The sequence below is a fragment of the Crocodylus siamensis genome, chromosome 3 (assembly GCF_052110815.1).
Source record: "Crocodylus siamensis isolate JL-2025a chromosome 3, ASM5211081v1, whole genome shotgun sequence".
Lineage (NCBI taxonomy): Eukaryota > Metazoa > Chordata > Crocodylia > Crocodylidae > Crocodylus > Crocodylus siamensis.
This window is the reverse complement of record NC_143397.1, coordinates 99,800,367-99,862,074: the sequence shown is the minus strand read 5'-3', so window position 1 is coordinate 99,862,074 and position 61,708 is coordinate 99,800,367. Positions and strand designations below refer to the sequence as shown.

The following is a 61,708-nucleotide window of genomic DNA, read 5'->3' as shown; positions in this document are numbered from 1 at the left end:
TGGAGTGGGGGGCTGCTACTGCTGTGGAGCAATGCACCAGCCCCACCCACAGCACAGGGACCACTCCACCTGCCAGCAGCTCACCCTCCCCTCCCCACTGGAGAGACAAGTCAGCCAGCAGGGTGTGCGCCCGACACGGGGGTTTGATCAGATCTAAATTTAAGCGGTGTTTTTTAAAACCCACCGCTTCAATTTAGGGCCCTCATTTCGTCTACACGTGCCCTAGAGCACTCACCCTGGAAACAAGAGACCTACGTTCTAGGCCCCCTCTCTTCAGAGAGGAGTTTGAATTTATACCCGATTTCCCAGCAGGATGCTCTAATTGTCATGGCTTAAGCTAGGTGTGTTCTCCAGTACAACACAAAAGTTTCCACCACACTACAAGCAAGGCTTCAGGCTAGAAACCAGTGCCTTTCTAGAGTACGATCCAGCTCAATGAGCCACAACATTCTTTGGTTTGACCTCCTCCTCCTCAGCCCATGCATCTTCCTCAGGGGGTCAGCTTCAAAAGAAATACTGGAGAGGGTACTGTATATTGTCTAACCTGCCCCATTCAATATACTCTTATGTCCTATGAAAAGTGAGGCAGAGGTGGTTAAAGCACTGTGCATCCTTAGTGTGCAAACACATGCTTGTGTCTCTGCAGTGCAGGGGTAATATAAAATTGCAATCTGCGCATAAATGCCAAAAATGGCCACCTTAAACAGCTACAAAGCTGCTGTTTGGGCACATAAAGACAAATACAATTCTGTCCAATCTGTGCCCATAACATGTACATTGAACATTTAATAGAATATAATTTTGTCAAAGTAACTATTAAAAAATGTATAGAAATGAAGCCAGAATTTAAATAAAGTTGACTGAAGCTGAAACAAGCTATGTATACCATAAACCTATACCAGTTTCTTCTAACTGGCAACCAACTGAATAGGTAATACTTCTAAGAAGCTTTTGACCTGGAGGGGACTCAAGCTGCACAGCAAAAAATCTGGAGACTGGTTTGGCACACCTTTCCTGAAAAAGTAGAATGAGTGGTTATTTTCAAGCCTGGAATTTAGTAATGTTGTGGGCTGGTCACCTGCATTTACCTCATTCTTTGTACATAAACAGCCTTTACAAGAAGTTGACTAATCCTTTTTCTTGCAGATACCAAAATACTGAAAGTTAACTGACTGCAACTAGAAAAGGTAGGGAGTGCTTTTTTCAATGTTACTTGGTGCTGAAGGCAGTGCTGTCTGGTATTGAACCCAATTTTAAAAAAATTATGAAGAAAGTATCACATTAATTTAACACTCTTAATGGCCATATCTCATTCCTCCATTTCCTGCAACTTTTTGTTGCAGCCATGTCCCACCATTCAGTGCTTGCTAGATGAAAATATAAAAATATTGCTGCATTGAGCAAATATGTTTAACAAGCATCTGTCTTCACAGGCAAGTCCACCTCTTTCTGTATGCTGCTCCAGTAGAGCAGGATCATGTCTTGTCCCAAAAATGGAGAGGGGCACTGCAGTCTTTCACATGGCATATGTTTACAGCAGGAAGATCAGAAATGGCACGATAAAGGGAGATGGATTATTATTTAGATCAGATGTTTCAAACATAGGGTCTGTGGGCTATCACCAGAAGTTACAGGGTGTGGCCTGCTGCAGAATTCAGGGCCCTTTGGCCATGACCACTGGTGGTGAGCTAGGCTCACTGCTGCAGCTGCTCTCAAACTCACCCCATTGTGGCAGACCCCCATTCTCAGACCCGTCACCTTATCTGGACTCATTGCCAGATCTGCTGCCATGGTGACCACAGTGGCTGTCCCCAGGCCTTGGGCCAGATCTGCCTTGCAAGAAGCCCCGTGTCCCAGGGCCTCAGATGAGCTTGGCACCACTGATTTAGATCAAAGGGAATTCTGGGCATTTGACTACAAAGTCCCACCAATCTGGATGGCACTGTATCCAGCAGGCATCCCACAACGGGTAGCAAAATATTCACACAAGAACATGAGCCTGCAGGCAGGGTGGAGGGAACTTGGATGCCCACCTAAAGTGCATGCTGCTAGCAATGTAGTTTGCAGCACTGTGATGACACAGTGTGAATAGAGGCCACTGCAACAGCATGCTTGGCTGCGTGGTATCAACACATCTTATGCTGATGCTTCTTTTTAACGTGTGCCTGCAAATTTTGGTTTCCCCTTTTCAGATTTATAGGTTATCTTCACCTGTGTAAGACAGCAAACAAGAAGGATACATGCATTTCCAACATGATCACTGTTTCAGAGGAGAACACATAGTGTTCTATAGATGCCAATGCCATAAACACTAGGCAGTTATTAGCTACTAGCTATTTTGTCCAAGAGTTAAGTTAGCTAATATGCAAGTAAGGTAGGCAAAAAGCAGGTAAACTATTAGTACAAAGCTTATTTATTAACTAGAGGCCCAGCTAGGATAGCAGAGAAACAAAAGGTTTGTCTTCTTGTTAGATACTAGGGTTTAGGAAGACATAGAACTAACCAGTTAGCTGTCCTTGAGAAATCCTGGAGTCAGGCAGGGCTGTTAAAGGAATCATGCTGATGCTCAAGTAATAAAAAAAATGTAAGTACCCTTGCTCTCACTTTCTGCAGGGTTGTACAACTGGATTTAGAAACATGCTTCATACATGTATGTGATCATTGGAAAAATAGTTTCTGTGAACATGAGGGTTCATTCAGGATATGTTACACAAAGAATATAAAACAGAGTGCTCTTTATTGATGACAGCTGCAATAACAACACGAATTTCACTGGAACATCAGAATTGTAATATTTTTATAGTAGTAAGTTATTTAAAGACAAGTCTATTCGTTATTTGAAACTAGTTAGAACTGTTTTACATCATTCAATCAAAGTGCTTTACAAAAGGAGGTCAGCATCATTATTCCCATTTCACAGATGGGGAAACTGAGGCACATAGTAGTATTGTGACACACCCAAAGCCATCTCAGAGGCTAGTGGCAACACTTAGAATAAAAACTGGGTATCCTGGGTCTTAGGCCACTGCCTTCCTGTCCATTGCTACAAACAAGCTTGCATACAGGTACAAATATTAGCTTATTATAACTCATTTAATATGTGTTGGCCAAGCAAGAGTTTTCACTGGCAAAATTAGATAAATGTAACATATTCCCTTCAAAAGCATTGCTATTTGACTAAATGATTTATACCAGGGGCATTAGACATCCAGCCTGTAGGGGGAAGAGGGAGGGATTCTGGCAGTGGGGTGAGCCGCAGCAATCCCCATGGCTCCCTGAACTGAGACAGTAGCAAGGAGTAACATCACCATTGCTTGCCCCGCCACTGAAATCATGGGTACAGTGGGGACTTGTTTTGGCAGGTGTGAGGCATGTGATTGCAGTGCTAACCCCTGTGCCTGCCTGAGCTAACACTGTGACTCAGATAGCTATAGAGTTGAATGCCACTGCCACTTGTCCCATCCCTGGAGGTGGATCTGGATTTTGCCCATAAGGCCAAGTGGAAGAGCTTGACACCCCCAGCAACAATGGTTTATACTTTGGATTTTGCTTAGTACAATTTTACCAAGAGCTTCTATGTCAAATTTAAGAATTCATTAGTAGAAATCAAGTTTCACAGTTAAAGGCCTGGGACAGAATATTTCTTTAAAACATTAAAAACACCCAACTGACCAAGTCATCCATTCAGATCTTTATAGTGGGTGTACAGAAAAAAGGATAATTTAAAGCTGCCAAGCTAATCATGTGGCCTTGTAAGCCTGCAAAAGCAAACTCATTTCAATCCTCTGTCTCTCCAGCCCAAGGAGAACAGAGGGAGCAACTTATGACCTTTCAGTGCAATTTCCATTCTTTATTGCTTGAATATGATCAACTGGCTTTGAAGAAAATCTCTAAGGCCCCTTCGTTAGAAGTCTACCGATCAAGATATGGAAGAGAAGCTTAAGTTTAAGAGAGACAAGAGAGAGGAACTGCAACCTCCAGACTGGCTGCAGGACTGCATTGACTAGGGGAATTTTGAAAACACATGATAGATCTGTTGCCCTAATTAGATCATCAAGTTATCCTCCCTCAAATAATTCCATGTTTCATAAGGCCAAATCCACATTTTTCATATTATAGCAGAAAAAAGCAAAAATTACGTATTTGAAAAGTGTTACCATTTTTATTTAAAAGGCCAATGTTCTATACAATAAGGCTTTCCCCTCACAGTTTGGAGCCAAGCTGGGACACCAGTTTTTCCAATCTTAGTGCTAATGACATGTTTCCTTTAATCTTCAGTTTTCCTGACATAAAAGCCATGGTTGGCTTTAACTTGCCTACAAAGAAGGGAATAAAAATATCAGCATGAAAAACACATGCAAATCCCTCTCCACAAAAACACCCCCCCCTTCTCCCTACACATACTCTATACATACACTGTGAACAATAACAACCTTTACAAAAACTGAAGTTTACCAAAGCTGTTGAGAGCCCCCTTTAATGTATCCAGGTGATTTTTAGTTACGGCAAGAAGGTCAAATTATGCTGCTCTTTGATTAAATGTTTTCCACTCTCTGGGGCCAATTTAGTAACAGATTCAGTATGTGTGTGAAATTAATAAAACCTGATTCTGCAAAGCACTTAAACAATATTTGTTTTTGGGGGGGCTTTCCTTCATCCACCCATTTCTGTAGTGATTTTTTTGTGGAATTTATAACTATGACTGATTTATCTAAATAATGGACAACATTGCAAGTGATTAATTTACACTTCTCTTCTGTTTTGAAGATATGCTAGGGTCAAACTAACGTTTACATTTTTTTTCTCTTCCAAACAAGCTCAACATTGTCCCCACAGAAATACACATGCTTGCAAGTCTGCATCCAGCCCATGATTCCAAAAAACCTTAACAGAACCAAGTTTTCAGTCAACGAAACTAACTTATAGGCAAGTGCTGAAACACTTGATGTAAGTGCATTTGAACAAACAACCATTTGTATATTTTCTGGATGTAATATATTCTGCAAGCCTTAAATGTACATAATTCAGAGAGATTATTTAAACAAGAAAGGCACAAACAAAGATCAATCGGTCAGTTGGTCCTTTCTGAAACATCTAAAGCGTTGGGAAGGAAAAGGAAGACTTGTAAGTAGATGTTAAAAAAGTGGTAGTTCCACCCTTTATATAGTCTCAGTTCAGTAGTATAAAGGTCAGGAAAGATTTGGGGAATAATACTGTACTTAGCCACCAAAACCCTAAGACCTCTAGTCATGTATCTACAATGAAAGGAACCTCTAATGATCAGTGAATCACAGAAATAATTCTAGCTACTACCCACCTGTGAACATTCTCACAAAGTCATTGCTGGACATGCTCATAATTACATCAGCTTTCACAGGAGGCTCTCCAGACCCTGTGTTCCCACCTTTGTTTTTAAGATCAATGTACCAAGTTCCTCCCTCTTCACCTACACAGAAGGCAACGGAAACAAGTTACAGCACATTAGGTAAGAGTCACACTGTCTGCAAGATGAGCATTCATGTCAGTGTGGAAAAAGATAGTTTTCATAAACTGCTAAGTTTTTTTTAAACATTTTTGAGTTGCATAAACTATGAGGTTGCACATCCTCCATCACATGGAAGATGTCAAGCATAAATCATCATTTTTCACTGTACCTTCGAATAAGCCATGAAAACACTGAATGAATTTTACTGTAAGCTTATGCATATAGGGATTCAACAAAAGAACCTCCTCCTTACCGGATAACTCAAAAAGAAAGACACCTTGGGTGGATTTTACAACATCTTCATTAATTATTCCCTCAATAATTTTAAATGTTTCTGCAACAGACCCCAAAGGCTTAGTTGTACTTGTTTCTAAGCTAATCTGGCTCCCCTCCGGTCCTGTATGCTTGGCTCCATCTGCTTTCTTCTCCTCTCTGAATCCTGAGGAAGCACCTAAAAATGTACAAAGTGCTAAGTATGCTTTATTATATTTTATCTCTAGAAATCTGCTTAGATAAGTATATATACTGTATTTTAAAACACCAGCAATGTTCTAGATCATGGGCACTCAACCTCTGGTCTATGAGTAAGATCCAGACCACAGAGCCATGTCACTCAGCCCATGGGGCTCCCCACAAGTCCAGAAATTTGGTGGTGGGGAAGGGCGGCAGTGTTAATTGCAACTCCCCTGCTACCAAATTTCTAGACCTCTGAGGAGCCCCAAGGGCCAGGTAACATAGTACTTAAGATCAGGCTGACGCATGCCAGATCTGGGTGTGTAATGACAGGTTGGGACATGGCTGGATTCAGTGTGCAGGACTGGGCCGGTGTGCAGCTGGATCTGGAGCACGGGGTTTATACCCATGGCCCAACCCCACCTGCTAACTCTGCACGGGATGCATGCTGCAGACTGACCCCATGCCTTTCATCCAGCCCCTGGGGCCAGAAGGCTGGGCACCACTGCTCCAGATGTTAAGACTGGCAGCCGATCAAGTCTAGGCTTACTGTATTTCCAGTTCCAAAAAAAGAGGACACCTGTTGCACGTGTGGGGGAGGGTAGTATACGATTGTGAGGGGCAGTGATGACAATGCCCTGGTCCTGCCCATTCCATTGCCCCTCACACCCAAGCCACAGCCCTCCCAGCCCTGCTGCTGCCCCTCACTCCTAACATACAATGCTCTGCCCCACACTCCGGACCCACAGTTGGCTCCCTGCCCCTCACCTCCACACCGTAGCCCCCTGCTCCCTCTGTTTCCTGGCTGCCCACCCCTGCAATCTTTTCCCCCCACAGTGGGCTGCTGCCTACAACCCAGCTGCCTCCATAAGTTGCAGTCCCATACCCCATGGTGATCAGATGCTGCTGCAAGAGAAATAGGTAGAAAGATGCAGATGTTAGGACCCTGGGGGTACCTTCTCTGCTGTGGAAAATAAACTAAACTGAACTTGGTAGGTGCTAGGACCCTGCAAACATCTCTTCTGCCTTCCCTACCCTGCTGCTGCTCAGGGGCCCAGGCACCTCCCTCTCTCCCCGCTACCCCCACTCCCTCTAGACAGCTGAGTTGCCAAAATCCTGGACATCTGATCAAATTTAAAAAAAAACCCACCCTGGAGAGAGATCGGAGGATCCAAAAAGAGGACATGTCAGGGAAAACCCTGAGGTATGGTAACCCTAATCAAATTGATTTCCTCAAATCCACAGACTTTGCTAACTTAGATTGAGGTGAGGAAAAAGTACACTGTTGGTCAGAGTATAATACTCAGAAGAAAGCTAAGTAACAGTGACAGTGATTCTTTGGTCCGTCATGTTCCTTTCATATTCACCTCCCAGTTCCTTCAGTATGCATACACACATTCACAAAAGAGAAAGTTGGAGATTTAACTGAATTTGTTACTGACCTCTGGTCTTTTCACAAGTGATTATAACCTCTTTCATACAATTTCACATCAATTATTTGAAAGTGTGCAACATGTTTCTACTGAGTTAATTATTTAGAAGATATCAGTTGATCCACTATCCTAACACACTGATTGTCAACTTTGATTAGAAGATGTGTGTAAGTTTTAACCTTAGGTTGTGTAGTTTGTCAAAAAAACATTTAAAAGATTGGTTCTGAAATTGTGAGAAAAATGACCAAAATAGCTCAGAATATCCTAGCAAGTGATTAGTTCTCACATACTGTTAATAATAAAATATTTGTGCACAGTCTCTCAGAGACTTGATTCTGCTAGAGGACAGACATCAGTTTTATTCTAAGCTCAGCCAGAGGTAACCTTCTAAATCAATACTCCACTTTGCAGTTAAGAGCTGAAGGCACATGAAGGTGAACTGTAAACAAGTCCTTGCTTAATGAGAAGTTTGTGAGCCACACAATTATCACAGAGGAAGAGGACATAGTCTCTCAGGCTTCTTGTTCAGTATGTTTTCCTAAACCAAATAGTGTTTTGGAGTGCAAAAGTAGTCACTGATATGTCTCATCCTTTCTTCTTCCTGTATGATACCTGCCCACATTGTCATGGCTGAAAAACCATTTAATTTGGGCACTTTTATCTTCCATTAACTAGAATGGCAGTTTTCCAAGAGAAGGGATATACACTAACATTCTCCCAAATGGGGTTTGAAGTTCAGAAGAAGGAAACTTACACCTACATTAATTTGGACATTGAAGGATGCTAAACTTTTTAATATAAAAAGGGAACAATTAACCAACAGGGACTGCATATGACTTCTGAAAAGTACATTTTTTGTATTGAAATCTTTTTCTAGGAACACTTGGTGATGACCATAATACCCTCAAAAAATTGTAAGGTAGGCCCTTTTAACTTTTCCTTTTTAAATGACTTTACTGTTTTTGTACCACATTGTTTTGAAGGTCCTGTGCAAGGAAAAATTCTTTTCCTTACCCTAATAAGGGGAAGCCTCTGCCAGTGCCTTCAAAAATAACACATACCAACTGAGAAACAAGCTTTTACTGAGTAGTTTACATCAAGACCAAATTCTTGAAGAGAGATGCAATAACCTAAATTTTTCAATTTCATCCTTGGAAATTATGTTCAGTTGAGTGAATTCAACACATTTAATACATTTCTTACCCTGGGCTTCCATTTTCATAGCCTGAGTATCAAGATCTTCATCTAAAAAATAATCTGGTATCACTGGGTGACCTGAAATTCCAAAATAAATTCAAAATGAGTTAGCAAGGGTGAAGGGCAAAAAAAATCAGATCTTTATCGTAGTTAAATAGAATCTAGGAAAAATATAATTTTAGGGATACAGAAGTCAGTAAAGCAAAGTAAAGCCATATATCTGGTATACTCTTTTCAGAAAGATTTGGTTAGTCTTGCACCACTTTAGAAAGGACAAAAACCAGAACTGGAGTATTATAAAGTTGAGGGGGAAACTCCCACATTAAAAATATGAAAAATGGCAGAAAACAAGTCATCACAGGCTGATAAAAATGACACAGCTTAAGTGATACAAAAATCATTTTTCTTTGGTTAACTTATGTTTAATTTGGCTGAAGTTTTATGGGTAGAGGTCTGGCAGGACTGGAGTCACTGTTTCCAAGAAGGCAAATTCAAGGGAAGACAGCCAGGCAATGGGCCCAACAAACTTAACATCCCTGGTCATAGCAGAAGACTAGGCAATAATCATCATTATAGATTAACTACCTATATCCCAGACCCCCCATATTGAGTTTATTTCATTTCTTAAAATCTGTTTACCTGGTGCAACTGCATATACATCAAAATTCTTGATTCCTTCTTTTTTTAATAGAGTCTCATCAATAACGAAGTTTCCCGTGAAACTTTTTGGTTTTGTTAAAATACAATATGCAGCATCTGCAACGATATCAGTTTTTCTGCACTGCTTCTCCACTCCAGGTCCTCCCAGCATATCCATTGCAGCCGTATGTATGGCTAGAATGTTTAAGGGTGGGGAAATACAAAGGTCAATAACAAGGGTTTAACATTCCTTTCCCTTTTCTGTGCATAAGTGATTGAAATAAGCATGCAAAAAAACTGCACTGAGAAAGACTAACAAAACCAACAACTCACTTTGGAGTGAGGTCATAGGTTAATAACAAGGGAACTGGAAGGGGACACCAAGCAGAGGACACTGGCCAGCACCCACTATTCCCTGAATGAATCAGGGGAGCCTGTAGATGCTGAGCAGTGAAATTCTGCCCAGAGACATGAATGGAGGAATGACGGGAAGACAGCCCCACACTTGCCTGGTTTTCCCCTGGCTGGAGCCTCTTTCCTAGTTTTATAGATGGCCAGTTTGGCCAGAACGAGAGGTCCTGGGGCTTCATGGGGCTGCAGACAGGAAGTGCATAACAAAAAAAGGTGGGAGCAGAAGTGCAGCCAAAACCTCAGCATGAAGTTCTGGAGGAGTCAGATGAGGGACTGCAACCTGGAGCACTTGAGGTAGGTGTGCACCAGGGTCTCCCTCCATTGGCAAGAGGGGCAAGTGTCAGGGTGTCCGTAAAGCATACCAGATGCTTGCTCATGGCAATGGCTCTATGGAGGAACCACCACCTACGATTCCAGGTGGCTCATGGGACCAAGGTGGAAAACAGACTTCTTCACTGGGGATCCTTGCCCCTGCCCTCACCTAGGGTGTCCCAAGGGGTGGAACACAAGGACAGGATGGATTGTGCAGAACATGTACATGTAGAGCTAGCAGTGGTGGGCTGTTCAGAAGTGGGCCAGCTTGATATACTCCAGCCTGCTGAGATCCCTCAGCCTGATGTGCAGCCTGCCAAGGTAGCAGCCCCACAACCAACTCTGGAGGGCTGAGGCATACCAGGGAGAGGAGTACTCCCAGAGACAACAGGATACTGTGTTTGCAACTATCTTGACAACAGGCCAGTAAAAAAACTGGTTAAAATTCATGTCAGGTCTGTGCACTGCTCCAAGCCTGGTGAAGGACAACCAGGCTCAGCAGGGCTATTGATTGGTCAGATCTAGAGATTATACAGAGTGTTTAGGCTGCTCTGAGGCAGACTGTATGGACTGCTGAATTAACACCCAGTGGAACGGGTTAGGGTGTAGGGGTTGGTGGAGCCCTCGCTACAGAGGCAGACATCAAGAGCAAAACACATCAAAACCCACACATCCCAGACTTTTATTTTTCTTACTTAACAACAAGTCATGGCAGGCGAGATTGTGGACATGCGGAAGAGTCCATCAAGATGCTGTGGTGGGCTTCGGCCAACTGGCCGAAGTGATAAGACTGTCTCAGAGTAGAAAACAGAATGATAAAAAGGAGAAAAACTGCTCAGACAAGGTGATGAGCACTAGAGACTGACTAAAATACAGAGCAATAGAGACAAGCATCTGTCTCAAACAGGGGGCTGGACTTTGAATGACAGCCCTCCTTAGGACAGAGATTAAGAACTTTATATGAGTATGAGGGTGGCTAAGCATTGGAACAGGTTACTTAGAGAAGTTGTGGAATCTCTATCCCTGAAAATTTTCAAAAGCAAGTTAGAAAGACACTTGGCTGGGATGGTAAATATTTCAAAAAGTCATCTTACTTCCGTTTGAACTTTAACTTGGAAAAACCTATTTCCCTATGCACATCTTCCCTCTTGTGGCAAGAAAGCCTATAGAGCTGATTAGTACCCCCAATTTTTATTTAGTGGAGAACTTCTTCATAAATACACATGGAGATGAATGGCAAATTATAATTTCCTGGTTCTTTTCTCCTTCTCAAAAGATCAGCAAATGATTTGCCCTTTTCCACTCTTGAGACCTAACTATTTTCTGTAAGCTCTTAACAATAATGGCTAATGGCTCAGAGATCTTTTCCCACTAGTTTTGCAAGTATCAAGTTATGAGCCTGTGCTTCATCTTCCTTTCACTTCTAAAGTCGTTATAAATCTTTTCCTATATCTCCTCCTAGTTGTAATATATTTTGTGCCTTAGCATTTCTGATTTTGTCCCTACATGTTTGTGCTTTTCTTCCATGCTCATCCTTAATGATGGTTCCTTGCTTCCCTTTTTCTGATTTTGTGTCTTTAAAGTGCTCCTGATGCAACCATATTGATTTCTTATTTATTCTTTTTGTTTGAGAGAATGTTGATTTTCTCCACAGGTAGTAAGAAGTCAGATTAAATTGAAGTCAAGAGTTAAAAAAAATAATCTGCTTCCATTTTAGTGGAGTGGTAAGCTATGTGGAATGAGGTTAATCAAACATAGTCACATGAATGTGGATTTATTAAGCAATTTCCAGTGTTTTAGATGCCACAAAACTAAATGATTCTTTTACGTTAGGGCACAAACATATTAAATTCATTATCTTTGTATTTTGAGTATAGGCATTTTGAAACAGCTTTATTCAAGAGATTTTTAACCTGCTTGTCTCTCTCTCATATTCCAAGGTGCAACAATGGTTTTCAGAAGCAGACAAAAATTTAACAATATTCAGAAAGCTGCGCCTTATATTTCTGCTGCTTTTAAAGTAAATTAGGGAAGATGAGCTCATTACTATAAGGTCATTATTTTAGAGAAAAAGTTTAATTATCTTTTGAAAAATATTGCCCTGAAACCCACACAAAGCACTTCACAAATAATACAAGTTAATATTGTTGTTCTGGCACCATTTGTAAATGGAATCCCAAGGTCCTGAGAGATTCTATATGGGACAAATTAGCTTCATTTTTAATAGTGACACCCTTCTGGTGCCCAAAAAGTAATCTAAATTACTTATCGTACCACGTAAAATGTTTTAACAATGTCACAGTGACATTCCAATGCATCATTAAAAAAGTAAAACATAACCAAAGCAAACGTGTATGTAAAATTGCCTTCTCTGAAGCTGACGTGCTCTAGCTCCTAGGCAAGGTCAGGAAGGCCTCTGACCAACTTTTGTTTTTCCAGGAAATTGATAAAATAAATGGGCCTTCCCCTGAATGGCAGACAGCTCCAAGGTCCAATATAGCACCTCTCAAGATAGGCAGGTCTCAGGAGATTCAGAAGGCTTTAGAACAGGTGTGGGCAAAATCTGTCCCATGGGTTGGATTCAGTCTGTGGCAGGTCTTCGTCTGCAGCAGGTCCCTTGGTCCCCTGGCCCAGGCACAGTCCAGCTGTGGCGCATGCTGCCACCCTGTGGGCACGCAGTGGGGCTGAGGCCGCTCCGCAGCTGGACTGCCTTTCTAGGAAGCCTGGGTGGCAGATGGCTCCTTCCATGGTACTGGCAGGGACCTCCGTGCGCAACCCTGACCCCATGCACCCCACACCTGCTCCAGACTCACCTACCAAGGATCAGCAGCAGCAACGCAGGACAAACTGCTGCTCAGTGATGGGCAAAGTGGCCTCTCCCACTGCCGGCAGTTCCCTGCTGCAGCCGTGCAGAGCCCGAACCACATCAAGCTGCCCTGCATCTGGCTCTGCGCTGCCACTACTCCCTGCCTTGTCGGGCAGCCCAGAGGATGCAATGACAGCTGTGTAGATGGCTCCCTAAAAAGGCTGTCCAGCTGCAGAGCCACCCCAGCCCCCGGGGCCTGCAAGATGAACCATGGGCAGGCGGTGTGGAGCAGGCCGGGTCGGGGCTGTGTGCAAGTTCCACCTGATCTTCTCCCGTGGGGGTGAGTCCAGAGCAGGTGTGGTGCAGGGCTGGGGCTGCGCATTGTTGGCAGTCATGGGAAGCAGTCGCGGGATGCACGGGCTCTGGGCTGTTGCAGGGCAGGGGCAGACTGGCCTCAGGATGGTGCGTGCAGGGAGTCCCATGAACACCCCACAATATCCACAAACCCTCCCCTGCAAACCTCACAATCACACCCTCCCCCACACACAATCACACATCCCAGAAACACTGCGGCCACCCATACTCTCCCCCACACACACCTGTGCGCCTCGGGGGGGGGGGAGCTCCACTCACTGCTACACATATTGCCCCATACATGCACCCTCTCCCTCCACAGATCCCATTCCCACACACCCACATACCCCCACAAACACCCCCCCTCCCCACAAACCCACTCCTACCCCTCCAGGCTCCCCTATAATATACAAGAGTAAGACATCATTTTGAGCGATTATGCAATCACCTCTATATACACCACACAAACCAGGACAAAAAATTATATTTTGAATAAAATTAAAATATGCTATTGTTAATATTTGATTTTCAGTATATAATTTGTTGGGTTTTTTCCCAGCTCCAAGATGGCAAACCCCCTTCCCCAAAAGAGTACTCTGAGGGTAAGGGGAGGGACTTCTGGTGGCAAGAGTCAGGGGGTGGGACTCCCAGTCCCAAGATGGCAACTAGGTGGCAGGGACCTGTCAAGGGGCAGGGCTATCCTTGCAGCTCGTGACAGCTCATCAAAACCCGTTAAGCAGCCCTCCACCCAAAGTAACTCCCTGCCCCTGCAGCAGTGTGTGTATAAGGTACATAGACAATTTCATGTCATCTGGGGAGGAAAGTTACTAAGAATATGATTTTCCACCTTCTTTAAAAAAACTGAATTGAACACAGCTACAACATCACTTCAACACTACCAAAAGACTGAAATGGCACTCACACAAAAGGGATAGCCACAAAAATCCTTTAGCAAGTTTACATACCAGTTCCACAGATATCTGAATATAGCGCGAGTGGACAGTGGAGTATTGTGTGAGTAGGCAAAAAAACCATCTCCATTCCAATCCTACTTCTTACACAGATTCCTCGATGGGATTGCCCAAGTTGGTCAATTCATAGACGCAGGGAGGCTTTAGTCATGTTAGACTGAAATTACTTATACACAGAAGGCCTAGATGAATAAAGCCTCCACAACATGCAAGGTATGACAAAGAAAGGCTAGCTTAAAGAGTCTGAAGCTGAGGGCCTCCAGAAGGAAGCTTCAGGCTGTATTCTAGATGCTACCAAGACAGACTCTAGGAAACCTCCATTCAAGCCCCCCAAGTTCCAGAAGCAGCTTTGGTACTATCCTAATAGGAATGATCTTTTATTTAAGTGAAATGAAAATAAGAGCTGAGAACAGGGGAAAAGGGAAGTTATCTTTCCTGAATCTGCTTTAAAATCAAAATGTAGAAGAGACCAGAAGCAGCAAGGGTAACATCTCTGAGGAGGACGATTCTTCCTTCAGCCACAGGGAATAAATAAAGTCTTTTTATTTAATACTTTAAGAGGGAAAAAAGTCATAACTTGAAACTGCAATTTACCCTGCCAAATCTACCATTCTTTGTTCTCTTATGAGAGAAATAACATGATCGCTCTGGGGTTTCATCTCTTTTGTTTCTTATCCTTTTAACTCAAAACATACCTTAAGACTTTGGAAACTGCACACTTTTCATTAAGAAGTATATTTAACCAAGTTAGCTACTATCATGCGGTCTAAGCTTACTACAAAAAAATTCCAGTATTAAGCAAAAAAGTACTTGCATGTAAACATGGACCCACAAGTCGTCTTTCAAGATCTGTTCCAAAGAAGCCTGACAGGACCAACTGCCATCTCTGTATGCTTTGGTTAAAATAGAGGACCTCAGCCTCCAACACCGTGCCATGTGGAAAACTTACCATTTTCATATTTACAAACATAATTTAAACCATAAAATTAGAAAAATTATTTCAACCACTTATCATCTTAATGGCAGTTGATCAAAACGCTCTTACGATGCAGGGTGCATGAGAGGTTTGCAGCCACACCTTTCTGGGCCTGCCTGGTTCACAGATACAACATCAAAGATGTAAACTGACAGCAAAATGTGTTTCTTTTGTAGCATTTCTATCAACAGTTAGCCTTCTGCTTTTTGTCTGGCTAAAGTTTAAAGATTGTTTTTTATTTCCTAGTATTTTTTGCAGTACACAATTTGAAGCTTTTAAAATACACTTTTAAAACAGATGGAAATGTTACTTAGTTCCTTCATAATGGAAAAGCATGCACAACATGTGTAACGACTGCTTTCATGTGTTTACATTCATTCTAAGATAGTACCAAAGGCTTTTTTCAAGCTGAATTTAGAAGTAGTTATTATCCTTTTTTTTTTTTAAATTATTATTAATTTTATGTATTCCAGGCCAAACTAGCCAAAACAAATGCCAAATCTAAGAGTCCAGAAACATAAGGGGCCCTACTACTGGCATATGTCCTCCATCCCCATCTGCAGCTTCAGATGTTTCCAAAACTTTTGGCAGGCATCCTACTTGCAGGACACTCCCTGAGTTTTGCTTGCCCTTAGCCAAAGGCCCTAGGGGCAATTTAGAAGTAGTCATATCATATAATCAGAGGTTGGTAACCTTTCACTAATGCAGGCCACACCTTGTGACCCAGCTAGTACCATGGGTCATCATTCTCCCCCGGCTGCTCCAGTGATGGTGAGCAGATGACACAGTGAGGAAAAGCAGCCCTCTGCAAAGACCAGAGGAACTGAGATGCAGCAGCTAGACATGCTATTAGTAAAACACATGTGACTGACATGCTATTAGCAAAACACAGACCAGATCAAGCAGCTGGTGATAAAAAATACAGCCCAGATCAGAGCTTTGCAATCCTTCTGCAGACCTGATCTGGTCCATTAATACTTCTGTGATGTCATCCACAGACAAAGGCAACAAAGTAAGGAAAAAGGAAAGTTTAAGTAAAACTTTAAGAAAGGGTCAGTAAACCGATCAGTATACAAGTGTCTTCAGTCAAATGAGAGATATGAATGAACTGGAGGATACATTCTGGTAATCACACAGGCATTCACTGTTAATAGTCTATGCAACCAGCCACTGTTAATAGTCTATGCAACCAGCCACTCAGTCCAGGCCTCATTGGCCTATCACTTGATAATTTAGAAAGACAGGGGACCCAGACAACAGGCCCTTTTTATTGGGGGGGGGGAGCACACAGAACATACGAGGGAGAATAAAATAGCTAGTCTCCTGATTTTAATCCATTTTCAAACCTAAAGCCTAGTCCAAGTCAAAAAACATGCAAATTGGAGCTTTAAAGAGAAAAAGAGATGGAAAGACAGACTTTTAGCATCTTAAAAATAAAATTACCTGTTTTAGGCCATAAAGCATTGACTGCAACTTCTCCTCTGAATTCTTCCGCCATCCCCAGGACACACATGGACATACCATACTTAGAAATGGTGTAAGCTAAACAAGAAAACCCAGCAGAATTCTGTTAAGTAAGGTATGAATTCACTGTCTGTGTTGAGATACAAATTTCATTAGTTATACTATACCAAGGAGAGGAGAATTGATTTAAAAGAAGTTTCTCAAGAGAGAACAGCCTACATGAGGCAAGATCTGATGAAGAAAAAGGTTTGCATTGACCTTTTTATTAACTAATCTTATGGTTTGACATATTATTATTTCACCTACAAACTTGCAAACTCAAACTTTTGACCAAAATTTCAGTGTCATTGTACATTAAAAAAAAAATAGTTTTACAATTCTTTGGCATGAAAAGTTTTGAATGGCACAAATGATAAACCTGTCAAATTGTTCCATACTTTTAGGATTTGTTACCTGATACCAGCCCAGATAACTAGAAAATGGTGCTTCCTTATTCTTATAAAAGAAATCATGGGTCAGTTTTATCTTGCTCATCCTTCTCTGAAAAACAGCCACTGTTACGATCTACTGCATTCACATAATTTTATGAAACAAACTTTCTTCATCAGAAAAAGCCAATTAATGAAAACAGTTTCAGTTTCAAGGAAAAGAATGAAAGATTTAATCTCACAAATGGGGGGGGGACAGGTTCAGAGTTTTGAAACTAAAATATATCCAAATGTCAAAACATCTAATATCAATGTTTTTGTTTACCTTTGCTAGTACACAAATTCGAAACAATACTTTGAAAAAGGAAGTTAAAATCAAAATGGATTGATTAAGTGAATGTGTGGCCAGGGACACTCCTGCAGCTGGGGAACCCCATCAGCTGTTCACAGGCTGATGCTTAGAGCTTCTGGGGTTACCCAGTTTGTTACACCAATTATGTTAGGGTCTCAATAATTATTCTCTCCTTTTTCCTCCCCCCCAACAAATATTATCCTTTCCTGGACCACTATGAGACACGCTTTCAGGAAGTGTGGAAAAGCCTGGATGACTCAAACCAGGGGTGGGCAATTATTTGGACTGGAGGGTGGATGGGATGGGGCTATGGGTGGGAAGCAGTATTGGGGAGCGGCACGGAAGGGCAGGGTCAGGGCTGAGGTCAGGATTGCAGGCCTGTGATATCACGGGTCTGAAGACCAATGCAGAGCTGCAATCTGCTCCTTGCACACCCCTGTGGCAGGCACCAGTTCTGTGGGAGGGGCCATGCAGAACTGGAGGGCAGGGGAACTGCTGCTGCGGTGGCTGCTGAGAAGCAAGTCCGGACATCACGCTGCCCCAGCCCCACTGCATGCCCCAGGGGCAGCAGGACCAACTGCATGCACCAGAGCCTGGGCTGCCCTCTACATGTGAGATGGGCAAGTCTGAGGGACCTGCCATGGGCCAAAAAATCCTTGGGTGGACCAGATCCAGCCTACAGGCCATATTTTGCCCACCCCTGACTCGGACCAATATGTACCTGCAGCTGAATGAGGGGCTTGGCACACAGGCACACCACTCCTACATCTTTCATAAATGCTAGTTAACTTAAAAATAAAATAATGGAGCACTACATACCACAGTGATTTTTGAACCAGATGGGATTCAGATTAAGTGGGGGGCTGATGTTAAGGATATGAGCTATTTTACTCTTTTTTAAGAAAGGAAGGCATAATTTAGACCTACAAAGAAATGAAACAAAGACAAATTAGACAAGTTAACAGTAGTCAGAAACTTCTGTTAGTAGTCAGGATTTTTTGTTGTACACATTTTAATGTTTTTAGCAAAACCACCACATTAGAGGTATGAATAAAATGCATGTTTTATAAAAATGAAAGTTTCACCCTGATCTCATTTGTCTAGCCCAATTGATTTACAACCTTTTCAGGGTCAAGGCACCCTACCACCACTTTTTTGAATGTAGCAGCACCCCTGCCTGAGAACCACTATTTGTTACCCAAATGCGTCTTAGTCAGCTGCTGCAGTCAGGAAGGACTGTGAACCTTTGATGAAACTGCACTAGGCTGCACAGCCAGCCCAGGGAGGGCTGCGCCATTCGCATGCGCTTCTCCTGCATTAGGACTCTGATCAGCCTAAAACAGGCAAAAGCTGCCTTGGGCTGTGCAGCTCTTCCTAGTCCACCACCCGCAACACTCCTCCCAGAAACAGAAGGAGACAGGACAGTTCCACCTGCACCTCTTTTCAAGAAGAGCATGGGGAAGGACAGACAGGAAAGAGCTGCACAGGATGACGCAGCTTTGCTGCCTGCTGATTACAGAGACCTAAGGCAGGGGGAGTGTGAGGCAGTTTTACTTGGCCGCTGCCACCACAACATCCCTAAAAAGAACCCAAAGGATCCCAGTTGAGAACAGCTGGCCTAACTCCTGCTTTTGTATTTGATTAATACACAGGCCACAAAGAAGCTACACAATGATACCTTATATAATGTATAAGTCTACTCTCCTTCCTAGTATTGAAGCATGAATATTAGGCAAGATTTTTCAAAATAGCCCATCACCAAGAACCCGGGTGGATAATAATCAACAATTAAAAAAAAAAAAAGAAAACAATCAGATTTTAAAGATTTAAATGAGATTTTTCTCATTTAATTTTATTCTTTTTTTTAAGATACTTTTTGGGAAAAAATACAACCTATATAGCTTTAACTTAAGATATCATCATGGAATAGGGATTATAACTTCTAATACATACCATCTGAGACAATATATTCATGTAACCTTTTTACAAGTTTTATAAATAGGTCACAGGCCATGGACTATATTATAGGCCAGAGTCTCCTCTATAAATTAGTAAAAATTAAAGAAAACCACTCTACCCAATGGGACTCAGCACTCAGTCTGGAACAGGGGTGGTCAACCGGGGGTACACGTACCCCTAGGGGTACTTAGAAAGGCCGTAGGAGGTATGTGCAGGCAGGCAGGCAGGGACGGAGCATGTCCTGGGGCACAGCGGTGAGGTCTCCCCTGCTGTGTTCCCATACTTTTCCTCTTACCGGGTTGGGGGGGGCCTCCCTACCCTGCATCTCAGCTCACTCTCTGTGCCCACCTCTAGGAGCAAAGCAAGGGAGGCAAGGGCAGCAGTACCCCCCTGTGAGCCACACACTGCACTGTCACCACCCTGCACTGCTGCCGCATCCTGCAACACTTTCTCACAGCTGGTCGCACATGTAGCTGTGGGCTGGTGACAGGCGGTGTGAGGCCATTGCCAGCCTGCAGAGCTGCACGTGCAACCAGCTGTGAGAAAGTGGTGCACGGCATGGCACCAATGGTCACCGCATGCAAGCCCATGCCCAGCCATTCAGCAGCACGTGTGGCCCGTGGAGGGGCACCACTGCCCTCACCTCCCCGGCCCTGCTTACAGGAGTAGGAACATAGTTTCATAGTTAGAAGGGACCTGAGCAGATCATCAAGTCTGACCCCCTGCCATGTACAGAAAGGACAGAGTGAGGAAAAGGGGGGGAGGGGTTGCGCTCTATGTTAAGGAGCAATATACATCAACCCTCATCAAGACAGAATCACAGGATGAGGAAGTAGAAGGACTGTGGGTTAGGCTACATGGGGGGCAAGGAGAAAAGGATTTGGTGGTAGGGGTCTGCTACAGACCCCCACATCAAGGGGATGAAATAGATTTGGGGCTCCTGAGGCAACTCTCGGAGACCATAAAAGCTAAAGAGGCGGTGGTCATGGGGGACCTAAACTACCCGGACATCTGCTGGGAGACACAGACAGCAAAGTCCCACCGCTCACGCAGGTTTCTAACCTGTGTACAGGACCTCCACCTGACGCAGGAGGTACATGGTCCCACTAGGGGGAATGCCTTACTGGATCTGGTATTGGCAACGGGGGATGACATAGTAGGGGACCTACAGATCGGTAGCCATCTGGGGGACAGTGATCACCTAAAAGTACAATTCAACATAAGGCGTCGAGTGGGTAAGGTAACCAGTAGGGTGAACGTGCTGGACTTTAGGAAAGCTGATTTCAGTGAACTCAGGTGATTAGTGAAGGACGTACTGCAGAGTAGTAGTTTTGAAATGATGGGAGCCCAAGAAGGGTGGCTGTGCCTTAAGGAAGCTATCCTTCTCGCACAAAGCGAGACGATCCCCGTGCGAGGTAAAAGAGGGAAAGGGGCCAGGAGGCTTCCCTGGCTGACCAGAGAAATCCAGGGCAAACTAAGGGCCAAAAGGGGAGCACATAAAAAGTGGAAACAGGGAGAGATCACCAAAGAGGAATATACCTCTTCTGCTCGTGCTTGTAGGGAGGCAGTTAGACAGGCCAAAGCTACCATGGAGCTGAGGATGGCAACCCAAGTAAAAGACAATAAGAAATTGTTTTTTAGATATATAGGGAGTAAAAGGAAGGCCCAGGGAGGAATAGGACCCCTGCTAAATGGGCAGAAACAATTGGTGACGGACAGAGGGGACAAGGCTGAACTCCTCAACGAGTTCTTCGCCTCAGTGTTCCTAAGCGAGAGGCATGACAAGTCTCTCACTGGGAGTGTAGGGAGGCAGCAGCAAGGCACCAGACTTCCATGCGTGGACCCTGAGGTGGTGCAGGGTCACTTGGAAGAACTGGATGCCTTTAAGTCGGCAGGCCCGGATGAGCTCCATCCGAGGGTACTGAAGGCACTGGCCGACATCATTGCAGAGCCACTGGCGGGAATATTTGAATGCTCGTGGCGCACGGGTCAAGTCCCGGAGGACTGGAAAAGGGCCAATGTGGTTCCCATTTTCAAGAAGGGGAGGAAGGAGGACCCGGGTAACTATAGGCCAGTCAGTCTCACCTCCATCCTTGGCAAAATCTTTGAAAAAATCATCAAGGCTCACATTTGTGAGAGCCCGGCAGGACAAATTATGCTGAGGGGAAACCAGCACAGGTTCGTGGCAGGCAGATCGTGCCTGACCGATCTAGTCTCTTTTTATGACCAGGTCACAAAACGCCTCGACGCAGGAGGAGGGGTGGATGTCGTATACTTGGACTTCAGGAAGGCCTTTGATACGGTATCCCACCCCATACTGGTGAACAAGTTAAGGGGCTGTGACTTGGATGACTGCACAGTCCGGTGGGTGGAGAATTGGCTGGAGGGTCACACCCAGAGAGTCGTGGTGGATGGGTCGGTTTCGACCTGGAAGAGTGTGGGCAGTGGGGTCCCGCAGGGCTCGGTGCTTGGACCGATACTCTTTAATGTCTTCATCAGCGACTTGGACGAGGGGGTGAAATGTACTCTGTCCAAGTTTGCAGATGACACTAAGCTATGGGGCGAAGTGGACACGCCGGAGGGCAGGGAACAGCTGCAAGCAGACCTGGACAGGTTAGACAAGTGGGCAGAAAACAACAGAATGCAGTTCAACAAGGAGAAATGCAAAGTGCTGCATCTAGGGAGGAAAAATGTCCAGCACACCTACAGCCTAGGAAATGACCTGCTGGGTGGCACGGAAGTGGAAAGGGATCTTGGAGTCCTAGTGGACTCCAAGATGAACATGAGTCGGCAGTGTGACGAAACCATCAGAAAAGCCAATGGCACTTTATCGTGCATCAGCAGATGCATGACAAATAGGTCCAAGGAGGTGATACTTCCCCTCTATCGGGCGCTGGTCAGACCGCAGCTGGAGTACTGCGTGCAATTCTGGGCGCCGCACTTCAAGAAGGATGCGGATAACCTGGAGAGGGTCCAGAGAAGGGCCACTCGTATGGTTAAGGGCCTGCAGGCCAAGCCCTACGAGGAGAGATTAGAGAAACTGGACCTTTTCAGCCTCCGCAAGAGAAGGTTGAGAGGCGACCTGGTGGCTGCCTATAAGTTCGTCAGGGGGGCGCAGAAGGGAATTGGTGAGTATTTATTCACCAAGGCCCCCCCGGGGGTTACAAGAAATAATGGCCACAAGCTAGAAGAGAGCAGATTTAGTTTGGATATTAGGAGGAACTTCTTCACAGTTCGAGTGTCCAAGGTCTGGAACAGGCTCCCAAGGGAGGTGGTGCTCTCCCCTACCCTGGGGGTTTTCAAGAGAAGGTTGGATGTGTATCTAGCTGGGGTAATGTAGGCCCAGCACTCTTTCCTGCTTATGCGGGGGGTCGGACTCGATGATCTATTGAGGTCCCTTCCGACCCTAGCATCTATGAATCTATGTCAGGAAAGAGTACTGGGGTCAAATAACCCCAGCAAGTTGATTGTCTAGCCTTGTCTTAAAGACCCCCAGGGTAGGAGCCAGCACCACTTCTCTTGGAAGTTGGTTCCAGATCCCAGCCACCCTGACCGTGAAGTAGCACCTCCTGATGTCTAGTCTAAATCTACCCTCCGCCAGCTTGTGACCGTTATTCCTGGTCACTCCTGGTAGTGCTCGGGGGAACAGGGACTCCCCCAGTGCCTACTGGTCCCCTCTAACTAGTGTGTAAATGACCACTAGATTCCCTTTCAGCCTTCTCTTGTGGAGGCTGAACAGGTTCAGGTCCCTTAACTTCTCCTCGTAGGGCCTGCCCTGCTGCCCCCAGACCATGCGAGTGGCCCTCCTCTGGACCCTCTCCATGTTGTCCACATCCCTCCTGAAGTGCGGCGCCCAGAACTGGATGCAGTACTCCAACTGCGGCCTGAGCAGTGCTGCATACAGGGGGAGGATCACCTCCTTGGACCTGCTTGAGATGCATCTGTGGATGCATGACAAAATACGGTTGGCCTTCCTGACCGTGTTCCCACACTGCCGGCCCATGTTCATCTTGGCATTAACAATGACTCCAAGATCCTTTTCTGCCTCTGCACTGAGGAGAAGGGAGTTCCCAAGCTGTAGGTATGCTGCTGGTTCTTCCTCACAAGGTGCATCACCCTGCACTTCTCAGTGTTGAAACCCATTCTGTTCTCATCTGCCCATCTCTGTAACCTGTCTAGGTCCAATTGCAGCCTATTCTTTCCTTTCTAGCGTGCCCACTTCCCCCAACATCTTAGTGTCATCAGCAAATTTGAACAAGGTGCTTTTTACCCCCTCATCCAAGTCACTGATGAAGATGTTGAACAGTGCGAGCCCGAGGACCGAGCCCTGCAGAACCCCACTGCCCACATCCTTCCAGGTCAAAAATGACCCATCCACCACCACTCTCTGGGTGCAGCCCTCCAGCCAGTTGGCGACCCAATTGACTGCGTAGGTGTCGACACCACAGTCCCCCAGTTTCTTAATGAAAACAGGGTGAGAGACAGTGTCGAAGGCTTTCCAAAAGTCCAGGAAGACTATGTCTACTGCTACCCCTGCATCTAAGGATTTGGTGACCTGGTCATAGAAGGCCACCAGGTTGGTCTGACAGGACCTGCCGCTAATGAACCCATGTTGGTTGCCCCTCAGCATAACCTCCCCTGCTGGCCCCTCATGGACATGCGCCAGGATAATTCTCTCAAAAAGCTTATCCAGGATTGAGGAAAGACTAACTGGCCTATAGTTTCCCGGGTCCTCCTTCCTGCCTTTTTTGAAGATGGGAACCATGTTGGCCCTCTTCCAGTCCCCTGGCACCACACCAGAGCACCACGAGTGCTCATACAACTGTGCCAAGGGTTCCGCAATGACCTCAGCTAATTCCCTCAGCACTCTGGGGTAGAGACCGTCTAGACCAGCTGATTTAAATACGTCCAGTCCCTCCAGAAGTTCCCTGACTAGATCCTCCCTGACCCTTGGCCTAGGTGTGCCTCACCTGCGGCCTGAGGGGGTCCCAGTGCGGGGGCTGATCTGGTCCCTGCTCAGGAAAATGGAGGCAAAGAAGTCATTAAATAGGTTAGCTTTGTTGTCTGGTGTGATGACCAAATTTCCTAGCGTGTCTTGCAGGGGCCCCACGTTACCCGTTACCTTCTTTTTGCCCCCTATGTATTTAAAAAAGGACTTCTTGTTGTCCTTGATCCGGGTAGCTAGTCCCAGTTCCATCTCCGCCTTGGCCTTCCTGACTGCCCCCCTGCATCCCTGAGCAACCGCAGTATAGTCCTCCCTGGTGATGGCCTCTCCCTTCCATTGGGTGTACGCCTCCCTTTTAACTAGAAGACATTCCCGGATGCTTTTGGTTAGCCATGGGGGCTTTTACGCCCTTCTGCTCCCTTTGATCTGTGTTGAGATTACCTCCCTTTGAGCTTGGAGGATCGTCTCCTTAAGGAGCAACCACTCTTTTTGGACACCTGTCTTCCCTCCCCTCAGGGACCTCAGTGCTTCCCCGACTATTCTCCTTAGCTCATTCAAGTCCTCCCTCCTGAAATCTAGGGCTGCTGCCTTGCTGCAGGCCTTTGCCACCTTGAGCTGGATGGTGAATTCCAGCAGGCGATGATCGCTGTCACCCAGGTGGTCGAGCACCCACAGCCCCCTCACCAGGTCGTCTCCCGTGGCCAGCACCAGGTCCAACAAGGCATCTCCCCTGGCGGGGCTGTGCACCTCCTGGGTTAGATGGAGGTCCTGTATTGTGGCTAGGAACCTACGTGAGCGGTCATACCTGGCTGACTGCTCTTCCCAGCAGATGTCTGCAAAGTTCAGGTCACCTATGATGACCACGTCCTTTGACCTAACCGCCTCCATGAGCTGACTTGAGAACTCCAGGTCTAACTCTTTCCCTTGGTTGTGTGGTCTGTAGTAGACCCCCACCATTAAGTCTCTTTCCCCTCAACTGCCTTGTATTCTAACACAGAGTACTTCAGTGTGCCCCTCCTCTGACTCTGTGTTACGTGATGAGGATGTGTATTCCTCCTTAATGTAGAGCGCCACATCCCCCACCTTTCCTCCACGTCCTGTCCCTCCCGTACAGCCTATAGCCCTTGATATTCACCGCCCAGTCATGCGTTGGGTCCCATCACATTTCAGCAAGCCCCACTATGTCTGAGTTGGTGTCAGCAAGCAGGAGGGTAAGTTCCTTTTGCTTGTTTCCCATACTACCAGCATTTGTGTAGAGGCATTTGAGGCCTCCTGAGGATGTGTGCACTGGCCCCTTAATCTCAGCATTACCCTGGCCCCATTGCCCTAGCCCAACAAAGACACCCTGCCCCCCATTCTTGATCTGCCCCACCCACTTTCCCCCCACACGCACTTATCTGCTGGTGGGGGAGGTTGGTATCTGTGTCTGCATCTGCATGTGTGTGTGTGTGCGCATGCCTGTTCCCTGCCTGCCTGGCAGAAGCAGGCACATGGCATCATATGGCTCTTGGGGCAGTGGCAACAGGGTGCAGAGCCCAGCCTGCAGCAGCATCTGCCTCTGCTCCACGCACAGATCTGGGGGTACATGCAGTAAAAACTATAACTAACTGCAAGGGCAATGTTGGACCCCTGCTAAACCAGATGGGGCAACTGACAACTGACGCCCAGGAAAAAGCCAACCTATTAAATAGGTACTTTGCGTCAGTCTTTCATCAGTCACACGGGATGCCCATGCCTGCTATGGGACAGGGAAATCTGGGTGAGGGGGATCCCCTACCCTCCATCAATGCTGACCTCGTGAAGGAACACCTTGAGAAGCTGGATACCTTCAAGTCAGCTGGCCCTGACAACCTGCACCCCAGGGTACTCAAGGAGCTGGTGAGCGTCATAGCCCAGCCCCTGGCACGGATCTTTGAAAACTCCTGGCGCTCTGGTGTAGTGCCCGAAGACTGGAAAAAGGCCAATGTGGTGCCGATCTTCAAGAAAGGGAGGAGAGTGGATCCGGCTAACTACAGGCCCATTAGCCTGACTTCTATCATGGGGAAGATCTTAGAAAAGTTTATTAAGGAGGCCATCCTTGAGGGACTGGCCCAGGCTAACATTCTAAGGGATAGCCAGCACAGGTTTGTTGCAGGTAGGTCTTGTTTGACCAATCTTATTTCCTTCTATGACCAGGTGACCTATCACCTGGACAAGGGAGAAGAGATTGATGTCATATATCTTGACTTCAAAAAAGCTTTTGATCTGGTATCCCATGATCACCTCTTGGCCAAACTGGCCGGTTGTGGCCTTGGCTCCACCACTATCCACTGGCTGGGAAATTGGCTTCGTGGTCGGACCCAGAGGGTTGTGACTGATGGCAGTCACTCATCATGGTGCCCTGTAACCAGTGGGGTCCCTCAAGGCTCTGTCCTGGGACCCATACTGTTCAACATCTTCATTAACGATGTGGACATTGGAGTTAGGAGTGGACTGGCCAAGTTCGCCGATGACACCAAACTTTGGGGCAAAGCATCCACGTCAGAAGATAGGCGGGTGATCCAGGCTGGCCTGGACAAGCTCAGCAAATGGGCAGACGAGAACCTCATGGTGTTTAACACCGAAAAATGCAAGGTTCTCCACCTTGGGAGGAAAAACCTGCAGCATCCTTATAAGCTCGGCAGTGCTACATTGGTTAGCACTACAGAAGAAAAAGACTTGGGGGTCATCATTGACCACAAGATGAACATGAGCCTCCAATGCGATGCTGTGGCTAGTAAAGCGACCAAAATGCTGGCGTGCATCCATAGATGCTTCTCCAGCAAATCCCGGGACGTCATTCTCCCCTTGTACTCGGCCTTGGTGAGGCCGCAGCTGGAGTACTGCGTCCAGTTTTGGGCTCCACAATTCAAAAAGGATGTGGAGAAGCTTGAGAGAGTCCAGAGGAGAGCCACGCGCATGATCAGAGGTCAGGAAAACAGATCTTACAATGACAGGCTGAGAGCCATGGGACTCTTTAGCCTGGAAAAGCGCAGGCTCAGGGGTGATCTGATGGCCACCTACAAGTTTATCAGGGGTGACCACCAGGATCTGGGGGAACGTCTGTTCACCAGAGCGCCCCAAGGGATGACGAGGTCGAACGGTCACAAACTCCTGCAAGACCGTTTCAGGCTGGACATAAGGAAGAATTTCTTTACTGCCCGAGCCCCCAAGGTCTGGAACAGTCTGCCAGTGGAGATGGTTCAAGCACCTACATTGAACACCTTCAAGAGTAAATTGGATGCTTATCTTGCTGGGATCCTATGACCCCAGCTGACTTCCTGCCCTTTGGGCAGGGGGCTGGACTCGATGATCTCCCGAGGTCCCTTCCAGCCCTAATGTCTATGAAATCTATGAAAAAGAATTCAAATATGTAGTAGGCAACTTTGTGAGACAATGCTACAAATGTATCAAAGATGAAGAAAAATCTAGAAGAAAGTCCCAAGATGATAACATATGGCTGCAGCACTCATTTGATGCACCTCTTAGCCAAAGACTTCAGTGCTCCAGAAATAAAAGCTAATGTTGCTGAAATTGCAAAATACTTCTGTAACAACTACTTTGCAGCAGCTGCTCTAAAGAAAGCAGAAGGAACCAAACTAACTCTCCCATAGGACATGCAATGGAACTCAGTAGACCATTTTGAGTGCTATATTGGGAACCAGCCTAATCTGATGATAATTTTGTGAATAAAATCGTGACATACTAGATGGAACTTTCATAGCCAGAGTTCTCAACACTGGGCTAAACAAAAATGTAGAACATATTCTGACTATCCTGAAACCTATTTCCATAGCCTTCAACAAAGCACAGGGAAATCGCTGTTTGATTGCTGATGCTGTTGAAATTTGGAAGCAACTGAGTGAGACCTTGAAAAGACAAATACACAATGACAGAGTTAAATTACATCAATTGATGCATCTCCAGCAAAGCTAGGGAAGTGATTCTTCCACTGTATTTGGCATTGATGAGAGTACTGGCTCCAGTACTGGGCACCGCACTTCAACAAGGATGCGGTAAAGATCGAGAGAGTCCAGAGAAGGGCCACCCGTATGATCAGAGACTTGCAAGGCAAGCCATACAAGGAAAGGCTGAAGGACCTGGGACTCTTCAGTCTGAAAAAGAGAAGGCTGAAAGGGGACTTAATAGCGGCTTACCACTACATCAAGGGAGTACATCAAAGGGCTTGGTGAACAACTGTTCACCAGGGCACACTTAGGGAAAACCAGGCATAATGGCCATAAACTCCTGGAAGACCGTTTTAGGCTCAACATTAGGAAAAACTTCTTCACAGTTAGTGTCCAGACTGTGGAATAAGCTCCATCCAGAGGTGGTGCAATTGCCTACCCTGGAAACCTTCAAGAGGAGACTGGACAGTTGTCTTTCCTGTTTGGTGCATGGGGCTGGACTTTATGATCTTCTGAGGTCCCTTCCAGCCTCGCAATCTCTGAATCTCTGAGTCTACAGGCATTAAAAAATGAATGGATCAAGCACCATCTCCAGCTCATTTTCTTGACAATATTCTCAATACTCAGGGCCAGTGTCAATCCTTAACTGCTGAAGAAGAGGAGTTGGCTATGACATGGGCATCCAGCAGTCATTCTTCCATAATACCAACCATAATAAATGTCAGGGCTAAGGGTTAACCGTTCAAGAAGTATATGTTTGCTGATGAAGTTTTAAAAGAAGTCACACCAGTGAACTGGTGGAAGTCACTTAAGCACCTGGATTCCTCAGAGTCTATTAAAGTGATAATCCAGCTTTTAACAGCAGTACTTTCTTCTGCAGGTATAGAAGGAATTTTTTCTTTGGCCTTTGGGCCAAATTCATTCTAAACTGAGAGATCTCCTGAGACCTGAAAAAGCAAGACAGCTGGTATTTTTTTCCCAGTCTATGAATAAACAGGAAGAGGAAGGTGAAAACTGAGTTTTTTGCATAATTTAGGTTTCTCATGTTGAGCTGGCTGAAATAATCTAATTTTTTTTAAACGCATTTCACAGTTATAAACCAGTTAAAGATTAAAAAATATATACGTTTGTTGTTTTAGTTAAGTAAAACAATTTATATGTCGTTGTTTTTGGTGATGGTTGTTGTCTTCCTAATACAGCGTGGCAAAAATATTAGGGCTGCATGAAATTTTGCTAGCTGTTTTGTTTCAACTCTTTTCAACTCATTTCAAGTTCAAAAAAGTGAAATCGAAACAAAGTGAAGCTTCGAAACAGCCTTGAAACAAAATGAGGGCAGTTGAAATGTTTTGAAAGTTTCAAAACATTTCAAGGTTTGAAGCTGAAACTGGGTTTGCCTGCAGGGAAACAGAAAGTAAGGAGAGGAAGGGGAAGGGGGAAAGGACACATGCAGAAGAAGCTCCAGCAGGAGAGGAAAGAAGAGCTCTGTCACCAATTGGCTGTCTGAGATGCTGCTGGTGCTGTGCTACTCCTCACTAACTTATTATTTTACCTGTTATTATTTAAACTGGTGGACCGGACTGAGGCTGTAGGGGAGCAGGAGATGTCATTGGGGAACACTACCATGTCATGTAGAGGCCCCAGTGCCAGTGAGGGCATGCCTTAACACACACACAAAGTCATACATATCATGAGTTTTGCTTGTCAGCAGCCTGAGGTGCATTTTCCCAGAAAGTGCTGCACCTATCTCCTTGAAAGATGGCAGGCTTCAAGGCCTCAGCAGGGGCTACCAAGCCTGCTGTTTTCAGTTCCCATGCCTTCACACTTACAAGTGACATGATTTTTGCTTTCAAGACTGTGAGGTGCAGTTTCCCAGAAACCCCTACACCTATGTCCTTGAAACGTGGCAGGATTCATGCCCTCAGAAAGTGCTACCATCCCTGCTGTTTTCATCTAAATGTGCCAAAAAATGACCAAGTTATAGGCAATGTTGTGCTTCCCCATTATAGCTTATGGGGAAAAGGTCAAAAGAGTTTCAATGAAACGGAACAGTGCTTTCGAAACGAAACAAAACTCTAAACAAAATGCTGTTCCGTTGAAATGGCAAAACAGAAGTCAAAACGAAATGGTACTGTTTTGCACAGCCCTGAAATATATCCCCCAAATATCCATCATTAATCTAGTGAATTGGAGATAGCTCTCCTCCCAATGACTTCACAAGTATCTGCTTCAATTAGCTTTGGTAAATAAAATAACCAAATCATAATTCAGTTCTCTGATGTAGCTGCAAAATTAGTCTGAAAAAAATACCAAAATAAATCACTGCTTTAAAATGTATCATGTGTACCTTCAAAAAATGAAACTTACATCCATCTCCAAGTTGTGATTAATATGCATTAAGATTATATCAAACAACAAAAAAGTACTTTTTGTAGAAAACAATGATTAATTCTAGGCTTCCTGACCAGTGATTTAAATTGATTTGATTTAAATCAAACCCACCCTGCCAAGAACTGGAAGCAGAATCTCAGAAGTGCTCAGTCTCCTAAATGCTTTAACTCTGACATTTCTGGCTTTGTTTTTACAATGCTCGGCACAGTGCTCTAAGTCACCAACACTGGCAGTTTATGGCGTCATGTTTTCATGCAAACAAACACAGCTTCTTTCCCCGTATCAACCTGACACACATTCCTTTTTTAAGTTTTATAAAGGAAACAATCTAATATGTAGATCACAGGACATGCATATTCAATCTATATATGGGTTGGTTGAGGGGGAAAGGCACTGGTTGACATGTAAGGATCCTTTTAGTGTTTTGTTTTTAAACACTGTAAAACCCTAATATATGTTTCAATGTTCTGAATGCACTTGAATCAAGAAACATTCTGATAGGCATACTGCATAAAGTTGAGGAAAACTCTTTCATAACCCACTGTGCCCAAATATTACATATTTTAATAAATGTAGCTTTTCAAAAAAAATGTAAAAATCTCTTTAAACACTTGTTTTTTCATATACTTGTTAATGGAACCCATCTATCTAGACAGCAAGGGAAGAAAGGGTAAAGCATGTCATTTGGTTAGACTACAAGTCTTCTGATTTAATAGATACAGTAGTAATGATAAAGGCCATTCCTCCATGCACAGCTTCCTTTGGGAGTCATTTGTCTTTCATATTTTTCAATTTGTGACAACACAAAACAAAAGCTGTTTTCCTTTTTTAATGCACTAAAGGAGAGACTGCTACTCTTGTAAAACAGCAGCAGCAATATCAGCACTTCTTACAGATATTAATCAAAATTAATGTCACCATCAAGGAAATGTGGTTGTTATTATTGAGAAAAATAGTACTATTGCCAGTGAGAAGATAACACTACTTATTCAGAGATTTAGCAACAGACACTCATGGGGTGCACTTCAACATTTGCTCTAAATATTTTCCTAAATGTTATGTTCCATAGGGTGTTTTTCCCTAATCAACTGAGCTACTATTTTCAGACACTGTTACATGAAGACTTTCTGGAATAGATAAGTACAGGCTGGGAGTGGGGAGGGAAGCAAACTCCTTAAATAGTCCCTTTAATACAAACATACATTAGGCATGTTTGTTTAGTTCAGCAAAAAAAGTGTTTTAACCCATTCTTATGCAAAACCAACTAATAATACCCTTTTTCAAAAGCAAGAATTATTTTAAATATATGGATTTTTTCTCCCACTATGTTGAGTTTACTACTCAGAAAGCATGCTCTTTACCAAGCAGCATGACAGATGTAGCTTTAGGATTAGAAACCATTAGATCAAAGAGTGCCTGCATTAGTACAAGCGGGGCATGTCTACATGTGTGCCTGATTGTGTAGTTGTTACTGCACATTTAGTACTTCTTTAGCAAATACTAAAATGACTGCACAGCAACCGCTGGTACAGCACAATCCTGGTGCTGCATGGGTCACTTCTGGCCCTACCGTACAGTAGCAACAAGCTACTGTGCAGTAGCAGCGATGTCATGGTTCATGCCCGCCAATGCTATGATGACACAGCAGCAGTGACGTAGCGCCTTGTGTAAATGTGCCCGCAGTAACTGAAATAAAACTCAGAAGGTTCTCTAACAAAGTTTTGTTCAACCTAGCTTTCAGTTTTAAAATCAAACAATTTCACAGGGAGGGATGGCTGCTTCTCTTTAGAAAAGATTTCTTTTTTAGTGTATTTATTTGAAAAGATGAGGAAAATATTAGTAAGAGCCACAGAAGTTGCGGATTCAACTCGCAGTGGCATTTAATGATGTAATAAAACGGATAGCCTTCTGATAGAATGCTATACAACAATTTCTTTCATAAAAAATGAATATTCTGCTTAATGCTTCCAATTTACTCACTGTAAAACATTTGAGTATTTTTTTTTAGAGCTTAAAAGACACACTTGCGAGAAGGAAACTTACAAATACTGCTTTGCATTCAAAAAGATAAAGAGAATTGGTAACAGATGGTGAGTTTATTTATAACATGAGAGCGCAGAAATTTGAGTAAAATAGGATTTGAATTTGAATTTTGTTTACCAGAACTGCATTGACCTAATTTGCTGGTAACCATATGGAAAATAACAGCATTTGGAATCAGTATCACAGGCCAGCACCTCTCAAAAGCAGATCCTAACATCTTACTATAAACCTACAGGAAAGCTATTCTAGTGACATACCAAGTTTTCAATCCCAATTTAATTCTTGAAAGAATTGAAATCTAAGTCATTCATTCAGAACCTCTCATTTAACTATATCCATATATACAGCATCTTAAACTTAAGTTTAAAATATGTGTATAAAGATACACAGTTACTGAATGAACATTGACAGTTTTGTAATTTCATCTTAAAAGTTTTAAAATTTTGAACTTGTACTTCTACAGCACTCACGTAAGATAAGTTCCTCTTGTGTTAGCACTCATCATAAGATCCAGTTTCTTTGCAGTTGTTTCCAAGGTACCGGTCAGGGAGATGGCACTTGCATTATTCACCAAAATATCTATTCCTGAATTAAAATAATCCATTTCACATTAATATTTTAAACTCTACCATTTAAAACAAAATGGGGAAAGAACATAATGAAAATGTACTATTAAAGTTTCATTATTTCAATAAGCTAATTTTAACTGAAAAGTTTTGTAGCTCATTTATTAACAAAGAACATCCCTGCCCCCTCAGCACACACAAATTAGCATACCTCCAAATTTCTGTACAGCTTTCTCCACTGCATCAGCGATTTGCTGTTCTTCCCTCACATTAACAACACACGGTAAAGCCTTTCCTCCAGCCGCTTCAACTGCAGAATTTAGAAACCAAAATGATTTTAAAAATGGGCAACTAATATCAGAGTAAATCACCTCTGCAAGTTAGTGATTAACGACAAAACTGACTCCCAAATTATTATGCAACCCACGTAATTATTAGTGCCATCCACCTCCCATGGCTTCAAAAGTTACACAACACCACAAACTCAGAACAGAAAGCTCGAGAACTGCAAGGAGCCACTGCCCTCAGAGTGACATTAGGGCTCCAAAGGACACAGCCATTCTTAAGACACATTCAGCACAGTATCATCTCCTACTGCTAATCAAAAGGCAAGCAGAATCTGCAATCACTACTTCTCAGCAAGACTGCTGCTGAGTCTGGGAGGTGAAAAGAATATGGAGAAAGTAGGGGGTAGCAAAGAAACATATCAGGCTACTGGAAAAAAGCAAAAAATACCCTTCGGTCACTGTTATTTAAAAGAGTATTTCAAAAGCAATTTAAGGAAGAAAACAAAGTTAAAGTAATTTAAAGCCACAACTTCACAAGTTTCAAACTCGAGAGCCATTTGATCTGACTCTTGCACCAAAGCAAGAAGGCTACTCCTAAATCATGCCTGTCCAATGCTTATGCAGCTTCTACCTGAAAACTTCCAATGAAGGAGATTACTCAGCTTCCCAGGGCACGCTCTTTGACTGTCTTAATAGTTCTGAAAGTAAGAAAGTTTTTTTCCTGAGAAGTAATCTACTTGCTATCATTTTAAAGCCATTCTATCCTGCCCTTTGTGGCAAGAGTTGTTCTCCCTCTTAAATATTTTCAACTATTTTAAGACTGCTATCATGTCCTCTCTTAATTTCCTTTTTGCCAAGCAAAACACACCTAGTTCTCTTAAAATGTGCTTGTACAGTTTGTCTTATCACTTTTGTCACCCACCTCTAGAACCTCTCTAACATCACCAAATCCTCAATACATGGAGCCCAGGAGTACCACAGTACTGTAGATGAGGCTTAACTAGTACTAAATTACTAACGTATTTACCTAAATCCAACACAACTTTCATTTAAAATGACTCCACAACATGGAAAATTTATAAATTTTTTATAATTTTCATGTATAGAATCTAATTAATGTAGGGTCATCTTATATTTGTTCTCCCCACTGTTGCAGCATGACAAGCAGCAGCAGAGAGGTGGGCAGTAAGGGGGGCAGGTGGCAAGGGAATCAAGTGGCCTGACCCTTGCTCCTCTGCACCCTATTGCCAGCCCCCTCCGCTAGTGTATGCATGCCCCAGCACCTGCCCCTCACCAGCACAGAGGAGAGAGCAAAAGCAAGCAAACTGTGAGGGAAGAGCTTGCAAGAAGGAGAAGCCAGGCTGCTGTGCAGGGGAAAACACAGAGCAGGAAGTGGCTATTCTAATGTCTGGAAAGGACAGAGGACTTTGATTTGTCCTGTTTGTGCTGGGTAGAGACTGAAGCTTGCTTGGTGGGACTAATGGTAGAGCTAAATGGCCTGCAACAGACAGGAGGATAAAGCAGCTACTTACCCTCCCATTCTGTATTTGTGCTTTTCATTATTATTTCCTAGGTGCATCACCCTACATTTGTCTCCACTGAATTTTATTCTGTTGTCTCTAGCCTAGCTCTATCAAGATCCTTTTTAATTCTAGTCCTATCTTCCAAAAACTTTGCAATCCTTCCCAGCTTTGTGTCACCTGCAGATGTGACCAGGAAGTCTGTCATCTAAATTGTTAAATAAGCATATTAAATAGTACCAGATCCAGGACAGATCCCTACTGAACTCTGTGCAAAACCTCCTTCCACTCTGATGTAAATCCATTTATAGTTACCCTTTGCTTGCAGTTACTGTGTTAATTACCTATCCACCTTGTATCCAGCTCACATTTCTGCGGTTATTTATGAGGAAGTTCTATAGGACTGTAACAGAGTGGCCTATCCTCTTAAGGAAGGGGTAAGCAAAGTCCACCCCCTTGTATATGAATCTTGCCATGGGCTAGATCAGGTCTGCAGCGGACTCCATTTCCCAGCAGTCCCTGCCTGCATGGCTTCATCTGGTCTCCATGGAGATCTCAGGAGCAGCGGGTCTCATGGAGACTGGTCTGGAGTGGCGCTGGCAGGGTGCACAACTGGGCAGGAAGCTACGTCAGGACCGGGGCGGGAACTTGCAACAGTGACAGCACAGGCCAGAGCTGGGGCAGAGCCGTAATGTGCTGCCAGCACAGCCCTAAAACAACTGTGGGTTCTGCGGACAGGGGCATGCAGCAGTGGATCACAGCTCTGCCCTGGCTTCAGTCCGCACTGTCACCACCACAAGGTCCCTGCCACAGCCCCAGAGCAGCTCCCTGCCCAGCCACACATGCCCTGCCAGCAGCACTCCATAGAGACCTTTGGAGTGCAGAGCCGTCACAGTCCCATGCTGTCGTGGCCCCACCACCCCTGGGGTCTCCACAGAGACTGGCTGGAGTGGCATGGGCAGAGGCTGCTGGAAAATGCAAAGGCTGAAGAGATCTAGGCCCCACAGTCTCTCCTCAAAGGGCCTTGCCTGCAGGCCTCTGACCATAACAAGTGGCCCTCCTCTGAGAAAAAGACAGACACACATTGCAAGGCCGAAGCTAGGCCCATGATTAAACAACGGACATAACCATTTAAATTATATTGCTTTATTAATTCCTATGCGGTACAGCTGTCTTGGTGGTAGGCCCTTGCCAGAATAATAGGATTCGGCCAGCTCACACTGGTTCGAGACCACCCTGTTTTTCTTTCCATGTCAGACTTTTCTCCCTTCACATGAAGGCAGGAGCCTAGAGGACCAGGCACCTACCCCGATGCCATCACAGGAACACCTGATTAGAAAGGGGTGGGATCTAGGGAAGATGAAGCCCCACAGAAGACACCTGGACACTGAGATCCGCACCCAACTCATTGTACCCCACTACAGTCCAGTACCACCTCCTTATATCCTTTTAACTAACAGCAAGTTGTGGCAGGCAGGATACAGATAAGGGGGCTAAATGCTCATTGAGAGTGCAACACCTTGGCCCCACCCTGGTGAGTCTCTTTGGTCCAAGGGGTAAAACAATATGAATACAAATTGTACCAAAACCTAGCCATACCTCATCACCACTCCCTGCAGCCACTGTCTGTGCTTCTCAAATGTGGGAAATCTGGAGTGGAGAGCTAGAGGTCCTGATGCACGCAGAGACAGATCCTAAAAATAGTCTCCTGCCTTCAGAGGTTGAGTAAGGGGTAAGAGGATGAGTTACAAGTGGTGAATAAGAAGATATTGAGGACTGGGAAAAAAGGAAATGTTTGGCAATCATGTAGCTTGCCCTGTAGGGGTCCTATGCTACCCTGTGCCTTCTTTTTATTCCCTGTATACCTGAAGAAGGACCTTTTGTTGTCCATAATTTTTGTCACCAGCCTAAATTCAAATCCTCCTTTGGCCTTCCTGATTCCCTGCAAGTGCGAGCCAGGGAGGTCTACTCCTCCTTGGTAGCTACCCGTTATTTCCACAGCCTATACACCTCTTTCTTTACCCTTAGGCTTTCCTGGACTTTCCTGTTCAGCCAAGAGGGCTTCTTGGCCCTTCTGCCCCCTTTTACATGCAATGGGATTGTCTCCTGTGCCTGTAGGATCGCTCCCTTGAGGAACGACTACCCTTCCTGGACCCCCAATTCACCGATGCTCTTGCGCTTTAATGCCTCACTAACTAATCTCCTGAGCACACTGAAGTTAGCCTTTCTGAAGTCTAGCATTTCAGTCCTGCTGGTTAGTTTACCCACCCTTCGCTAGATAATGAATTCAATCAATCAATAGCCACTATCCCCTAGGTTACCTTGTATCTGCAGATTCCCCACTAGGTCATCCCTTGCAGCTAATACCAAGTCCAGCAAGGCATTTCCCCTTGTGGGATCATATACCTCCTGAGTTAGGTGGAGGTCTTGTATGCAGGTTAAAAACTTGCATGAGCAGTTAGATTTGGCTGACTGCTCCTGCCAGCAGATGTCAGGGTAGTTTAGGTCACCCATGACAACCATCTCTCTCAACCGTATGGTTTCTGAGAGCTGTCTAGAGAATTCCAGGTCTAGCTCATCCTCCTGGTGTGGCAGTCTATAGTAGACCCCAACTACCAAGTCCCTTCCCCCACAACCCCCTTGTGTCCTGACCCACAGTACCTTGGTTTGGCCCTCCTCTGATCCCATCTGGATTATAGAGGATGTATATTGTTCCTTAACATAGAGAGCAACACCTTCCCTTCCCCCCCCACTCTATCCCATCTGTACAACCTGTAACCCTCAATGCCTACTGCCCACTCGCGCGCAGGGTCCCACCAGGTTTCAGTTAGTCCAGATGGTCCTACTTTAAACAGAGGGTTGGACTAGATGACCTCCTAAGGCCCCTTCCAACCCTAATTTTCTATGATTTTAAAACTCTCCATTAATCCTGTCATTTAATTGTAAGAAGATTTTAAAGTAAAGACATCGAGTTGCATCTAGCCACATAAATTGGCTCCGTGGTCAGACCCAGAGGGTTGTAATTGATGGCAGTCACTCATCATGGTGCCCTGTGACCAGTGGGGTCCCTCAAGGCTCTGTTCTGGGACCCATACTGTTCAGCATCTTCATTAATGATGTGGACATTGGAGTCAGGAGTGGACTGGCCAAGTTCGCCGATGACACCAAACTTTGGGGCAAAGCATCCACGTCAGAAGATAGGCGGGTGATCCAGGCTGACCTGGACATGCTCAGCAAATGGGCAGACGAGAACCTCATGGTGTTTATCACCGAAAAATGCAAGGTTCTCCACCTTGGGAGGAAAAACCTGCAGCATCCTTATAGGCTCGGCAGTGCTACGTTGGATAGCACTACAGAAGAAAGAGACTTGGGGGTCATCATTGACCACAAGATGAACATGAGCCTGCAATGCGATGCTGCGGCTAATAAAGCGACCAAAACGCTGGCTTGCATCCATAGATGCTTCTCGAGCAAATCCCGGGACGTCATTCTCCCCTTGTATTCGGCCTTAGTGAGGCCGCAGCTGGAGTACTGCGTCCAGTTTTGGACTCCACAATTCAAAAAGGATGTGGAGAAGCTTGAGAGAGTCCAGAGGAGAGCCACGTGCATGATCAGAGGTCAGGAAAACAGATCTTACGATGATAGGCTGAGAGACATGGGACTATAAGTTTATCGGGGTGACCACCAGGATCTGGGGGAACATTTGTTCAACAGAGCGCCCCAAGGGATGACAAGGTCGAACGGTCACAAACTCCTGCAAGACCGTTTCAAGGCTGGACATAAGGAAGAATTTCTTTACTGTCTGAGCCCCCAAGGTCTGGAACAGTCTGCCAGCAGAGGTGGTTCAAGCACCTACATTGAACACCTTCAGGAGTAAATTGGATGCTTATCTTGCTGGGATCCTATGACCCCAGCTGCCAGCTGACTTCCTGCCCTTTGGGCAGGGGGCTGGACTCGATGATCTCCCAAGGTCCCTTCCAGCCCTGATGTCTATGAAATCTATGAAATAACTGTTGCAAGAATGGAACAATTATAATTTTGGCCAGTTTTTTAAAAATTGGAAATTCTATTCTTTGAACATTACACTAGTAACTGTTTAAGTTTCTTACTAATTTTTATTAAATAGACATCAACTCTTTAATTCTAGACAAACTAATCTCCATTACTGCATTAACTGGGGCTGACCCACATGTGGTTTAACAGGCAAAACAGAACTGCTGACACAACAACTCCCCCTCCTCTTTCAAATGCAATCTCTGGCTGTGGACTTTCAACTGCTTTAAAAGTACTTTGTTAATAAGGGAATTGAGGGGTGTTTTTTCAGGGTCTTATAAATAGTGAGAGATTTCCTGATCTCAAAAGAACAAAAACTTCTGTATAACACTTTAATAAAAGAAAAGAGTCTGTACAACTGAAATAAAGTGAGGTTGACTGGTCAGTGCTGTACAGTATTTTCATACCTCACGAACAATATGTTTACCCTGATAACATTTCTCCGAGTCAGAAAAATGATCCCTGTTATACTGAAGAAAGACTAGGCCTCGATAGAGATTAAGCAGTTTGCTTATTGTCACACAGGAACTCTGTGATCCAACAAGAAACAAACTCACATCTCCCAAGCGTAGTTGAGCTCCTGAAGATTGCCTTCCCTGTAGCCTCTGCCCCTCATTTTGCAAAGTAACATGCGGCTCCTGTAAGATGTCAAGGCCTAGAGGCTTCTGAAAGAACCTACTTTTTGCTGCAGTTTCTGCAAAAGCAGTAGTCTTCAAATAATCCTTTAAGACTGTGATAAATAATTATTCTTATATTGTTTCACAACAACTGACTTTTATCTATAGGGTAACAGATTTTAGACCACCGTGTATTAAAAAAAGTTGTACAATACTAATAGAGCTTAAAACAGCATCAAGTTAACTAACACAGACAGGATGTCTGGACTTAACCACAATAAGGAAGAAAGAAGAAAACATATATAGAACAAATCATAACATCACAGTTAAGACTGATCATAGACTAACACGATATCTGAAGTAGCATAAGTTAAGGTCATGACAGGGATCATTGTATGTCTAGGCTGGACACCAAAGGGAATATCTATATTTGAAATACAAGTCTAGGCTGGCCACAATAGGCCCCTTTTTGATCTGGAAATAGCCTGCACATGATTATTACATGCTTGCTAACTTGCTGACTATGCATAAGGACAGGTAGGCAAGAGGGAAATAGAAGAAATAAATTGAGAAAACCTCAAGAAACGTGAAAACTGGACATGAACAAGGGTCAACTGAGGAGGTAGTAGAATTGGATTGGATAATGGCAAACCAAGGAACTGTGAGGTATAAAACCAACTCAGGTACATGACACGGAAGACACCACTGCACAGATGCACAAAAGTCCCCTTACCTGACAACTTAGCCTGGCGACAGACATCACCAAGCAGTAGACTACTCATCCTATATGTAACGTTATCTGATAGTTTCATTTTGCTTTGTTTAATCTGTCAATAAATCAATGTATTCTGCATGACTGGAATGGTCAGAGTTCCCACAGTTATTGCTGCTGCCCCAGCCACCTCAATTCTGCCTGCAGTCTGGGTGTAACACTCAACTGAAAAAACTTACTCTCCTCTGCAGCAGTGTAGATTGTTCCTGCAAGCTTGGGATGAGGCTCGCTCGTCTTGGCAGCTATCACAACATTTGCACCATCCTTTGCAGCTTTCAAAGCAATTGCTTTACCAATGCCACGGGTTGCACCAGTGATAAAGAGAGTACATCCTGCTAATTTCCTAAAGGCAGGTGAGAGGAAGGAAAAAAAGGAATTTTTTTTTTTACTACCACGAGAAAAAAAATAGCAAGTCACTTAACGAAAAAAAATTAGATGTACAAGGTTACAAGCTAATAACTGGTTAAAAAATGAACACCTTTGAAATGAATACAGTAGTGATTCTCAAAAACAGTGCGGCAGCACCCTGGGATGTGCAAAGGGGTAAGCACTGTTATAAATTAATTTTTTAAATGGGTTGCTACTAAACTAAGAAGAGTTTGAGTTTGCTTTGAGTCTAAGAAACCTGAGAATCACTGCCTTACCTCATGGCTTTAAGCATGTTATTCCTCTACCCCACTGACCTCAAAAAAACACATACCTTCACTTTCAGTACCCTTTATTGCCAATACCTATGCTGTCTCTCATCTCTTCTATCAGGGCTATCCAATTGCCAAGAACCGAGGACGAGAGCAGCATTAGCCACAATGCCCCCAAGCCTCAAACCCCACAGATGCTCCCCTCACCACTGCATTGCATGTCCACGGCCCTCCTCAACACTAAACAATGTGCTCATGACTATCCCCTGACCACATGCTTGGGACCACCTGCGTACCCCATACCCACTGTAGCATTGCATGCCTCAGGCTTGCCCTCAGCTCTGGCCACTGCAATTTAATCCCATGCAGGCAGCAGGTGGTCCATGGGCCCATCTTATATTTTCAAGATGCCTGGATCAGACTCTTGCTGCTTTAGCTGTTAGAATATTAAAATCTAATAACTTCCATACTTTCTATTATGTTTCTCCCTCACATTTTCAGGGAAGTTCCCTGAAAATGTTTACATTGTCCTCCTTCAAATGTTTTCTAAAATTTTATGTTGTGTTTGGGAGAGGGCAGGACACCTGCCTGGGGGGCAGTGGGACATGCCATGGGCCAGATGGCACCTATGCCAGGAGGGACTGAGGGACCCACCATGTGTCAGACAAAGTCTTTACGCGGGCCAGATCTGGCCCAAAGGCTGTATTTTGCCCACCCCTGGTTTAAGTCTAGTGACTACTTATCATGCTTAATATTATCATACTTATCATGCTCAATATTATCTCCCTGGCCCGTTGAAGGTGACTTACATCAATCTCTTACCTTTTGTCTTATACTTCAACTGCAAGCATTTTGGGGACCTTTTTTGTTCTGTGTTTATACAGTGCTGTGAATGATGGTGGCATGGTACAGAGCTCAGAATTTATAGAATTAAAAAACCAAGACACTGAGATTTCTTTTATGTTGCCTGAACAACCTTTTAAGTCTGTTCTGGTCTAAAAAGCCTGTTTAACTGCTGTTGTGAAATTCCATTTTTATTTCTTAATCATTTTCATATCAAGTGTATTCTGTTTGCAAGGAAAGAGATGCTGATTAACTGTGGGCCCTACAAACAGCTTTCTATCTGTGAGTCAGTCTCAGATCTTGTCTTTTCATGCATCAATGATGATAAAAATTCCATAAAATAAATCAGCAACACTATTTTTTAAACTATGAGAAACCATTATACACTACTGATGCTAATGCATGGAAATGAACGCATTCCAACTATCATACTCGTGGCCTTGCAGCGTGGTGAACAAAAGCAGAAATTATTTCCAAGTTCAGATCCTATGCATGCATGATGTTGAACTCTGAAATTAAGGTGCCATTTACATACAATGATTTTTCAGAGGTGAGTCACAAATTATTTAGAAATGAGGTTTCTTTAAGATTAATCATTTTCATTGCAAAATCTAGCAGGTGTAAACATGCCAGTTGGTCAACTGCAAAGAATGCTCTGTCTCTGTATCCTCTCAAGCTCAGTCCTGCTCCCTCTGCCTGTTGCTAAGGTTCTCTCCTGACAGCAACCTTGGAACCCATCCGCTGCCAACAGAGGATCATAGGTCCACGATGCTTCTGCCCCAGCCCCAACATGTAGCGGCTTTCCTTGTGGGAGCCAAATCAAGTTACAAAACTATTAGGAATAAAAATGAGGCCCTCCTGATTCTTTCAAACCTAGGAAAGAGACAGCAAAGGATTACGGGTGAGGCTTGCAGCGCTCCAAGATTGCCCAATGCATTGCTGTCAGCTGCTTCTAAAACTATCCTAAACTTTAGCCCTTTGGCCTGACAACTCTCACAATAGAGGTCAGCCACATCAGAGGAATTTTCTGGCAAGTGGTTAAAGATTTAAAGAAACGCTGTAGACATTTTAACTCTCCCTGTACCTGAAGAAGGGTGTTTGTGCCCAAAAGCTTGCAAAGAGCAATTTTTCCAACTATTAGTTGGTCTAAAAAATGACATCACATCAACCCAAAGAACCCTGTTTACTTTTTAAACACATCTCTTCTATGAGCTCTTCGAAAATGTCTCTCCTTTTTTTCCCTCTCATCACCTCCCTGCTCGTCTCCTTCCTCCTCCAAATCAGTGACCAGACCCAGATCCTGCTTTGGCAGCACTTTTCCTTTTTTGGCCCAGCCCCCTTCTCGCCTTTCTTTTTATAGAGATCCTTTCTTGGCTTGTCTTCTTCCTCCTGAGTTTCCGTACCCTTTTTTTCCACCTGCTTTCTAGGGCTTTTTTTCTTCTAGTCCTTTTTTGCTTAGTCTCACCTTCCGCATCCTGAACTAGTCGCTCTCTGAAGGGCAGTGCTAGAGGGAAATGTGCTGCTGTGCCCCTGGGAAGGGCTCTGTGGGGCAGTGGAGTGTGCCAGGGAGGTGCCCGAGGCAGTGGGGTGTGCACAGGGGTCCCTCCTGCACTGAGGCTGTGGAGGGGGGGCATGGGAGCGCACGAGGAGGACAGCTAGCCCACCTGGGAGTGGTGCCTCCTGGGATACCGGAGGACTGCGAATTGTTTCCCTACCCGCCAGTCCCGGCCCCAGGCGCTGCCCGAGTCCCCCACAGGTGTCGGAGGAGCGCACCGCGCATGCGCCGCTAAGATAACACGGGGTGGGGTGGGAAATGCGGCGCGGACAGACGCTTACCCAGTGTTGGGCAGCATGACCGCTATCGGCAGGCGGGTGGGTCCCGGACGAGACGGGAGCCCCGCGGACGTGGCGGAGCGAGGGAAGGAGAGAGGGGGACAAAGAGCGAGCCAGAGCCTAACGAGCGCGCGGCACTGGGGGAAAGGTCACAACAATGGCGGCCGGGCGGCCACGCCCCCTTAATGACCTCCGGTCCCGCCCCCTGAGCGCCGGCCAGCCCCTCCCTCCCCATGACAACCAGCGCCCTAGCGGTCGCGTTCTGGGACACGTGCCCTGGTGTGGGCGGGGCTGAGCCGCGGGGTGGGGGAGGGGCGTCTGACGTCATGGGGGTAAGGGTGGGCTGTGCGGTGGCAGGCCTTGGAAGGATTTAACCAACTAGTTAGTGAACTAACCAGTTAGTTAGTTTGTAGATCTCTTCAGTTTCTCTCCCCAGATCTGCTGCCCTTGAGAGGGAAGAGGTGTGTGACCAGGCACTGGCTGCCCCTTTGGAATAGGCTTGCACTCAGCCATTTCCCAGCGTCTAGAGCAGTGGGTCTCAACCTTTGTTGTACCAGCACCCATTTGTAAACATTGACAGCCAGTCCTGACCCAGTGCCCCTCACTGCCAGCCTGCTGCCCCCAGGTGCTGCCTGCCCAGTGTGTGGGGTGGGGGCATGGGGACCCAGGCAGCCGCTGGCAGGCTGGAGCTCTGGCAGCCTGCAAGGGAAAAACCACTATTTCCCATGTTTTTTCCCTTTAAAGGAGAATCTGTTTTTAAAGTTTGTTTGCGACCCTTTCATCTGTTCTTGCAACCCACTTTTGGGTTGCGACCCACCGGTTGAGAAATGCTGATCTAGAGAACACAGCTCAGCCGCATGCAGGGGTACCCGAGTTACCTCCTCACCTGCGAGTCAACTCTAGTAGCAGAGAGAAGTAGTTAGCCAGAGATCAGGCAGAAGGCAGGGTAGGGATACATCTTGTAGGCTCGCTAAATCAGATGCATAGGAGCATAAGCTTTCTGAAGCTGGAGCTCACTTCATCAGATGCTGTGAAAGGACAAGTCTAGGGCAGTGTGTAAAGTGGAGAGGGTGCTTTGGATACAAAAGATGGGAAGGGAGGGGAGGGTGGGAGGGAGACAGTGCTGGGGAAAGGCATAAAAGCAGTCAGCTTTATTTGCACTGTCTTGCATCTAGGCCTGTTAGTACTGATGGGGGGAAAAAGATCTAGTTAGCCTGCTGCAGTGCTGTGTGAATACAACTATGCTGCTTGTGGTCTGAAAGCTAATGTGTGCAGAGCTAGGGTTACCATATTTCCAGGATCAAAAGACAGAACACCTGTTGCGAGGGAGGGGTATATAATTGGGGGGGGCAGTAATGTCCCTGTGCCCTGCCTCTGCTCCTTGCTCCTAAGCCCCTGGCCCCCCAAACCTGCTAGTGCCCCTCACTCCTGAGCCTCAGCCCTGCCCTCCAGCTTCCAGTGCTCCTCAAGCCCTGCCTCCCGAGCCCTGCCAGTGCCCCTCACTCCTAATGTGCAACCCTCTGCCTGCAACCATGCTGAGCACGCACACACACGCACAGGAACAGCTTGCCGCAGTGTCCTCCACCCCACTGCAAGGTATGTGAACCCTGACAGCCAATCACTTTGCCCACTGCTTCCAGCCCAAACCATCCAAGCTGCTAGTGCCTGGGAAAAGTGGAGGCAAAACAAAAACCTGGACATTTACTCGCATTTTAAAAACTTGCCTGGACACAAGGAAAGGGGGCCAAAAAAGAGGGCATGTCCAGGAAAACCCAGACATAGAGCTGCCTTTGGTATCTCTTGTTTTGTACCATGCTGTCATGCCTTTCAAACCTTTTGTGAATTAACACAACTGTCTTCCTCTCTGTCCCCTGTCCCCCCTACCCCCACCCCCAAGCCAGGCATACTGTGTGCACTGTCAAAGGCTTGTAAGTTCTGAGAAATACTATCTCTCCCTGTATCTCCCTTGCTGTTTATTGTGCCAGGCTCTGTGGCTGCTCCCTTATTGACTGCCAACTACAAGATACTATCTTACTGTCCCTTTTCAAAATAGAGCAAATCTTTAAGGGAACTGAAAATCTCACTGAATATAGTGTTGCAGCCTATATTTCTTTCTGGAAACTCATTTTATGTCCCAATCCAATGCCTTGTGCTCCATAAAATTTTCAGAAAAAATGTATAACACGTATGGTAGATGGGGTTGGTAGCACTGACTTTTATTCAGGTGACCTGAGACTTCCTATTATAAAACCCAATTTTCATTTAATTGTAAATCTGTTATGTTAACTGTTTGGACTAAATTTTTCCATGCTGGGTAACTGCCTTGGGCTATATTTTTTCAGTCACAAAAGTTCAGCCACATCCAAAAGTAGGGGGAAAATGTTTTGCCAAAATTAAATACGCTAGTGACCTTTTTTTCAGGAAGCTCTAATGCTCCTTCTATAGTCTCATAGTGCTTAGGGTCAGAAGGGACCTAAACAGATCATGAGGTCTGACCCTCTTCCCTGGGCAGGAATGGGTGCCGTGGTCATATGACCCTAGGCAAATATCTGTCCAGCCTCCTCTTGAAGGCCCCCAAAGTAAAATGCTTTGGCAGTGTTGGGATTTGAGCCCACACCCCCAAAGAGACTGGAGCCTTAATCCAGCACCTTAGACAGATAAGAGCAAAGATTTGGAATTTGATGTAAAGGGACTTTGCATCAAGGTTATGCATTTGTTTTCCCCATGAAAATCCACCTAGTTTTGACCAAGTTACAACACTTAGAAACATCTTAATGTGTTCATCAGGCTTGTCCAATATACAGCCCGCAGGCTGCCGTGGGGCCCTCCAAGCTATTTTCTCTGGCTCAAGGTCCCTCGCTTGAGATAGGTGAGGAGTCCTGGCACCTGCTTCACGCTCCGCGGCGGCGGTGGGGCAGCAGTGAGGCGAGGCAGGCAGGGCTGGCCCGCGGGCCCCAGCCAGCAGTGAGGGGAGGGGAGCTGCTTAACCCCACGGGGCCAGGGTCATCATGCGAGCCGAGTCCCGTCACCGCTGCCCCGAGGGCAGCCATGTGGCGCTTGGGACAGGATGGGATGAGTCCAGCCGGAGCAGCAGGGGCTCAGCTGCATTTTCCCCCTGCCTGCACCAGTCAGCCCCGAGCGGCACACACCTCTGCCACCACTTCTGCTGGCCGGTGCCAACTTGGCCAGCCTCCTCCCATCCCCAGCAGCACATGGGAAGCCGGCTTCAGCTGCATGCTGCTTTTCCTGGCCAGTGCTGACCCGGCTGGGCCCATCCCATCCAGGACAGCGTGTGGCTGAAGCTGGCTTCCCACATGCTGCTGGGGATGCCCGGCTGGTTCAGCACTGGCCAGCAGAATCGGTGGTGAAGCCTCCTGCCTTTTGGGACCAGCTGGTGCAGGTAGGGGGAAAGTGCAGCAGCACATGGGCAAGCCACCACTTGATAGGGGATGGTATGGGCTGGCAGGGCTGCACCAGGGAGGGAAAGCTGTGGCTGAGCCCCATGCAGCTGTGCTGTATGCTTGTTTCAGACTGAACAGCATGCTCAAGAATAGAGCATGAATGATTGGGGCTCCAACGTAAATTTGGAGCAGGTAAAAATCTTTGTAAAAATACTGTCCAGTGTTTGGACTGTGTTTGCTTCTGTTTTTCTTTGTGCTGGATTGGGGGTTCAACTTGTTACTACTTGTTAAAGATGTCTTACTAACAAGTTATTAATTCAATAAAAGTAAATTTTCTTGAAGATTATTCTCAAAAATGCCCATATTTTGTTGCTTTGATTAGTTTCCACTCTGGCTGATATCTTTTCCACATTTCATCTGTCGACTTGCATTATGCTTCTTTCATTCATTGAGAAGTGAGTAGAAGCAAAAGTGTTTATTTTAGTCAAGTCTTTGGTATTATTTCATTCTTGCTTTTATATTGTTTTTATTTTGGATTTTAAACCACATTTCCAGACCCATTTCCTTGTCACTTCCTGCAACTTCACTGGTGTCAAAGGTCACGTGACATCACTTCCTGATGTGATACCACTTCCTGTGCGGTCTTTGAATATGGCTCGCTGGCCATATGAGTGATAAAAAGTTCATGATCCGGCCCCACACTCAAAAAGTTTGGACACCCCTGGTGTACATGGTCTGTAGAGACTTCCTAGAGGTTTGCAACTAATTTTTTTCCCAGTAGACAAGTTCCAGTCAGGGAAACTGCTGAAGAACTGGCATGAGAACAGAGAAGAAGGTGGCTGATTGTCCCCCATCTCAGCTTGGATAGCATGGAGAAAGGATTTTTTTAATTTGAAAAATCCCATAATTAGGGAAATGGAGTTCATCATGCTGATGTCCGGAGGTTTAGTGATGATGATAATCTTTCTTTTCTCCGAAGTGTATTCTTGGCTGAGTAAGGAATCCCTGTATACTTTGTAGTTACTTGAACTAAATAGAAGGAGGCAGTTCTGGGTTTATTTTATTTACAACTAACCAAACTTGCCTAATGATTGATAGTTCTAGTCTCAAGTCAGAAGAACGTATAACACTCTTCATTTTGGGGCCTGACCTGAAAGGACTTTTACATATACCTTTCCCTGCATGTTTCGGGTAATGAATAATCAACGAATTGGGATAAGTTGAAAGGACATTTCAAGGCCCCAAACTAAATTTAACAAATCACAGTGCTACAAGGTTTGGCTATATATAGGAGAAGCAGCAGTTTTTATATCTTGATGTTTCATTAATCTAGTAGTATCTTTTACATCTTAGTTTTTTTCTTAATCTAGTAGTAATACTCTTCCTGTGGGTCTAAAGAAGGTTGAGAGGACAGATCAAAATGGGCCACATCCACAAAGGGGTTCAACCTGACTTAAAACTTATGGGCACATCTACATGAAACGTTTACTGCACAGCTGACTAATTAACTGCTCAGTAAACCTCTCAGCGTCTACATATTCTCCCCTAATAGGGCACACAAACCTAACTGTAGCCCTGTGGTGTCAGGCCACCTCTCAGAATCTCAATATTGCACTGTTAGACAGGAGGGTGATACAATTGCACATGTACACACACACACACACACACCACCAGCTCAGGCACATACACATCCAAACCAAGCTAGGCACATGCATACCTATCACTAATTCAAGCACGTACACTATACACACCAACACTTAGACACAGATCACTAATTCGTATATCATGTACACAATGCCATAATTATATATATATATACACATACACACACACACATAACCCACCTACACATACACACAGGTAAGTTCTTAACTTGGATGGTACAGTGTGTATGCATGTGCTTGGGGTACCTGGAATACTTGGGGGAAGGTTCAGGTAAGAGAGAGAGAGAGTGTTAAAGTGTAGGGAGTGAAAGTTGCCAGAACCAGGATTAGAACTGGTGGACTACAGAGAAGTTGGCTGAGGAGCTGAGGCTTAGGGTTTATTTGAGCTGAAAACTGAGGCAGACAGCTGAGATATTGGGGGTGGGGGGGGAGCAGATAAATGTTGGCAAGGAAGAGACAGCCAGGAAAGAAACTGAGGCAGAAACCTGGATTGCTCAGGGGAAAAGAAAAAGACAGTGGGGATAAGACAGTGGCAAAGAAACAGGGGGGTTGAAGGCAGAGAGAAGCTCAGGACAGGTGTTGGAGGTGGCAGTGAGCCAGAAGCAGGAGAGGAGAAATGAGACAGAAGTTAGAGGGGCGAGGAGCAGAGATTGGGGCAGGGCCGAACCATAGTAAAGCAAAACCCAACTTAGGTGTCCAAATAACAGATTTATTACACAGATAACACACTACACAGCCCCATGAAGTTACTGGTTCACACAAACATACACACACAAGCACTCACAATGCCAACAGGAGAAAGAGACTCAGTGGAGGGGCTGGAGTCCAGGTAAGGAAGAGAAGCAGAGTCCAAGTCCTTGGTTGAAGAGGGGGTGGGGAATGATAGCTACCTATCCAGGCTGGAAAGGGGTCCTTGTCCAGTAGGTGTTATCCAGAGGGGAGTTGCTGGCAGGGCCTCTGGGTGGATAGGTGGTGTGGCATGGTACTGGTCCAGATGGAGAAGGCGTCCCACTAGGTCTATCTTCACTGCCTCTTTTTATAGGGGCAGACCTTGTGTGACCCTAGTGACAGGAGGCATGCCCAGGCAAAAGTCAGCCCCTGGCATACTGAACATGTGTGCTCCATCAAAAAGCTGGGAGACTGTGGTGTCGATGCCCACACGGTCAAATGGGTCGCCAACTGGTTGGAGGGCCGCACCCAGAGGGTGGTAGTGGATGGGTTCTTCTCGACCTGGAAGGACGTGGGCAGTGGGGTTCCGCAGGGCTCGGTCCTCGGGCCCGCACTGTTTAACATCTTCATCAGTGACTTGGATGAGGGGGTAGAAAGCACCCTGTTCAAGTTTGCTGATGACACTAAGATGTGGGGGGATGTGGGTGCACTAGAAGGGTGCAATAGGCTACAAGCTGACCTTGACAGGTTGCAACGGTGGGCGGATGAGAATAGGATGGGGTTTAACACTGATAAGTGCAAGGTGTTGCACATGGGGAGGAAGAACCGGCACCACACTTACAGGTTGGGGAACTCCCCTCTTGCCAGCACGGAGACGGAAAAGGATCTTGGAGTCGTCATTGACTCCACGATGAACATGGGCCGGCAGTGTGGGGAGGCAGTCAAGAAGGCCAACCGTACCCTGTCATGCATCCACAGATGCATCTCGAGCAGGTCCAGGGAGGTGATCCTCCCCCTCTATGCGGCACTGGTCAGGCCGCAGCTGGAGTACTGCGTCCAGTTCTGGGCGCCACACTTCAAGAGGGACGTGGACGATATGGAAAGAGTCCAGAGGAGGGCCACTCGGATGATCAGGGGTCAGCAGGGCAAGCCTTATGAGGAGAGGCTACGGGACCTGAACCTGTTTAGCCTCCACAAGAGAAGGTTAAGGGGGGACCTTGTGGCCTGCTACAAACTGGTCAGGGGGGATCAGCAGGTATTGGGGGAGTCCCTGTTCCCCCATGCGCTGCCAGGAGTGACCAGGAATAACGGTCACAAGCTGGCGGAGGGTAGGTTTAGATTAGATATTAGGAGGCGCTACTTCACAGTCAGGGTGGCTAGGGCCTGGAACCGGCTTCCAGGGGAAGTGGTGCAGGCTCCTAGCCTGGGGATTTTTAAAAGGAAGTTAGATGAGCACCTTGCCGGGGTCATCTGACGCCGGTGCTCTTTCCTGCCAAGGCAGGGGGTCGGACTAGATGATCTTCCTAGGTCCCTTCCGACTCTAGCTACTATGAAACTATGCAGGGATGTGCAGTTTCGGGTGTCTGTAATGGTGGGTTACAATGGTAGAGTTGCTGGTTCTGCAGGGTCTTTTGTCTTTCAAATGCTGGGTTCTTGTCTCTGTTCCTGAGTGAGGTCCGTGTTTCCTGGATGAATCAATGCGAGGTGATGGCCCAGTCATTACAGGCCATTCCATAGATGTCTGCTACCATTGTATTTCTATCATTCCCAATCACTCTCATTCATCCGGGAACCAATTTACATGGGAGGAGTACGTGACTCATAGTTGCAACACAGGAGATGCCCGGGCAGAGGACACAAGATGGAGACTTGACATACAAAATGGAAACTTGACATTACTTTGGTTCACTTACAAACACAGGCCTAAACCCCATACAATATCCATATGAAACAATAAAAATCAATATGAAAATGATAATAATACAATATACAACAGTAAGAATCAATACAAACCTAATAATAATACAATATAAAACAGTGGGTATCCAAAAACTTGCTACCAAAATAAAAATGTTAAAGCTTATCCTAAGTCTGAGCTCGTTTGTGCTTGTCTATAGGGAATAGAGAGGGAGAGAAAGAAAAGTCAGAAATAATTGGGGAAGGGAAGGGAATGCATATCTATCATCATATATATATAGAGAGAGAGAGAGAGGGAGAGAGAGAGAGAGAAACTGGAGGTTTTGCTACATAACAAACTCTGCAGCAGGGTAGTGCCTGTATTTGTATTTGTGGGCAGCTAGAGAAAGAAGTCCTACCGCAGATCTATTAGTCCATATGCCTTCAGCATTCTGCACCATTCGACCCCTTCACACATCTCTCTTCATCTGTTCCTTCTACTCCATTGCTGATTTTGTTTCTCTCAGCGCTTGTTCTTGATTATACCTGTTGTCTCCTCCCACTTTTGGTTTCACATTTTCTTTCGGGTTGGAGAACCATACAGGAAACACAAAACATTATTAAATTGATATAATGACCACCAGCTTATACAAGTTACCAAACAGAAAACTAAATAAAGAGAAACTTTTTTAAAGAAGAATCGCCAGATACCCCCCACATCACTGCATCAAAGCAAAGATGTTCAAAAGTATCTTATGTTACGCAGTTTATACCTACTGTTCTCGAGTGTTGCCTCTGAACAGGCTTCATTCCAACTATAGGATGACAATGGTTTCTAGAACTCTACTATCTTCACATGGGACAGAATTTTGAGGTTTTAAATTGAACTTTTATCACATTTCATCTCAATTCCTGGAGGCTCCCAGAATCTCATTTTTTTCCACTTCAAATGTTTGTGGTTGAGTCCTCTTTCTTCTGCTCTTCAACCTTATCTGCCCCCTCCTCTTCACTTGCTTTCTTCACAATTTCTCATAACATTTAAATTGTGTTCTTGCCTTCAGGATTCTGCAACATTCAACCCCTTCACACATCTCCTTTCATCTGTTCCTTCTACTCCATTGCTGATTTTGTTTCTTTCAGTGCTTGTTCTTGATTATACCTCTTGTATCCTCCCATGTTTGATTTCGTGTTTACTTTTTTCTTGTGTGCTGTGCTTGGAACGACTTCTGCCACACTTCCTCTTGCATTTATGAAAGCTTAATACCAAGACCCCTTTGAACGTGTGCATAATGAATCTAACTTCTTCAGCATGGCACTCTGGTTTCTACAGGACTGTAATGCAGTAAAATGAAAAGTGTGCAGTAGATTCAGAATCAATATGTATGGAAGGGTTTATTGAATTGAACATGAAAGTGACTAATACAATTAGTGTGGTATTCATTTTCATTTTGATATCATGTTCAATTTATAGTGTCACTGCATTTTCTGTTTTCATAGTGCTCCAGATGCCTGTAGGCACAATACATAACTGTACCAAGATGATCAACAAAAATTGAGAACATGAACATTTTAAATTGCTGTTCAGTTTCCTACTCATCACCCCAATAAGATAATGGCATTGTGCACTTCTTTCTGAACGATTGTTTGAGGCAGTTCACAGATACAATTGCATTGGTTATACTAGGTTTCAAAGGTTTGGAAATTTAATTGCTCTTTTAAATTTAAATAAGTGCTTTGACTCTGTATCAGTGCAGTGATCCTGTGGCAGATTCCTAGGGTAAAAAAATACAGAATACCCATAGCCACACTTCATGCTGTTATGGGTTGCTTGTAACTGCCTGCCTTCATTTAAGATATTGTAAACTCCTTTGGAGAGCCAGACAGCTGAAACAATATCAGGTTCCATCCAAACACAAGAACATGTCACCAACCAAATTAAAAGCATATGTGGACAGAGGGGTTTTACCAGCTATTATACCTTGAAGACTTGTATCTGTGAAAGAAAAGCAGAGAAAAGACTAAAAAAGCTGAAGGAGATGGCACAAAAGTAAATTTTAGATGCAACCTGAATAAACATTAGTAGCATGGCCCTGAGAAAAGCCTAACAAGCTTTATGAACTCGGTGCTGCCTGAAAGGACTTTGGAGCTCTAAGCAAAGATGTTCTTTCTTGTTCTTTGCTGCCCGTTGCATTCTAGGAAATAGGACATTGTATGTTCCACTGCCAGCTTTCCCATAAATAGCATCTATTCAAATACTTATTCTTGTATGGCTCTCCTACATATTGAATTTATAGGATCTAGACTAGGGGCAGCAACCTGTGCCCTGTGGGCCATATCTGGTCTATGGAACAATTTTATCTAGCTAGCAAATCCTAGATATCAGGTGCAATTCAGCAATAGGGTGTTCTGTGGTGATTTGGTAGTAGTGGATGGAGAGTTGGAGGAAGAATGTCCTAAAATGAATTGGTGGCAAGAGGATTTGCATGCATGATGGTGGCAGAGAAAAAACTGGTAGTGGCCACGTAGGAAGTACTAGCTCACCTTGGACTGAGCTGCCTTGTTTTGGCCTGCTGCTTCCAATCTAAACAGCAAAAACCTTTAGGGCAAGCGAGTTTGTTTAGATTGTGAAGCAGGTGGTACATTTAAATGCTTTATATATAATAAAGAATGGCTTGCAAGATTGTTATTAATTGTATTACATCAATGCCTAGAAGTTCCAGCCATGGACTAGGATAATCTGTACTGCAGTTCACCTGTTGACACCAGGGCTGCTACTTAGGAAGATGCAATAAGAAAGGTTTCTTTCTTGGAAAGAACTCATGCTGCTTAGATTTACTTAGGAAGCTGTGTTACTTTAGTTTGGGCTCCTGCCAGGGGTCTGTTTCTCCCTGTGTATTTGTCAGAAACTTTGTTATTCACCCTGTTTTTTCTGTCATTTTCTTATGCTCTAATCTTTCTGACTCTGCACTTCTTTTGGTTCCTCCATCTTCTTCTATGCCCCTGTAATGCTTTCTGTGGCGTTGACTCAACTGTCCTTAGAATGCCAACCTTGGTCACTTCCCTGGGCTCCTGTACAACTTCCTAGGTCATGGACTGCCCCCTAGTAGTTCTGGGATGTAGCCTCTCCTGAGGCTAACAGTACAGAAGATCCCCACAAAGTGAGGAGAAAAAGAAGCCCTCAAGTGTTGCTGGCCTTTCGTCCCTCCCACCCTGAACTTTAGATTCTCTGGAAATGATTGCGTAGCCCCCTTTGACATTCAGTAAACTTGCATTGACACTGTTGTTTAATGACAGTTTGACACACAGAGGGGAAGGATCACCTCCTTGGACCTGCTCGAGATGCCTCCGTGGATGCATGACAAGGTACAGTTGGCTTTCCTGACTGCATCCCCACACTGCCGACCCTTGTTCATCTTGGCATCAATGATGACTCCAAGATCCTTTTCTGCCTCTGCACTGAGGAGAAGGGAGTTCCCCAGCCTGTAGGTATGGTGCTCGTTCTTCCCCCCAGGTGCATCACCTTGCACTTGTCAGTGGTGAAACCCATTCTGTTCTCATCCGCCTACCCCTGTAACCTGTCTAGGTCTGATTGTAGCCTATTCCTCCCGTCTAGCATGCCCACATCCCCCCACATCTTAGTGTCATCAGCAATTTGAACAGGATGCTTTTTACCCCCTCATCCAAGTCACTGATGAAGATGTTGAATAGTGCGGGTCCGAGGACCGAGCCCTGGGGGACCCTACTACCCACATCCCTCCAAGTCAAAAATGACCCATCCACCGCTACAATGCTTTAGCACAAAAGCATTTCAGATAAACCATTATGAAGTCAATAAAACAGGTAATAAACTTACCCGCTTACTAGGAGACTTACCTGATTTCTAACCACTTTCTGTATACGAACTTTGAAATGAGCAACTCCCCATAGACTCTTGTAGGGATCTTTCCTCTGTGTCACTATAGCAGCTTCTTGTCAGAAATTGCTTGGAGACCCTAACTCAGGGGTGGGCAAAATACAGCCCGCAGGCTGGATCCAGCCCAGCAACTGACTGGATCTTGTCCACAGGAGGCCACCTACCTGTTGATTGCATCTGGCCTGCAGCTGACCCTGCAGTATTTTGCATGGAGCCAAGCCCTGCCTGCTCCTGCCCAGGGCAGCATATCATGCACCCGCCAACAGCCCCAGCTCCAGCCAGTGTGCCAAGCTGCCCAGCAGGACCTCTCTGGCCTGGGTCTACTCAGCTCCCACAACCTCCAGTGGCTCCTTCTTCTCCTAAACCTGCTGCACTGCTCCAGGCAGCAGGTAGCACAGGGAGGTGATGGAAGATGTGGGGATGCACAAGAGGTACCATATGCCCAGCCAGGCTGCAGGGAAGCTGCAGCCAAGTGACTTCTGCCCCAGCTTGCAGGGCTCCAGCTCCAGCTCCCAGATGCCTTCCCCCAACTCGGGTGCCAGCAGGTGGCTGCTCATCATGCCAAGGGGGTGGAGTGAGTGGAAAGTAGTCCGGAACTGGACCCCCACACACTGGGGCAGGAGCCATCTGTCTTCAGCTTCCCCCCTGCCTGGCTGGGCATCAGCTGCTCTGCACATGTCCCCATGGCTTCCCCACATTACCTGCTGCCTGAAGTGATGCAGGAGGAGCCGCTGGAGGCAGTGGGGATCCAGGCAGTACCTGGGCAGCTGCAGCCACCTGGGGAGCAGCCCTGACAGGAAGCTGTGCACACTGGCCAGGGCTGGGTATGGGTGGGAGCACAGTGCGGGCTGCCCCAGGCAGCAGCGGGTGGATCTTGACCCCATGCAGAGCACTGTGGTTGGATGCACCTGCTGGGCTTCGTGGAGCCTCTCCCGGACAGCCCTCAAGCAGGAGCCCTGAGCCTGCTGTGGAGTCTGCTCCAGCTGCCTATTTGCTTGTCTCTTCCCCAGGGAAAACCCTGACACTCTTCTGCCACACCGTTGATGTTGAGTTCAGTAGTGGGGTTCCCCTTAGTGGAGGGAGGTGTGACAGGAGTATCACTACTGGAGCCTTTCTATTGGTGGCTCCGCCCTCCTGTTGTTATGGGCCTGCTTACTTTCCTGCCATGCCTTGATCTTAATTGATTAATTGATTGATGTAATTAGCAGGAGGCTGCCACTTTATATGCCCCGATGCTGGGGGCACTATCTGCAGCTCCTTTTCCTCCCCTACACTGCAGCCCAAGCCTCGCAGATGGTACTGACATGGTTTTAACCTGGGCCCTGTTGTGACTTGGCCCTCTCCTTTACCTCCTTGAGGCTTCTTGCTGTCCCTCCTTGCTCTGGGACATCTCACCGCCCCCTTGCTCTGGGGCTCCTCACTGCCCCCTTTGCCTTGGGGCTTCTCACTGCCCCCTCTGCCCTGGGGCTGGGGCCAATGTACCCCAAATGCTGCACCCTCTCTGGCACCAGCATCCCCATGCTACCATGGAGTCCCTGTGAGACCTCCTTCAACCCCTAATAGCTTCACCCAGTCCTCCGGTGTAACAACGAACACAAAAACACAAAGCCCCCAGGCTATAACATAAAAAGCTAAACCGTCCAGCCAAAACAACATTCAATCACTACCGGGAAATACTCCAACCCCTGGCAGCAAACAAGGGATACTTATGCAGTCGAGCTTCTCCCCTCTCTCTGCACTGGCCAAGCTCCCTCTTCCTTGGCTGCCACAGGGGAACTGCCCTCCTGGCCTTCCATCTGGGTTTATATGGGCCAGGCCCTGCCCCTTCCTGTCGGCTGGTTCCCTAGCCGTTGTCCTGGCAACTAGCACCTGTTTTTCCAGCTGCCCTGGTAACTGGCAGCTGGGCCTCCCTCTTCTTGCCACTAGGAGTCTCTCCCGAGCTGTTTTCTGCTCTCAGGTGCAGGGCACCTGAGTGCTCTGCGACAGGAGGATACACTAGAAGGTGTCGCCAGCGGATGCTCCAGGGCTCCACCTCCCCTAAACCCCTACCATGTGCCAGCCTGTTGGGATGGTCAGACATTGGTTAGTCTGATCCTTTCTTGGGTGCTGCAGTCCTGGTGGCCTGTATCTCACACTCTTGACCTTGGAGATCCGGCACCATGGTGATTTGGTCAGCTCCCTCTCTTCTATTGGCCATGGTCCGCATCTCATCTGCCGTGGGCCTGGCATCAGTTTAATATCCCTACCCCAACAGGACTTCTTGGGTTCAGGGTCAACCCTGTGATGACGGGAGTCCCTGAGGGGCCCCGGGGTGCTCAGCCCCCAACGTTAGTCCTCTGTTTTTTTCCCGGTCTATGGGGCCTCAAAAGGAACAAAAAGAATGGTGAACAACTTAAACTTCAGGAAGGGTCTGGGGCCAACAGTCCTACTCATGTATTCTGCATCAGAAGGCACTGATCATCTCTCAGTGTGATCCCAGGTCCCAGCTCATTCCCTGGGCCCAGTGTTGGATACTCCTCTGATGGGGAATGGACCCCCTGCTGGGTCCTCCCTTGGACTCTCCCTTTGCGATCAGGAGGGTTCCTGACCGGCCCAAGAGGGGGACTCACAGCTTCCTCTCTGCTGCATTCCCCCTGCCCTTTCCCCACTGCCAGCTTTTAATACAGCTATCTCCTGATGTCATCATCCTCCCTCACCAGTTCCAGCCATATAGAAAAGCAGTGGACGAACTGCGCAGGAGGTTTGTTCCCCCACTGCTCACCCTGGCTAGTTGCTCCTGGAAAGGTAAGATTGCACCACTAGCAGGGCTGTTTTTCCAGGGTTGCAGTGGGCTATCCCTGCTGTGGCCCCAATTGTGGGAGAGGGGTTTCTGCCCCTCTCTTTTCACCCCCTGGGACAGGGGAGCCATGGGCTAGACTGGAGGAGTAGACTACACTGGCACTGCACCACCTGGGCAAGCTCCCCTCCCCCACTCTTTCCCCACCCCCACCCTGGCTGGCTTCCAAGACCTAGCATGTAGGCAGCATCCCACATGCATGCCCACACCTCTACACCTCCCCTCTCATAACAACCCCCACACACACACCCATCCCCCTACATGTGCCCCACACACTCACCTCCCCACACACTCACCCCACCCCCCAACAAACACACCCCCAACCCCTCAAATACACAATATACAATTGTAAGACTTTATTTTGAGCTGTTATGTAATTACCTTTACACACACTATGCAAAAAACATAAATCAGGACAATATTTTTACAAATAAAATTAAAATATGTTCTAGTAGATATTTGATTTTTAGTATATGATTTGTTTTTATCTAGAATATATTTAAATGATATCTTCTAAAGATTTTGTGTGTGTTACCAAAATTTGTTAAATGGGCCTCCAGCCAAAAAAATTGCTTACCCCTGCCTTAACTGCTCACTTCTCTAATAATTCTTTGATCTGACAAGTCCCATTTCCGGGGGGGAGGGGAAGCAGGGGGATTTACAGTCTTTTGGGTACAGGGGACAAAATCGTTGTCTTTCAAATGTTTACTTAAATGTTTCTGTCTGAGAAGCCATTCTGTTACTTCCTTTTTCCCCCGACAGCTCTTTCCTGCTACAATAATAAATTTCACACCTATATATTTAGAAACTCCATCTATACCAACTTTCCCTAAGTGTCCAGGCCACACTGAAAATTAACAACATTATTGTATCTCAGTATTAATAACACTATTACAGATTACAGAGCAACTCACCAGCTGTCAAGAGTTAGTCAAGGTCCATTTGCAAGGGTTATCTGGTTACATTTATTGAACATCCATTTATGTTCCTGTGAGCCTGTTTGAGAGGATCACATCAAAGCCCTGATGAACAAGAGACACAACAATTACCTCTGCTAGCCAGAGGAGTGGTCTGATCATAGATTAGAGCAGAACGTGCAGAAACTGTGGACCTAGTAGTTTGTATGAGGCATTGCAGGGGTGATGCTTAGGGGGTGCACGCAGGTGCACATGCATCCCCTTGAGCATGGCTGTGCACCCCCTACAAAAAGGCAACACCAACACTGTCAGCAGCACCTGTGGGCGACTGCTGCTCACCACCCCACTGCCAACACCGCTGCCAGTGGTGTCTGCAGATGGTCGCCAACCACAGGTCAACACTCGCCACTCCCCCACCGCTGACAGCACCGGTGGCATCTGCAGGAGTTCCTGCTGACCACCGCCGGGCTCCTGCCACTGCCGCCATGCTCCTGCCACTGCCATGATCCCCCAGCCGCCGGGGGCACATGTCATTCATGAGGCATTGCTTAGAGAAGATCCCACTCAGTCCTTCTACTCTGTCCTGGGATCTTTTTCTGAATTCAGGGGCTCCAACTTCCCCGTCCCATAGGACCTGTGTGTCTTCAGGGGGATCCTTCTCTGAACTGGCCAAGTTTGGAGTTACATTTGTAAAGCAGATTCTGAAGGAGAGCTGGTGCATTATACCTTGAGAAACAGGCAAAAACTCCTGTTTGACAAAACCACCTCCAGTGCCCTTCTTAGTGCCAGGGTATGCAGTTCCATTTGAGACATCCCTTTAGCTGCTTCTTCTCCAAAAGTGAAAGAGAGTTTTGTCTTGAAGTATCTTCAAGCAGGAATCTCACTCAACCACTTCCCTCAGGTTAAAGGGCATATTCTTGATGTTAATTTCTCTCTTATCTTTTTTGCATCCCTCAGGCTATTTAGAAAGAAAAACATAAAAATGAAGTAGGGAAGGACATACTTGTTTATCCTGTCTTACGGTACAATCCACTATCTTGTTTCCTGTTCTTGAAAGGAACTGACTTGTGGGTTCCAAAGCTCCCAAGGTACTTGCATTGGACCATGCCCCACAGGACAGAGGCAACCTGCAGTTAACTTGGATGGTAAGAACAAAGTGGGGTTCCTGCAAGACTTCCGTTCAAGGAACAAGCTTCAGTCAAAAGAATCCTGTCACCTGTAGATAAACAGAATTACAAAGTAACCTTTTCTCGTATTTGGTTCACACTCTGGAGCCCAGGAGTAAAATGCCCTACAGTGTATTCTCTAGAGTCTCCCCAGCCTGTGACCTCCACAAGCAGACTCCTACACCTGTGGGAAATTCTGCTGATTTCAACCATGCTAGTTCTTAATCCTGCAGTGAGGCCTGCCAGTATTATTGCAGAAAAAAGGACTTTGGCATTGACAAGTTAGGCCTTCCAGTCTTCCTTGCAGGTGAATTTCTAGTGTTCAATGTGGGAAACATGCATAGCATTTAAGTAACAGAGAATAGGGACTTGCTCTAGGTGAGAAGGGGTACTTTCCCTCATATGATGTGGAGCCCATAACTGTGGCGCTTTATGCAGCTTAATGTCTGATAGTTTATGTGGATGTGAGGTAGGGTGACCACACATCGCTAATTGGATGGGACAGTCCTGGAATGGGAACCCTGAAGTCCCGGTCCCAAGCTGCATTTGTCCCAGATTCACAGGGAGATCCACAGAAAACAGCAGGTTTCCCCCGGCAAGTGGGCAGTGTTCCAGCCTGCAAGGGGCTATTGGGAGGGAGGCACAGGGAGCACCATAAGCATGCGACACGGCGAAGCATCCTGTGCCTGCTCAGCAGCAGCGGTGCGGAGTTGTGTCCGCTGCTGCTGCCAGGCAAGCAGGGGGTGTGAAGCCAGTGCAGGCTCCTGGAGGAAGGGCAGCAGAGTAGGGATCCCCAAGCAACCAGCCCGCATCTGCCCCCACTCCACTCTGGCCATGCTGTTGGCAGGGGCGGGGGTGCAAGAGGGAGGAGGCATCCTGCCTTTACATTTATAAAAGGTGGTCACCCTAATGTGAGGCAGTTCTTACGAATGAATTACATATGCATGGTTTATCACAAGTACCTAGTAAATTAATTGTGTGGATCCCTGCACTCTATTATCACAACTGTTTTCCTGCAAAATGGCCTCATAGAACAGTGACTGTGCAGTATACAGCATGTGGAAGCCTGCTGCTATCCCATGCTGTGGTTTATCATCACAGGCTCTTACAAAGATAAAATATAATCCTTCCTCTTTTTAGGAGGCTACTTATTTCTCTTTGTAATTGTCAAACTATTTTGCAGATAATCTTTCTGATATATAGAAAGGATGTGATAATATTATTTTATACAAAATGCTCCCAGAAAGATTTTCCTTTGGGTTTGTCATTAGGGCCTCTGTCTCAAGAGTACGTACATTTGCAGAGAATAGGGATCTGACTGTGAAATCTTAGTTTCTTCTCTGTTTAAAAAAAAATGCTTTCTTGCCACCAAGGACTTAAGTAACAACATTTAGCAAAGTGAAACTAAGTGCATTTTGATACAAATATCTCTTGAGAAACTGTTGAATATATTGAATGTTAACAGTGCTGGATTTGGACAGTGTAATCTCCAAGGGCAAAGGGAATTAGGGTGAAGGCCTTTCCTTTATTTTTGAAAAGGCCAATTTGGTACGTTCTGATCCACCGAAGAAAATT

The 61,708-nt window shown here is 45.7% G+C and overlaps 1 protein-coding gene across 1 annotated transcript; it reads right to left on the bottom strand.

Annotated features, from left to right (window-relative positions):
• Positions 1 to 2,718: 2,718 nt before the first annotated feature.
• HSDL2 (hydroxysteroid dehydrogenase like 2) lies at positions 2,719 to 43,839 on the bottom strand. Its single transcript, XM_090038865.1, has 11 exons — positions 43,675 to 43,839; positions 40,537 to 40,700; positions 33,320 to 33,418; positions 33,013 to 33,127; positions 18,101 to 18,204; positions 16,481 to 16,579; positions 9,208 to 9,402; positions 8,575 to 8,646; positions 5,739 to 5,936; positions 5,318 to 5,446; positions 2,719 to 4,316 (listed from the first exon to the last, which is right to left on the bottom strand). The coding sequence occupies exons 1-11, from the start codon at positions 43,689 to 43,691 to the stop codon at positions 4,204 to 4,206; spliced, it is 1,305 nt and encodes a 434-aa protein (XP_089894991.1). The 5' UTR covers positions 43,692 to 43,839; the 3' UTR covers positions 2,719 to 4,203.
• Between the last annotated feature and the right edge of the window lie 17,869 nt (positions 43,840 to 61,708).

What these genes read in the sequence shown, in the direction of transcription:
- HSDL2 (XM_090038865.1), bottom strand. An exon ending in TGCTTTATGGCCTAAAACAG is followed by an intron (nt 9,403 to 16,480) that starts GTAATTTTATTT and finishes TAAACATTCTAG; the next exon opens with CCATACATACGGCTGCAATG. An exon ending in CTTTCTTTTTGAGTTATCCG is followed by an intron (nt 5,447 to 5,738) that starts GTAAGGAGGAGG and finishes CCTTCTGTGTAG; the next exon opens with GTGAAGAGGGAGGAACTTGG.